The sequence below is a fragment of the Pholis gunnellus genome, assembly GCF_910591455.1.
Source record: "Pholis gunnellus genome assembly, chromosome: 1".
Taxonomy (NCBI): domain Eukaryota; kingdom Metazoa; phylum Chordata; class Actinopteri; order Perciformes; family Pholidae; genus Pholis; species Pholis gunnellus.
In genome coordinates this window covers 20734262-20795209 of record NC_136528.1, presented here as the reverse complement: position 1 = coordinate 20795209, position 60948 = coordinate 20734262, and the positions used below count along the sequence as shown (strand labels likewise).

The following is a 60948-nucleotide window of genomic DNA, read 5'->3' as shown; positions in this document are numbered from 1 at the left end:
TGTATACGAGATCTGCAGACTAATTTTTGTGGAGAATTAAATTGAATAATTAAATGTGATTTGGAGAGAACACAGGGTGATTTTTCAAGGGGAGCATTCTGCTTTTAACTCGTTCTATTCTGCACTAGTAAAATCCATAATTGAATTGACAGTTTTGAAACCATAGTTAAGAAGTACTCATTTGCATTTGGAGAATATGGAGAAATAATCATGAATATTCTCACCAGGCTTTACAAATGACATATGATCTTAGAGCAAAAACTAGAAATGTGTTATTTACACACAAATGTGTGATGTCGATAACAAACATACTGTGCTGTAATGACTTCACCTGTTGGTCTCAACCCAGTATTTGGGAATGACGGATCCAGATTCAAGTTCAAGACTTTACTGGGAAAAAAACATTAGAACCACTGAGCCAAGCCATTCTGTATGTTCTGTTCATAAATATGGAAATTTGATGTGATACAAAAATGCAAAGTGTTTGATAAAATCTGTTGCAGTTGAGCCAGTGGGTGTCTAAAATAATGATAAGTTGGCTTTATTCATCAATCTGGCAGAACACATCTTGTTCTACGCTCATTACCACCATTGTGGTTGTACTGTAATGTGTTTAAGTGGCAGCAGGATGGTTATGAAAAATAAAGCATTGCTGTCGCTTTCCTGATTCAAATTGCAGTTGTGTGACAGATCCATTGTGAAGTAAATCTCAAATTGATTAAAAAACAACCTGTTTGCATTACAGATATTTGACTTTAAATATGACTCTAAATGACATTATTGATATTATCTACACCTGTTCTCTTACATTTAGGTGTACAGTACCAGCAAGCCACACCAGTGAACTGCCAGTCTTTCCTTTGTGTTCCTTCTCTCAGAACATTATGGATGAAATGTGGTTATTGTTCAATAGCTGTTCAGTAGTCTGCTCTATTCTGCATCATTGTAGTGAAGAAATAGAAAAGAACAATTTTATTATTGTGAGCTTCACGCCATGATCTAACTCTACTTATATACGCTATAGTAGATATTTTCTCTTGTCTCAAACTAATCAACACATAAATGTAAACCAACATACGCAATTTCTTTTTTGTTTAATCTCATATTCCTTTTGGCGAGCACAAGTGGAAATGACAGTAAATCGAGGGGATGAAAGAGAGTTGTCAAGTCTGTGACACATGGGATGCAACAGCAGCCAAAAAACACATTTCTTGCTCTGTGCCAGCGTGCCCATACTGAAGCCTCCATTTGACTGAAGTGGTTCTGCCAACATCCATATTCATTATCACCTTGGCTGACACAGCATTGCTGCCTTAATGATTCATAATGGACTCATTTGTGGATTATCAACCTATATAAGGCCTGTACATTACCAGTGCATACTATTAAAGCTGCTAGATATGGTTGACAGTAGAATAGATGGGGAAAATATATAGTGTGTTGAGTTAACTGAATTAACTGACCAAGAAGTGTATATATGGCAGCCTTGATAAAAACTAGTAGAATTCTCTACATTTTAAGAGAATCTAATTTATTTGTCCTTTGAATTTGAATAAAGATATTGTCTCTTCTCGTCCAGGTTCAAATAATACTTTTGTTTATTAATACTGCTACCATATTATTTTCATTGTGATTTTGAGGAAATGTACAGCTGTAAAGCCAGGTAAAAAATCAGCAGCAGCAAACTGCAAACAATTTTGGTTGCCCAGCTGCATGCTCATTCAGTCAATTGCAGAAGTTTGCGGCTAACAGAACTACCAGTGCAATCACTGTTACCTCTCAGATGTTGCTCTGCGGCTCACTTTTTTTAGTTTTGTATGATGTGTTTGGCTAACCGCTAACAGTTGATGGAACTACTCGTACACACACTGCTGTACTTATTTGCAACTCAGCTGCTGTTAAGCAACCAGACAACTTGGTCAGTATAATTTTATATTTGGTTAGATTGTATGAAATGTGTTATACAAGGACTTCCGGGCCGATTGCTTGCATATCGTCTCTTGTTTTTGAGTTTAAAATAATTTTGTCTCACAGGCCATTGGTGTCTGAATGGGGGACTAGCCAATTGTGGCTTGTAGTCATTAAATCACACACTGCAGCAGTGGTTGTTGCAGACACACCTTGAGGACATCATCACTCTACTGAGGGCACATTTCTAGCTCTAAATGGGTTGACATTGTCATATTCTTTTTCAATTCACCAGAATAAAGAAACATGTATTCAAAGAGGTTCTCTTGGGATTATTTAGTTATGTTGTAACAGTTGAGTACAATATTCCATTAGGAACACAATATGCTTTGTATAACAAGCTATACAACCTCTGAGATTTGCTAAACTTATTATGTGAGTGTATGCAATCTCTCTACACAGTGAAATCATTTATTTACCTGTGGTTCGTCTGCATAGAATACCTCCCATGTTGTATGACTCACCAGGGTCCCAACAAACGTAGGACAGCCTGTTCCCTCCTCAGGTCAGACACAGACATCCTGTACCTTTTTGGTTTTGTGCAACCTGAAAGGAAAAGATATTGGTTTTGAAAGAATGGTGGGGAGAGAAATAATGAAAAAGAACAACACAATAAACCCAGTCTTATTATCAAGCAACAAGGGAGATATGGCAACAACTGCATCATACTGACAAGCTACCTCTCAGTAATGGGCTGACAACTCCATAATATATATATGTAACTGTCAACCACATGATAATGGGCCACTGTCAGTTCAGCTTTTATTCAGTGAATATGTGGCGTTTTGTAATGTTTGGATAACAGAAATCCATTTTCCCTATTTCTCTATAGACACTAAGGCAGCAAACTGATAGTAAGCAGGGCATGAATGGTAAACAAGCTTCATATAAAGATGAAATCCTGGGGGATTCTTCTGCAAGCACCTGCTCCTACTTAGATAAAGAGCAGTGAACCCACAACAGGAGGGGATGTAGATTGAGGGGGAGGGGAAGAAGAATAGCGAGAGACGTATGCCATGAGTGCAGTGCTCTATCATTCAACAATGGCAGTTTGTAAGATGTCTATTGTAAAATGGATAGGAAAATGAATAGCGCTCACCATCAGAATATTTTCAATTTGCCCAGCAGTGAGGAGCCAATTAAGTGGCTGTTTTCTCAGTTATTTCCGGATGTGAACAAATATGGCGTGAAACGAGGTCACCAAGGCTACTAACCATTAACACGTTCATAGCATAAAAGACAGCGCTGGCAACCACAGACTGCTAGATCATCTGCAGCATCTTGTTGCAGATGATGAAGCCTCTGAGCCTCTGCAGAAATTAGAGACACCGATTATTCAGTGCTTGGATCCTCTGGCCTCTACCTATTGACCTACAACAACCTTGCTGACTTCAGTAGATCAGCTAGCTAGAAATCTTTTGTATTTTCAAAGTTATGGCCACTTCATAGAATTAACTGCATCTATTATGCCTCTAGTAATATAGTTTTTCTAGTCACATATACAGAAGTTTTAATTAGATTAGGAAATCCTTAATTTTCTAATGTTATTTAATTTTGATGTTTTACAACTCTTCACACTTTAATTTAATGCATGTAAAAATTAGCAAAATACTCTGGGTGTAGAAATGAATGACGTCTTTGCCATTATTCTGCCACTACAGAGAATATATCAACTCCGATGGCACCGCCTGGAAAAATCTTTTAGATGCTGTTATGTGCAATAAAACAACTGTTGTCTGACACCATTATTGAGTCTTGACAACGACTGGTACCATACCATCACCTAATAAAGAAAATAACATTTCTCCTTTCGAGCCTGCAGATGAATCATGATTATGACTCTTATCACAGTCTGGTGCTAAAGACACAGGCGGCAGAGGAGCATTCTTCTGTTCAGTCAGTAGTCGTTTAGACGTGTTTTTGTTTTCTCCAGCAAGATTTCATCTGTGGCAGCTTTAATCAGATTTTCTGTTAGCATGGTAAATAAACTAATTGTACCCAACAGATGGATCTAAACAAGGCTCATTATTAAGCTTGACAGCTGTCCTGAGGCTTGAGATAAAAAGTTGGCGGTGTGTGCATTACATTGATTTTGCTTTTGATCTTTTATTGAGGTCTTCAAAACGTGAAATAAACCATTCTGCACTTGCCCCTCCAACATCCTGTGTGTGTGTGTGTGTGTGTGTGTGTGTGTGTGTGTGTGTGTGTGTGTGTGTGTGTGTGTGTGTGTGTGTGTGTGTGTGTGTGTGTGTGTGTGTGTGTGTCTATATACAGTATAATATATAATGGGCTTATTGCATACTATTTACCAATAAAAGAAAATTGTTAATTTAGCCACAATATGCAGAATATACGCGGCATGGCTCTGCGGAAGTAAATTTCAGTGTTGTTCCACTACTTTGGTCCAGACTGAAACGTCTCAATGACTTTTAGATTGTTTTGCACCGATATTTATGTTCTCCTCCAGATGAATCTAAGGACTTTAATGATCTTCTGACCTTATGTTTGTTGGACCATCCACCTCACCTCCCGCCCACCATAAGTGGTCTTTGACGATATTTAATTCTACGTCACCAGCTCTGACCGTTGCATAGTCGCGGGGATGCATTTAATGTGTCCATCGCGAAAAAGGATTCTAATTTACTTGTAAATTGGCATTGTTTTCATGACTAGAGACACAAACAAAACTGACAATTTGTGCTTCTGAACATGCGAACAATAAATTACATTTCGTGACCATTTCCCAAACTTCCATGATAACGGGCTGCTAATACCTACAAAACAAATGACATTCCCATCAGCTTCAGCTGCATTTGTTTCTAATTTGCAATTGATAGCATGCTAACACGTAAAACTAAGGTTGTGAACATAATAAACATTACACCTGCTAAACATCAACATGTTGATGCACTTGAATAACTGCTGAAGTGTTTTATTTTTCCAGATAGGCTGGGACTCAGAAGTAATCAAAATGATATACCAAATTCAACACTGCTGCACTGCTGCTTTTTATTGTGATATTATTAGACTGTTAATAAACTGCATTTTTTTAAGGTGTGTAAAGCTGAATGGGAGAAAACTGTTGCCATAACTGTAAGCTGCAGTCCTTTCAGCCACTCAGCAGCTCATTGTCATTCACTGCATGTTACTCAGCATCAGACCTTTGACGCACACATGGATGACGTCAAATAATAACATTTCTCTGCACAATCAACAGAAACCAACTTGTAAAAGAAAAATGCATCAGCTTTGCAGAGAGGGCAATCACACACGAGACTTTCACTTTAGCTGTGAATTGACACAAGGTCTTAATATTGCAGTTACACAACAGTATGTTATATTTATCACAATTTCCTCTGGAGAGGAATGAACCAGGCAAGGTCGGGTTTTAGAGAAGGTACAGAACTGGACTCTCAAGTTATGTCCTTCTGGGGCCAAGTGTACACGTTTTAATTTCAGTGACTAAACAATGAATACTAAAAACATATGGGCATATTCTTCACTGATCTATCACCGTTCTATTATTAAAAGGGAACATATTTTATTGACTTTTCACACAAAATTGTTAAAAAACAAGATGTTTTGAGGAAGGTCATGTTTGCCAATGTTGTAGGCTGTCCCTACAGCTGCAGCTATATCTTATTTTAAATTTGAATGAGAACACCTTTAAATGTTATATCCAATCAAAGACAACAAATTCAATGAGCAGCAGGTCACATGTTCAAATGTTTTGCAATGTCTCTTTTACCTACTATTCTGTGTGCACTAACAACCTGTTTGCATTACAGATATTTGGCTTGTCAAAAGGAACAGTACACACAATGCACTTTCAGTAAAAGTACAAATATCTACTTGGAAATATCTTAAAATCTGTTTCATGATTCATTTCAGCTTAGTGGGGAGCTTCAAAATAAAGCTGCATGCTGCTGACCAGCAAGGGAACCAAAGGATTGTGTGGTTGTATGCAAGTTGCAACCATTAGTAAAACATTAAAGATCAAATCAATGGTCCCAGGTTTTCTGGACCCATTGATTTAATCCGTTAAACGGCTTACAATTTTCCCTTTTAGAAACTTTTAAGAATTAAAACACATTACCACACACTCAGATCCAGTATTAAATGTGTGGAACATTTAATGAAGAGACCATCTGACTCACATTCACACTTTTATTATAATGCTAAATGCACAGCAGCACCAAAGCAGGATTCGCCCCGTCTGGTGGGTCACTTTTCCAATGTCAGACAAAGCTTTTTCTTGGAGAAATAAGAGAATAATACCTCTGTTGCAAAATCTCACTTCAATGGTGATTCTCTGAAAAACACATTTTCAGTGGTATTCAATACAAAGTGCTTTTAAATTACTGGTGACTAGCTGTTATGCAAGGCTTAAATTCTAGCCTTGGTGTAGGTATTTCTGTACAAGGGAGAGAAGCAGAGGCACTATGACATACAAACATTGTGTAACAGGGTCAATGTGTGCTGCTTAAATTATCCAGGAGTTTTTTTTAGGAATTTAGAGCACCAGATTGATATCTTTCAGTCCACACACAGCATTTAGGAATGTAGCACGTTTCTCTGCAAACCCAAAAGCTTGTTTGCATTGACTGAACTTAATCACAACAAGTTGTCTTGTTGCATCTCTCTCACCTCTGGTCTACATTCTTCTAAACACTAAAGGAACCTCACACATGTTGCCCCCATTAAAAACATTAAAGATTGTGTTGGAGTCACTTCTTTTAGATTCAAGCATCTAGTCCAAGAATGGGAGGATTATACAGCAGCAGAGCCATATGAATATTGGCATATGAGTCAAATCTGAATATGATTCATCTATATTTCTTCTGTATATATTTGATGTGTATTGCAGAATTATGCAGAAGCAGTCCATGTAAAGTACCCTCACCATTCAGCCTCTGCACAATGCATGTGTATCTCTTCCTTATTTGAGTCCACAGGGAGGACGCATTGGTGTGCGGGCACAAAAAGGATGTAGACACCACTTTAATAACTTCCAACCTGCCAGGTTGGTTTTGTCTGCACTGATAGCCCCCAGTTATCAGTTAGACAGACTGTCAAGACAAACATCAAGTTTTCACACAATCGCCCATCAAACCCCCGTGCTATACTATCTCTCTAAACATCATGCAACAACCCTCACTGGTAGAATTAGATAGTGTTGCTGCCCACACAAACACTCACACAAGCACACATGTGCATAGACAGATACAATCAATGGCTGCCTTCCTCCACATCAGGAAGTACTGCACAGTAGCTGTCCAATGGAGGAGTCAACCCACTCACAGGATATTCAATTGCAAGCATGTACAAATTCATCCTCTCTCTATCTCACTCATGTCCGCATGGGACCAACTACATTTACACATACACCTTTGGGCAAGTACTGCTTTGTGTGCACACCCACACATGTAGACCCAAAACACACCCACACTCCCTCTCTGTCACATGAAAACATCTCATGATTTGAGCCACACAAAAATACTCAAAAGGCAGCTGTATTTATGAATGAACTGAGAGGATAAGGAAATGGCTCAGAGTGCACTTCCTTCTTTTTTCCCCAAAATGTGGATTAGGCTACTCTTTTAAAAACAAACTCTGGATTTAAATTGGCTGACAAACCACCTTAATGGTTGTGAATCAATTATGTAGCATCATGAGGACAAGCAGTGAATACTGTACAACTAATTAGATAAATACTAAATAAATTAATCGGGTATTAGCTTCTTGCAAAAAAAGTAGGTTACCATTCACTCTTTGGTAATATATGTAGCATCTTGTGCTATATCTGTGACTGCCTGGTGCTTCCACATCCTTTCAAAATGAGATAAGGTAAGAGGCAAGGAACAGGCAATGGACTGTTCAAAGAACATGAAGGAGTACAAATGGGGGAGGGGGACTGAGAATATTAACCTGAGAGCCTGAGTCTTCCCCCAGGCCTCGTGTTAGACATCACCTAGAAAAAAATCTGCTCATTAGGACAGCGAGAAACACATTTATTAAACGAAGATACCTGTCCTGTCAGCTCTCCTCTGGGGCATCCAACCGTGGTAGCAGAACAGTAAAACTGTGTGTCTTAGATACACATACTGTATACACAGGTATATTTACGGTCAATGTGTGTGTGTGAGTGTGTGTGCTGTATACTTTTTGTTGGAGAAGTTCCTGCCATGGCACACTGTAGCAGCTGCTACTCTGCTGTTACATTCTGTAACACACTGTGGGACTCTGCAGAGAGACATCTTCATGGAGTTGAAAATATTATTTCATTACCTGAATTCTACGATACAAATGCATAATGTACAACTGTGTGTGTTCATTCTGGTGATGTATACATTAAGTAATGTTCCACGAAGGCTATTTTTCAAGGTCATAGGATGTATTTACTGGGATATCAAGGTTTAATATATTCTTAATTTAAATGGGGGCCACTAGACTTGTAACTGTGTTTGATTGTCTTTTGGGGTAATAATACATCATAGGTGGTATTACTGTTCCTGGGGATGCAGGAGAGTAGGTGACTGAGACTGCAGAGTGTGTTGTTTAATGGACTGACTGTCACACAGAATAATACCTCTGAAACAGATTGTTACCTGAGTGGAAAATGTCAGTGACAATCTTCCCTGCCCTTTTCTTTGCCCTTGCATCATGTCGTTTTTTTTATTTTTTTGAAAGAGAGAAGCTGGCAGCTACCACTCAGCAGTGCAGACAAAAACTCTTCAGACAGGAGGTGAAGGAAAGCCTGACACTGATGGTGTGTGATTGGGAAAATTGGACCAGGATTGGTTGTAAGATGTCAGGCTACCTCGGCTGTGACAGAACATATACATCTTCTGTGGCACCTTAATAGTGATAAATTGTTGACTAACTCATTGTTATTGTGGGTGATGAAACCTGCCAAGGTGAGTTGCCCTGCAAACTTGAAGCTTGATGGAAGGGGTGGCTGTGGATACAGTCAACAGTTGCATTTTTATTTAGTTCCACTGCACAACTTGCAATAAACAATCATTTAAACAGCAATGCTGATTGTAAAATCATTAAATTAGCTCTGTTTTACAAGGTAAGTTGTACTACAATGTTTCTGTCGTATCAATTATTCACGAGACATATGATACATAGTTCTAAGTAGTATTTACATTAGAGGCCACACACTACACTCACAGCTGACCTTTATTAATTACAATTAATCAGACATCCTGCAGGGCTGAAACTGTCTTGCTAATTGTATCTAATAAAGACACAGAGAGAGAGAGAGAGCTTTCAGGTCAGCTTCTATATTAAGGATAGCCCAACACCCATGTATATTATGCTAATGGGGGAAAAAAATTCACTGCATAGATTACATTAGAAAATCCTGATACCCATCATTTACATAAAGGATAGGTTCAGATTTGTTCTATTCATTTTGTTTCTATTTCCATACATTAGTCACACGCTATGAGTAGATTGTGGAAGTTACTGGTTGCTTGATTTGGCTAACTCTCATAAGATTAACTTGAGCTTTTAAACAAAACTGTGAACTTTGTTTCTTCCAGAGAGAAGTCGCACTAGAAAGAAGAACAAGAAGGATTACAGTGACCAATAACTCTCAACGTACTAATGGACTTATGGTTAGTGAATTTGTATTAAGATGTACCTGAAATAATACAAACGTATCCTTTACACCCATCCATCACAATATTCCTTCCTGCCCCTCTTTGAGAGAAGCCCCACTTGTTTTATACTTGTTTGAACCTATTTGCCATAAAGTTTCTACAGACAAATCTTGTATTGGTTGCATATCAAACTTACTATGTTCACATACACATGCACATATAAGCATATATCAATACATACCAATACAATGGCTGATAAGTGCCACTTCACAAATGCAGGTATAAAAAAAAAAAGGTGTTCTTTGGATCTAAGGACAAAACATTAGATAAAAAAAGAGAGAGGTTAGACTTACTTAGCTTTGTGAAAATACAAATGCACACTGCTTTGAAAACAGTTTGCAGCTTTCAATAAATTAACTATGCATTTCAACTCACAGTCTTCCTCATAGCATGTCACTTTTCATAAAATATAATATCCCTCAATTGCCTTTTTAAAAGTATTTTTATTATATTGTGCTGAGTCAATATAATGTACGACAGCAAGAGTACCTTACAGTATCTTATTGTAGAAACAACACACAATTAACTGCCACTAAAAGACCTATTATATAAATAAATTATACAATTTCTAAAATTAGTTAAAATTACAAAGCAATTATTCTGATAGCAGTTAAAGAAATGTTGATGCTGTTGCAGTGAATGTTTGGAGGAGACTGTCACCACCCAGCCCTAATTGCACCAGGTGTGCCTCTGATTGTCGCGGTAAACCGGCTACAAGCAGCTGCAGTGCTGCTTTCGAGCGTAACCCCAAACCTTTGCTTTGACTTTTGCGTCTTCCAACGGATTTGTTTGCCTCACGTGCTTTATGGTTTGGTCGCGACCATGCCACTGTGAGAAAAAAAAGATGTATTCAATGCTTAACTTCTCAACTTCTGCCGACTCCACCCTGTCAGGTGTTGACCCTCAGAGACTGCAGGAGCTGACTCACCGGTCCGTCAAAGTAAGCATTATTATCGTTTTGGGCGTGATGATCACTTTGGGAAATATTGCAGTTCTCCTGGTTATTACTTCCTCCGTGGCTGGTTGGTCAAGAAACTCTCGGTACTTTCTCCTCTCTCTCACTGCTGCAGACTCTGCGTTTGGACTGCTGGTCATGCCCTTGAATCTCTGGGTGAGTCTGCTAAAGGACTACACCGAAGGGCCAGATGCGCTTTGTCACGTCGTGGCCTTTTGCAATGCCACCGTTTACTCCACCTGCATGTATACACTGGCCACGATAAGCCTGGAGAGGTACGTCGCAGTGTTTTACCCGCTGCAATATTCATCTCTGATGACAAGAAAAAGGACACTGCTCCTGATTGCCTTCGCCTGGTGCTTCCCTCCCTTTCTACTGTCGCCAATATCATTTCCAGATGGCATTATCGAGGTTCATTTTTCAACTGCATCCCTGGTCTGCAATCCGTCCTACTCCACAAATGTTGGATACTCCCTAAGCTTGACATGCTTTATATATTTTCCCTGCTCCATCGTCATGACATACGCAAATCTGAGAGTGTGGTGCGCGGCAAAGAGGCAGAGGCTGAAACTGCGCAAATACGATTGTGCGCGTCGCAGGAGACACAATGTGGCATCCAGAGTGCTTGTGCCTATGATGGCAGCCTACTACACCTGTTGGACACCCTGCATGGCAGCTATGATCTACAATGGTAAGCAATAAATAAGCGGAAATAAAAATAAATCAGGAGGTGCATTGGGGGGGATTTATATTTCATTAAATAAGTGAATTTAGCCAAAATGAACACAAAGTTGTCCAGAATCATCCGAGGAAGTCATATGTTGAAGACAACTCGATATATATATACATGAAACTGGTCTTGCAACGATTTCTTTGTGAAGCCAGATTCTTTAATAATACAGGGCAGTTTAACGTTTTAGAACTTAAGCTCCTGAGGTCAGCCCAACTGATTGTACAATGACTGAAGAAGTGTAAAATAACGGTTACTTAGGCACATACAGGATTCAATGTCTTTGTTGATATTGCAGTATTTATGCTTAAGTCAACATTAGAGTTTCAAAGGTATAGCAAGAAAACAGAGAAGTAAGTATTTGAAGATCTACTGAAAGATGAATTAACAATTAAACATAGTTATTAATGGCTATTTCCCCTCTACTCATTTCTCCAACAATTTCAGCTGTGACTGTGCTGATAGAAATAGCTGTCAAAGTTATTTATGTAATTATGGGCATGAATATACTGACCCGTGGCCAGTTTTATGACTCAGACCTTTTTTTTTTTTTTTTTAACTTTTTCTCACTTTCCCCAACCCCGTGCTGTCTTGTAGTAATCAAGACTGGAAATGGAGTCAGTGAACATTTTTGAAGTGAAGACCTTCTCCAAAGAGGGCTGTAATTCATCTGATATGGATGAAAATCCCTGCAAAATGAAGCTGACAGACTTAACTTAAACTTAAAATTGCTCTGCTGTCCAAACGTTAGTGAGCCTCAATGTAAAGCGGTTGCCTCTACTCCACCAAATCTACCAGTTGATTTTGTACTTTTATATCTAGACTATAAATGTTGATGGCTTCGTATCATTACTGTCAGTGGAAAGACTTGCATCTCTTAAAAATAGATGAATCCATTTTCTAGACATCATAAACCAGCGAAAGCTAGACTGTTTGTTTCATTTGTGACCCTTTCATACAAAAGGTTAACAACTGTTCTCAGTCAGAAGCTGCCGTCTTGTGTCAACGGTTGCTGTGAATACTTGCTCCACTTCAATCGCCATGTTTTCTGCCCCACAGCAGTCTCGGGTAGCAGCGCACCAGAGTGGATTGAGTTTGTGGTGGTATGGCTGCCGACCTCCAATGGCTTCCTCAACTGCATCTTCTACTTCTGGGTAAACCGAAGCTTCCGCCGGAAATTCCACCTCGTCCTCCAAAGGCTGGCTCTGGCCTTCTGCCCCAAACTGGCCGACACCCTCGGATGCCGCAGCACTTCAAAGACACATTTTGTGTCAGGAATTCTGGATAATAACAACAGTGTCCATGAGCGTTCTTCCAGTGTATCCTCCACCTGCACCCTGTTGAGTTTGGCTTAGGATGTCTGCACCAGAAGAGCACCACTGGCATGGTAAGAGACATCGTCGGTGACCTCTGTGCTGTCTTGTATTGTCCGGCTGAGCAGGTCAACTCACGTCAAATTATTGACATATCTCGAAGTAAGGTATCATGGGTAAGATGTGGGTCACATGGGTTTCAATGCAGACAGATTGGCACTAAAACAGGCTATCATGACAAGTACTTGAAATAACCACTGCACAGTCTACATCATTGTGATTTGAGTTATTGATCATTGTATATTTTTCTTATTTTTTTTTTAAACAATGTTCAGTTGAGTGGAACATGGGCTCAATTTATAACTTATTTGGATTTTTGTTTTGTTTTACCCATGCACACAGATTTGACATGCCACGATTTGATTCACTGTCAGAGACGGAATCTTAAACCACCTTTTAGTTGTTTTAGTTGTCAGCCTTGTCTGTGCCCCAGAATTGCCTACCATTATTTTGCATACAGCTATATAACGGATCTTTTATTAGTGTCAGCTGTTGCGTATTTAGACTTGTTGCTTAGGTCAACATATTTTACCTCAGACATTTGAGGTTAGTCAATTGGATCATCACAAGAAACTGAAATTTAGACTCCTATTCATATGACAAATTTGTGAACTAACATCACTATCCAATTACAAAAGCTTAGAAAGATTAAAGCCATCAAACTCTCCTTCAATTTAAACAGTGTGTCGAAGACCTTGGCATATAACAGCTGGGAGAAGTTAACCTTTAAGTCACGGCATTTCAGTGTATGCAAGGAGAAAACTAATTATGCAGCTACACTGTAGAAAGGTCACCACATCTGTGCCGGAAAGAGATAACTTGGGTAACTTCTGAGGCTGCGGTTGTTTATTTTAAGATATTAAGTCCAAGATCATCCTCTCAGTATCTTCTAACGCAGTATGGACTCAACTTGGCAATGACATGTTTTTCACTGAATAGAGTTAACTGTCATGGTGATGTTTGATTTAGATTTAAAGTAAATCAGGAGTAAGAGTCTTTCCAAAACCATTCAAAGAAACCGAACATTTTATGCAACTTCTTTTAGCCTTTGGTTGTCCCCATCATTCTGTTTGCATCAGGTCTGTCACAAAAAGATACCCAACTTAATAATGACCTTTGTATGTATACATTTTGTTTTTTCTAAATTCCTAATTTGATAAAGAATGAACAAATAACAATTAATAATGTATTGGTTTATGGATGATCTATGAAATAAAGCATTATGCCTTTGAAGTGTGTCTTCACTTAGTCTGAGTTCAGTATTTACAAATACATCATTTGTAAATAATAAATGACGTTAAAGTGAAAAGTGTTCACTATCGGCTGTATCAGAATGCTCTGCCTTTTGTTCTGCTGCTCTCCACATTACTAAATAACAAAACAGACCTGTCAAAGGAACCGTGAAGAGCAGTGTAAACTTACTCGTAGTACCTGAGTTGTTGTTCTACAGTATGACAGCATGTTATTGCATGAGCGTTTGTCAGACAAAGCGTGGTTTGCTTCCAGTGAACATCTCAGCTTTAGTGCGCTCTGGGTATATCTGGAGGCAGGTGTGTTGTAGGTCTGCAACACTTGTAGATGCTGTTGTTGATTTGTTTTTCTGAAGAATGAATTGGAAAGCAAAACTCCTAGCAGTTTATGCTTGAGCAATTTAATACAGTAATGCAATTCTAATATAGAAATGGAAGTTTGGTTTGTTTCACATGCCCAGGCTGTTTTATAGTAGACCATATGGTGTGTAGTAGTACGCCGTAGCATGTGTGTTTTTGGAGTAGACAGAATAATTTGATTTGAATGTAGTGCCTAGTCTACTGTTGTTAACATTCAGTTGCATATATCTGAAAAGAGCACATTTACAACATCATACACTATAGAGATTAGATGACCAATAAACTATTGGAACAGCGGAATGTTAATTTACATTGCGAAACAATCTGGGTTTACTATATGCTATGCACATATATTTGACGTGGTGTTAGATTTTGGTAATTGCTGTCAGTGTTCAATTTCTTCAGTTTTACATCTGATCAAGTGTTTTATGATGACTCACTTGAATTGGATTATGCAAATGACCACCTACCAATGCCATGTTAGATGAAAGGTTGAGCCAGGGGTACAGAGCTAAATAACAACATTGACATTAATCAGAAGAAGAGAATATAATGCTTTGACATCTGAATAATGGATTGGTATGAATTTGAATTTAAAGTGTGCCTCATGAATAACATGACATAACATGAGGCACACAACAGGTCAATATATATATATATATTTCACAAACTAGTTTTGCAAAGAATGAAGTTAGAAAGAAACAAATCATGACAGACACTTCCTTAATACGTGTCACTATATGCGTTGCTAATTAGTAATGAAATATTCATATAAGGCAGGTGTAAATACATGGGCCAAGTTTAATTTGTTGAGGTGTATACATTTCAAAGCTTTAGATTTGACATTATTTGTACTGATATTTAGGATATATTTTTCATTAACTCATTGATGTGGTGTGAAGCAGAGCCCCAGGCTCAGCAACGTGACTCGGCAAAAATGTTGATGTATTCCTTTCACGGGTCTAAATCCTTTAGAAAAAGGTGGGGATGTTTTCATTGTGAAAGGTTAGCGTTTTAGTGAACCTTTTAGGCAGTTGTCAACGCTGCAAAACCCTCTCAGGATTTCCTCTGCAGACAGAGCATTTGACGCTGACATTGGTAGTTTCTGTGTGCCGCTGTATCTCTGCTACCATGGTATTTCTGCATGCATGAAAACAACGAAGGAATTCAATTTTAACAACATTTCAAGTAAAACAAATGAGACTGTAAGTAATCCACGTATCTGTGACTTTTTGGACTAAGTCAATCCACTGGTCAGGCATAATGTTTGTTCCTGCAGCATCCATAAGTGTTTTTCCAGCCATTGGCGATTTTTGCCGAGCAGGTCTCCCGGGACACTGGAGTGTTGTCCATTAGCAGCCTCAGCTCTCCTTGAGGATGACTGCTGATAGAAATGACAGGCGATCCAGTCATGGGGAATGATGTCTATCTGAGGAATTCATATACTCCCACAAATACAATATGCTGTCTCATAAGAGCTCATACTTCAGTCATAACTGCTGTCACTACATTAAGGCTGATGTAAATGTGAAGTGTCTTTGATGATTTTTAGGACACAAACTGAGAGAACTTCTACCATTTAGATCCAACAAATTTCTAAAACATTCGTTACTTTGGCTTACTATACAAAACATAGGCAGGAGTCCAGATACGTTTTATCAGTATATTGTCTCTAGATATTATTTCAAATAGTCTTTATCAGCATCACACTGTCACAGTAATAATGTTTCAGGTGTTTTTTTTTTCATCATTGCATAATGTATTTGCCACCATATGTGACAGCATTGTTTGTTGAGTTTACTACTGTTCCATGCCCATGAAAACCTGAAGATAAACATAGCAGTATTCTGCAGTGAATTTATTAGCGTGTGCACAAGTCACATTCTCCATTTGTGTATATATCATTTTAATATATATTTTCACTGTTTCCGGTAAAGGCCAAATGACATACATCAACATCTTGAGGTTGTAGTGCCACCCTGTGTTAATATTAAGTAAGGCATGAAAAAATCCAATACATCAATAAAAATAGAATTTATTTCTGAATGGTTGTGGTGGTGCTCGGAGGAAATGCTAATTGTATTCTATTGCATGAGTATATTGTTGTTATTTAAGATTTGTCCATGTTTTGCTAACATTGAGGAGCACATTCAAGACAGGTAGTAAATGTAATATTAGTCTTTTTTTTTTTTTTTTAGATTAACTGAAATGCTTTATTCTTTTTAAACAATTTTTGTAACGAAAGGACAGCCACCTCTTGATACGTCTTGTCTGATTACATTAGAATGCATCGATGGGTGTTGATTTGTGCTTTCTGCAGTTTGCTGTTCATGGGCACTCTGCACTGTGAGGGCTCTTGTGGACGATGCAGATGGGAAGTCTTTAATTTCAATCATTGCTTCCTGCTCCTCTCCACAAAACAAGTAGATGAGGGGAGCAGGCATATACCGACTCAAATCAGTGCATAACCACATTATCAGCTAGGCTACATTAATGCCATTGTTACAATTGTTACATTTTCATTTGGATTATTCAGTCATTGCTCTTTGACGCTCACTTGCCTGTAAAGGATGACAAGTGGACCGACTTTAATTTTTTGCTATTATAGATTTGTTGCCTACCACCATGATAGTACAAATCTAGAAATAACAGGTGCAGCTGTTGCCCTAACTACTCTGTATTTGTGTTTGGGCTTATTCCTTGTTCCCAGCATCACCCTGTCATTTCTTAACTTGTTTGTAAATGGCCTCAACAATAATAGAGATCAGACTTTTGTCTTTTGACAGCCTGCTGCACAGTTCAGAAGGTGACTACCAGCAATTAGAGGTATGTCAAGATCAGAAGTTAGTCTGTCCTCTCTGGCTAGCACACCGGTCATTGTTTTCTAGATTAGATTGGCATTATTTGACAGGTTTTTTTTGTATGTTGTATTTGTTTGACAATTGACACAAGCCGGGAGGGAATTTTTGAAAGAACAGTTAACTAAACAGACATATTGTCAAGAGTGATAACAAATAAGTAGCACACCATTAATACATCTTTTGAAAGATTCATTTTATTCAAAGAGCTTTTTACTGACAGGAAATGACAATTGAAATGCAAAGAGATAGCATATATTCATTGTTAAAGCCAACCAGCTACATTTTGACATTGCAAGTTATTTTGTAGTCGCATGTAAAAATAGCAGCAAGTTATATTCAGTCATGGATGTTTAATTGATAGGTGGTAAATGGACTTAAAATTGTTATGTCTTTGTAGTTTGAAAATGCTTGTTTCAATAGCCATAGCAAATAAAATCGAAGGAGTGATTTTAGAAATGCTTTGCAAAAATTTGTATTTATCATTACATATTTAACATTACCAACAGCTGAACAGCAACCTTGAGAATTAAAGATGTTGAGTAACTAAAATAGATTAAATATATATGCTCTGTGGCCTGAAACACACACCAGACGTCATTGAATACAATTCAAACCCTCTGACAGCTGCAGTACCACTCACCCAAATCATACAATTAAGATGCATTCAAATAAAACGTGGTTGTGAAAAAGCACCAGTTAAAAACAAATATAGTTCTTTCAAGGGTATTCACTCATCATTCATTGTCAGCTATTCTAATACAATATTACTGTATTGCATACATTGATTTATATATATATATATATATATATATATATATATATATATATATATATACACAAATTCTCGATGACAGAACTGTAGAAAAAATGGGAAAAGTCAGAACAGATTCTAACTTAAATAAACACTGACACCATATAACTAACATAAAAGAAGAAAAGAAAGTGACACTGCAATTACATTAGGAAAGAATGCATTAATAACCAAGTAATAAATGCAATCAAGCAATTTTAAACCAGAAAACTGCTGTAAAGAGTGACTGGATTTAAGGAAGCAGTAACATTTTTCGCTTTATTACAACAAAAAGAATGCATTGGAAATTCAGTGTAAAAAGTAGAATGGTAGCGGTCAACTATCACCCTGATTTTATCACCATTCTGCATACCAACATCTCAACGTCAAACGAATCAGTGAAATGATGGTGCATGTATACAGGCAGGTAAAATAACCTTTTTTTTCTGAGCAGGCAAATGGGTAATCAAAGTATTGACAAATGCATATTAAAGTTTAAGTTAAGGACAGCATTAATGACAACAGGCAGTGACAAAGAAATGCAAAGAAACTGAAGGCAGACAATTTAATAAAGTCCTTGCCCAACCTCGTCTGTCTGGTGCACTCTATGAAGACGGACAAGGACAAAAGTACTTTATCAAACTGCTCACCTCCTGTTCTAGTTGCAGAGGATGCAGACACTCCTAATTGTGTACGTCAGTGTGAGGAGGTTTTTGGTCAAACATTTCAAGGCCTCCAGATGAAGAGTGAGATGAAAACAGCATGCCAGCTCAAGAAGACTTGTGTTCAGACAGGTAGTAGCGATACATGACACCAACGACAGTTGCTGCAATAGCAGGTATCAACCATGTTGTCCAGGAGCTGCTGGAAAGAAATAGAAATAGATGTATTTTTTTATACATTATTACCCATTGCGTCTTTTTAATTTGCAACTATCTGTGTTGATCAAAATCAATCATATTTAACTATTTGCAGAAAAAAAACACTTTGTAGTTTGTTTGATCTCCATATTTACAAGGATTCATGCAAATGAGCAGAATAATTAGCAGTAAACAATGAGTGACACACGATGTTCATCATGACGACTCACCTGGACTCTCCTGAGTTCGAGAAATGTTCATCCTGTAGCAGAGAAATAGGACTCAAATTAGAGATCTATATAATTTAGCCACAAACCAAGATCTTTGTATTGCCTTTGTTAATTCTGTTTCAGTGACTTTGCTGCTTACCGTTGCGTTCTCCTTTTTTCTGTCATCCTGCAAAGAAAATCAATAAATCTTAATGTGATGAAGACACTCGTAACCAAGCCAAGAATTTAAATCAAGTCAGTTTATCAGTCCATAGTATTCATGTTAATTACTAGTTTAATATTTACAACTGTTGACAAAATCTAAAAATAAAAGTAGTAAGCTGGAAAAATATCAGTTCTCAGAAATCAGTCCCTGGAGAGCCAGAGCAATAATCAGACAGCAAATAATGTTTCCACCCTCAGCAGTCTTATCTTGTAATGTCGGTTATTAATCTGTATCCACTGATTGTTGCAAAGCTGTGTGTTTTGAAAAAAAACATAGCAAAACCAGTGATATAGCAACATGAAACTTAACTAAAACACTATTGGGGGCCATGCAAAAAAATCTACTAAATGAGAAGAAATGTATCACAATCACACAGTAGTTATCTTCAGTATTACCTTCTAACTACTATACAATATTTATAAAATTACTGAAATAATCCGACATGGTATACTTTCTACAAAGCCTTGATCAAACAATTTAACTGCAATAAAGTTAGAAATTTGAAACTATATGTTCAACACTCTGTGTTTGTCTCATCTTACTTTCTTTCCTTGGTTCTGTTTGGATTCACCGTCAGTTAAAAGGATCACACATGTTTAAGTCTGTCTTGACCCATTTGCTTTGTGCCCATATGTACATTAAAACAGGTTGTGTTCAGCAAGCAAAACTGCCTTTTTAATGATGATTGAGCTATGCTGCACAGTTCCCAACATTTGCATTTGATTGAATGTGATCGCCCTCAATTTGCTAATAAGCATGTGATCCCCAAATTCTTTTCACGGCACCAACTTGTGACTCCGAGCAACTTTTGTGAAAAAAATAGCTTCTTCTTTTCCTTGAAGCGATTTGGTGACGCTGATTAATTACTCTGCTTGATTAAGGTCAGTATTTGACCGAGGGACATGGACACCATGAAGAGATACTACAGGTAGGGAATCGGGTCCTTCAGAGCTAACAGAGACCTGGTCTTACCATGTGGACCTCCCCAAGATAGTACTGCTGGAGCATCTCCCTGGCATCTGTGGAATGACCCACGTCCTCAAAGCTCTCTGTGGCGTCAGCACCCGCCTGCTCCAGCAAAACCTCCTCGCCTCCCGGATGCTGAAATACAGATACAAGTGTTGAACTTGTCAATTTACTTCTATTCAACACACTCAGAATATCATACTGGGGTTTTTGAATGCTTCATTAGCCTAAAGAAATGAAAAAAAACCACTTGAAATCACAGGCAAATTTATGAAATGCACCAAGATGTTTAATCAGTAATGGAAAGTAACGAAGTACGTTCAAGTCTGTACATGATGTATGACTACAATAGACAGCTAAAGCTGCCAGTTACCTTACAGATTGTGAAATACTGTGCATACGTTCACCTTCTAAAAACTATGAATTACTTTAAGTTAACATCCCATCTTTAATAATTAAAAATGAGCTCCACTGCAAGCAGCTTCAGTATTAAATTGTTAATATTACTTTTTTATCATATAATGTTAAGCTACTCGTTTATGTAACGTTCCAGAATTCCAGGAAGTAATTTTAGCCGAAATAGCTAGCTAACGTTAGGTTAACCAAAGACTTAGCCAAAGCACAAACTTCAAATATGACCGAAATAGTTGATACCAGTTTGGAGAAAGTGTTTCTTATTTCTTACCTCTTCAAGGAAACTTGTGATGTCATAGACTTTGTCGTGGACGATGAGCCAAGAGTCACTGCTCATGCTATGCACTCTTATTTCATCTAACGTGTAATATTTTACACCTTCTGTTTCGCCGTTTTCTTCTGTATTGGTGTTATTAGCGGATCCACTACACGTGTGAGTGGGGTCGTCGCTAATTTCCTCACCCATTCTAAATAGTGTTAATAACCCTTATGTCACTCTATACCAACAAAGCCAACGTTAGCTTCTGTGTTCCGGGTGTGCGCGTAACGCTAGCTAGCTAACTTTACGTCTAAAGTCAGTTTGCACCCCGTTCGAATGAGGTTAATTCTGCTCAAATAAAGCTGCTATTGACCCCGTAGAGGCGAGATGACTTAAACATGAGTATTACCACACTAATGGTGAATTGCGGAATAGAAAAAGTCCGTAACCCGGCACATCAGCAGACATGTGAAACCGACCAATGACATGCATGTCGCTTTACTATGAGTCGCCAACACGTGAAATGACCAATGAAGTTGTGAATTTCGGAGTGGTGGCCAATCAAAATGTACCACGTGACGATCATGAGACTTGGACATTTGCAAAGGTTGTCAACTGTGCGCTGTCGTTGCGCATATGAATCTTTGTCTGACATAACGTGTCTTTTTAATACATTTTTTGTTGGATAATCTTTGTTTTGGCACAATGTGGGATATAATGATTAATATAAGATGTATTATAATTGAAATAATATTCCTCTTTCAACTCTAGACCAACAAACGAATATGGAAAATAGTATAACACAATTTAAAAAGGCAGAAAAAACAGCATATCTTTATATCATTTAAATTAAATGACATAAAGATGTGATGTTTTTTCATTTTCTAATGCAACATTAATGGAGCATGTCTAATGCTGCATGTCTTAATGTTGCATTCATTCAGAAAATGAATTACAATTAACTAAAATTAGTTTCTTCAGCGTTCAACTAATCATAGTATTTCTGAACTCAAATGTGAATAATCGGTAATACAGAACATTTCCTTGGTTGTAGGCCTACAGCCCTGGGCAAAAAAAATAATAAACTTTGGTAATTACACATTAATGATGGGAACTTTATGTATTGATGTGCATCTTACTGTGCTCATTGAAAGCCTGAGAAGCATACACTACTGATGAACAGGAATATACTTTGCCAATTGTTCATCATATACGTCACATGTAAAGTCTGCATTTCATCACATTCAGGTATATATATATATAAGGCTTTCAGGAGACTTAAGTCTAATTGTCTCAGGAGACACTTAAAAAAAGACAATATTTTCAGTAAGCAGCATAAACTTTGGTCTGACAAGCCCATCAGATAAAAACATATCTCATGCAACAGCAGCAAAAACACTTGTTGGTTGTATAATGCTGAAACCCTGTCACCTGTATACTTCTGTACACGGTTACACTATTATTCATTGTCATTGTACAACAGGGCTGTTTAACAAAATGCAGTTTTTAGTCCCATTTTGCTTCATAAGACAGATAGCAGCCGTGGTTGGTGTTATCTTTTCATATAATTTGCACTCTTCTCAGACACCTCTTGTCACCAATATCACTGATGCTTAGTAGATGGGTACCGGTGAGTGCCCCTGTCCTAGGCTGTGCACATCCCATGCCAGTTTGTAATGTGGCCAGTTAGGATGTTTTTTATTGATCCCCTGTAAAAGTTAACAAGAACTTGGCACGAAAAATCCTATACTCGCTTTGCATGAATCTTTTAATGCTGAAATAAAGAATACCAAAAACCAGGGGTTGTCTTTTGAGTATTTATTCTCTGTGCAGAGAAGGTTCAATCATCACAACAGAATGCGTACAGTCTCAGTGTAAAGTGAACGCGCTTTCTTTATACAGAAAGAGCACAAAGGGTGGGGGCCAATGTTACAGACATTTTGGTCTCCGACTGGTAAAAACAACAATGAAAAACAAACGGCCAGCAAGCAAAACTAGTGGCCAGATGGCCTTGGTGCTGAAACATTCTCATACAACATAGTTACAGTTATCTTTGTGAAGGCAAGGGTGAACAGCAAGATACATTTGAGCACGTACGCTAACACAAAGGGTGAAGGTCTACTGAGTTCAGAGCAAAAGTACAAACACTTAAGCATTTACACAATATACTAAGTAGACATTTTCCATTACAGCAGTTAGCTGCATTCCAAATCAAATATTTTTTCTTTTTACATTTTGCACATACTGCAGCTGCCCTTACAAAGTACGTACTGTTGCATGCAGTATGTATTCAGTTGCGACACACTACTTCATGACAACAATACACCTTGAACTTTGACCCACTTGCTCATATATCCGCTGCGCAAAGGATTATGGGTCAGAATAGCCAGAGAAGCATGGTGATTTGCACACTGCAAAATGTGACTAGATGCAGTAGGACATGGTATTTTTAGAATACTACATTTCACATGAGCTGCGTTCCAAATGGCATACTTTTTCTTTTTCTTTTCATACTGTAGCTGCCCACAAGAACTTAGAAAAAGAGAATCCGACTGCACTTACGGGCAACAAAATGATGATGCAATGGCGGATGTTGTTGCACTTTTTACTCCATTTCTCTTGTCATTACAATTATTCTTTTACTCATTCAGTGCACTCTAAAGCTTTTACATTTTCTTTTGTATTCATTGTTCACATTATTAGTTACCTGTTTTATTCATTCTGTGTGGTTACATAGCTGTGTTTTTTTTTTAACACCTCTCCCGCTATTATCACAACCTGTTTATAATTGTGGGATTGTGTACAAGGGCAGCAGTGTATATACCACAGAGCTATTGGCAATAGTATTGGCCCTGAAGTGGATAGAGGAGAAGGAAATGAATACCACTGTTATTGCATTAGACAGCTTTTCAGCACTAAAAATAAAAGAAAAAAGATCTGGCAGATTGTCATTTAGAACTGATATGATCAATTACTTATAATGTAAAGGATATACGTAGATTAAGGGCATGGGTACACGCTTCCGTTGGCTTCCTGCTAATGTTGGTGTGGAGGAAATAAGTAGATATTATGACGAAACAGCACTCAGAATTATGTATGTAGACCTACAAGTTCAATGTATGCAAAGCTGAAGCCAAGACATTCATTAGAACATATGCACAATCAGTATGGCAGGAATATTGGGATGATAATGTAACTGGAGGACATCAATATAATATACAAAGACATGTTGGTTCTGGGAAGAGGGTGGGCTGGAAACGAAAGAATGAAAATATCATCAGTTGTCTGAAAATAGATCATACAGGTACATGGTCTCAACTATACATTATATGTTCACACTGTAGCCAACCAGAAATAGTCAAACATGTACTACTTCATTGTAGAAAATATAACATGAAGAGAAATTGCATTCTTCAGTCAATAGGGAGGAAAATAACAGCATGACCTTTAATTGTCAAGCCTCTTGAGAAGACAGCAGGGGATGTACTGATATCATTACTTTTTTTATTAGAAACTAATTTAACTACAGTCATTTAACTTTTGTCTTTATTTCTTTATCTATTATCCTGCATAATCTCTTGTTCCACACTACAGTCCAGTTGGTTGTGTTTGGAGGGAACAGAAGACAGGAGACCACACACGATTAAATAAAACATCTAAGAATATATTTTTTTATAGATAGTTATTTGTTTTTTTATAAAGTTATCATGGGACAATGTGTCTTAGGTACAGTGGATAGCAGTATGCACCTCATATGCAACGGGTAGAACCCGCCAATTAAGTACAAAAAGAAGAAGAGTAACACCCCAGTCCAGGCGGTGGCGGTAATGCGCCTCTACATTAGTTGGTCAACTCCCAATGTACACAAAAGAAGAAGAAGAAGAATCGCGAGATTGGGGTTTAATATCCAGATTATAACTTCTATATGAAGTCTTTTTTTATTTTGACTTTTTTATTTATTTTATTCATAATAATAACAACAATATTGTTGTGTTTAAATGACAACTGTCATAACGTGGTTGTGTTACACACTCCAGACAGTAGGTGACGGCAATGCACCTTAAACGTTGGTTTGTGGTCTGCCAATAAACTGAAAAGAAGAAGAAGAATCGTGGGATTGCAATGGCTGCTCTCTTGTCTGTAAACATATGCGTTGTGTTTACGAAAGTCGCAGTTTAGATAATTTCCAGTGACAGCTATAGATCCTCCATTCTCTGGAGTACTTACCCGTGCATTAGTTGACCTCAAATCGTTAACTTGATGTGAGAGTTTCTGCATTTTAGACACAGAAACACGCGGCATATTCCCGCAGTTTGCCGCCCGGCCTTGTCGGGACAGGACCTGATAGCTCGCAGGCTTGCTGACGCTAGCAGCTCTTTGTCGGGTAAGCAATAGTTCCACTTAATCTGATCTGTTATAAATCAAGTGGACATATACTCATTGTACTTACAAATACACCAATGCAATACAGTTACTGCGTCAACGTAGTTTAGATTTACAACACGTTTCCTCCTCTGAAACGGATCAGTGTTGACTTGGTGGCTGCATGTCATTTGTAACGTTGAGGTTAAATTGGTAAACAACACAACAGTTCACGCAAAGCAAACGACAGGAGAGCTAGCCAGTATGAGTCTGGCCCTGTTTGTGACTCTAGGAACCTTTTATGAGGTAACACATGAAGAAACTAAAGTGATCTGTGTCTCGATGGGTTGTTTCTGAGTAAGTAAATATGTTAGTAGATATTTTTTGAGCTGGAGGTAAAGTTTGATAGAACAAATATCTGTTCTTATGGAAGATGAAGATTAAAGCCTGTAATGTTACTCCCACATTGTGTCAAGGGTCAGAAACTGACACAAATGTTGTTTTAGAGCTAAATTGATAGTTAGACTAATTTGACAACACATTAATTGTTTTATTATTAAACAATGGGAAACCTTTTCTTGTTACAGCCTCTGCACTGTAAGGATTTGCTGCTTGGGCTTTTTCACTGCTGGTCAGACAATACGGCGAGGTCACCTTTGACTCTAGGATCGTGTCATTGGTTAATTATTGCATCTTATAGATCATATGATTCATGATGCACACAAAGTTTAAAACAACAAATGTGTAATTTTGTCTTAACAGATGCCATGAGCAACAGTTTAGTAGCTTAACACCTTTTGCACATATCGTTGTTTCCCCACAGATAATGGATGACGATGTGTCCATGCATAGGCTGGAAGGGACTGATCCAGATTCTGAAGTCGGTGGACTGATGGTAAAAAAGAAGAGTGATGCTGCAGAGCCCCATGTTTTTCGAGCACCGACTCCTCGCACCTCGCTGCTGGGCTTGGATCTGCTGGCAGCCCAGAAAAGGAAGGAGCGTGAGAGCAAGGAACAGGCAGAGGCCGACGACAGCAATAGAAAGAAGTCAAAGGTTTCCTCCTTCAAGGACTGGGAGGAAGGTAAAAGTGACTCTGGCTCTGATGAAGAAGATGACGACGATAAGGACAAGGATGCTAAGAAGGAGAGGTAAGTGTTGGCACTTCACCCATGATGATAATACTTTAAGTGAAAGTTATAGATAATGCATAAATAGACGGGCAGCACCCATCGCTCATGTTTATTCAGATTATCATTATTTCTAATTCATTTGATATTGAAATCTTTGGATCTTTATACTCCTGGACCGCACTGTTTGGGAAGTTTTAAATCATATAGTATGACTAATGTGTAATGTTTTATTTACATTTTTCTAGCAGGAAGTATCGTGTGACTGGCTCCGAGACACCCTCAAGCCCCGGAGGGGTCAGCGAAGAGTTCCGACGCCGACACCAGCAGAGAGAGAAAGACAGGCGGGAGCATGGAGTCTACGCCTCCTCCAAAGAGGACAAGAACAGAGAAAGAGACAAGGAAAGGAGCCGAGATAAGGGAAGAGACCGAAGAGGTGACTCTAAAGATCACTCATGTTACATGTAGCTTGTATTGTTTGTTCTAATGCAAGTAGACGTCTGGTTGTAGTCCAGAATCATTTATCAAGTAAAAATTGCACACATTGGCTCGTACTAGCCTCTCAAATGGAATTTTTTCTGTATCATATTATAGTAAATTAAATACATTAAATTTGTTGTGAGAAAAGTAAGCAATTTTATTTAGGAGTAGGACAACATGTGATGACAGGTGGTTCATTATTTCACCCGTTATTAAACATTTATTTGTTATAAAGTGGATGAACAAAATTGGTAGATCATTCAATAATGAAAGCAAAATGTTGGATCTGTCAGGGCTGTTGAGATTAACTTTCTCTGTGTGTCAGATGAGCGAGAGGGCAGTCGTGGCAGCAGCAGCAGCCGGTCGGAGCGCGGTGAGAGGAGCGAGCGCTCGCAGAGAGATGGCTTCTCCGATCGCATCAGCAGAGGGACGAAGAGAGAAGAACCGCCGACGCCACAGCAACGCCCCAGAGGTAGCTTGTTTTATTCATCTGATTTTTATTCCAATGTGTTCTTTATAATTGCCCTTGTACTTAATTGGTTGACTGAACTTATTTTGTTTTCTACATAGATTCTTTCACACCCTCACGCTCCAACTGGGAGGAGGATGACAGTGGTTATTCCAGTTCACGGCATTCCCAGTGGGAATCTCCGTCCCCTGCCCTGTCTCACAAAGAGATGGATCGCTCCGAGCGAAGCCATCGCTCCGGCCGAGAGAGTGAGAGGAGAGACAGGTAGACAGCTGTCAACTATTTTACCTCACACTTTATCCCCCTTAGTTGAAATTAAAGTGATTTGTTAAATGCACTTAAAATAATTGAGACGGATACAGACAGAAACAGAAATGTCCTTTTATTCCTCGGGCATGCAATTTGTAAAAGCAATGTTTTAATTGTACTTTGGATTTTTGGCAAAATGCAAATAATAGTTTCTATCAAATGAATGTATCCCTTTTTTTCGCAAGCAGACACTTGCCTACATAAAAGTTTAGGAAAGAAAAAAACATGCTTAGATGAGATTGTCCTCATAAAGTTAAAGACCAAATGTTTGAACATGGTTGGGCTAACATTCTCCACACACCTTATTTCTCCAGCACTATGGTAATGAAAGCTACTGGTTATTTGCATTTTAAAACATTGACATTTGTATGTGATATTAACACATTTCTCAGCTTCATAATCACATTATGATGACACCCTTTCATGTACTGTCACTGAGACATGTAAGAGGCTTTTATAAATCCTCACTGTTGATTCTACTCTTCATATTTGACATGAAATGCTGATGCCACGTGATCCTCGCATAACTTCTGTCTGCTGTGTGCTTAGGTCAGTCAGAGGCCGCTACCCTGACGACACACCCCTGCCTACCCCATCATACAAGTACAACGAGTGGGCCAATGACAGAAAGCATTTGGGTTCTACACCTCGTTTATCACAAGGAAAAGGTACTATTCTAAAATCAGGCCGTTTTGTGCTTGCATGCAGGATTTAAATACTGTATGTCCCTGAACATTTCTTAATCCGTCTCTTCTTCAGGTAGGAAAGAAGATGGCGCGGGAGGATTTATGTTTGATAACGAGGATGAGAAAGACCAGTGGGAGGAGGACCAGAAGGTGAGTGGACCACAGTTGCCTCTCATTTATGCCTCATAGAAGCTGTAACGGTTTTCTGTCTCCACTTTTTGACGTCTCTTGTTGTCTCACGGTTTTGCAGCAAGCTGACAGAGATTGGTACATGATGGACGAAGGCTATGATGAGTTCCACAACCCTTTCGCTACCACCTCTGAAGAATATGTAAAGAAGAGGGAGCAGATCCTTCAGAAGCAGACTCAAAAAAGGATATCGGCCCATAAGCGACAGATCAATGAGGTACAACCACAGTGCGTCATATCGGCCTTATCGCAACTGCGTGTCTGCAAGCACAGACATCTACTCTGTGTGTGTGTGTGTGTGTGTGTGTGTGTGTGTGTGTGTGTGCGTGTGCGCTATACTTGTTTGTTGGTCTGTCTTTGTAACAGGTTCTGTTTCTTGTCTCAGGATAATGAGCGGTGGGAGACCAACCGTATGCTGACCAGTGGTGTGGTGCAGAGGTTGGAGGTGGATGAAGACTTTGAGGAGGACAATGCTGCTAAGGTTCATCTGCTGATTCACAACCTGGTTCCTCCCTTTCTGGATGGAAGAATAGTCTTTACTAAGCAGGTAAACAAGGTCTAAACAGTTCATGATCACAGGGCTCAGCAATAAGGATCGTCCGCTTGCTCGGGTCAAGTAAAATATCACGTCGGGCTAGTAAATCTAGCAGCTAATTAGCCCGATTGGGCAAGGGGTAAAAAAATGAATCAAACGCGTTGCTTTTTCTGTAGCTGTTAATGGTAGACGTAGCTAAGGAGTGAGGAGTGTCGCTTCCTTCTCATCTCTATGTAGAGAAGCACATGAGCAGTACCAAACAGGCGCACGCGAGAAAATGGCAGACTGGGAAGACAAAGTTTATGTGCTGAAGCACAAGCAAGAATTTTAAATGATCCTGGGAACAGGAGTTTAGTTTAGTGGCCTTAGAGAATGTGGCTGAAACGCCAACTCTGCATTGCACATTTAATTTACTTAAATAAAGACTGAACATGACATTTAAATGATATTTGATAACCGCTAATAAATAAAACAATCTGTATAGGGGCAAGTAAAAAACGATGAGTCACTCGGTTTATGGTTGAAGTTGAATAATGACTCTGATTTTGCTAGGACTAAACTTGGAAGAGTTTGTATCTGAATGTTTGTGTATTTCTTTTCCTGCTGCAGCCGGAGCCGGTCATCCCTGTGAAAGATGCTACCTCTGACATGGCCATCATTGCTCGCAAAGGCAGCCAGCTTGTCCGTAAACATCGTGAGCAGAAAGAACGCAAGAAGGTTAGCTGGATTAACAACTAAGAATGTTGTTGTTGTTGATGTACAGTAGATATGTTTAGAGCTAAAACCAGTGAGGACTTTAAATGAATATGTCGTTGGTTTATTCATCTGAACGGAGAAATGTGGAGAAGCGCAGATATGATCTTCATACTCTGCTGTTGATAAATGTCAAAGGGGTTTGTTGCTGTGCACCTGTCCGGTTGATAATGCCATCGCTGTCTAACTTCATCACTTTAGTAAATAATTTATTCATAATCACATCACCTGGTCAGCTGATGACATTTTAACTGCAAACCACCGTCCGTGAGGTGAAACACCAGATGCTCTGTCTTCTCTTCCGTGATGAACGTGCACAAAATCGCTGTGTGTGTGTGTGTGTGTGTGTGTGTGTGAGAAGTTACTGACTGAAGCTTAAATCTTCATATTCATATGATTTAATTGGAATAATTAATTGTTTACAGGCACAGCACAAACACTGGGAATTGGCAGGCACCAAGTTGGGAGATATCATGGGCATCAAGAAGACCGAAGAGCAAGACTCCTCTGGGGGCAAACCGGTGGGAGAGGACGGCAAAGTAGACTACAGGTGACCAGACTGTCCATGCAAAGAGCTAGATGACGTTTCACTTTGTCTTTTTGATAATTCACCGGCCTAACTAGTTGAACTGTAATGTCTGACCTGCCATATTAATGTTTTGGTGATTCCGCTCTCTCTGCATTACAGAACAGAGCAGAAATTTGCAGACCACATGAAGGAAAAGAATCAGGCCAGCAGTGAGTTTGCTAAGAAGAAGACCCTTCTGGAACAGAGACAGTACCTGCCTATCTTTGCTGTCAGACAGCAACTCCTCAACATCATAAGGTATTTTCAGAGTGGATTGCTGTCCTCAGATACATACTTTTATTCCCAATTTTCTCCTAAAAAGTGTTTTACATCAAAACTGTGATGAGATCTTCTTTGACTGTTTTTTAATGCGTTAACTGGAATCCGCAGGGACAACAGCATTGTGATTGTTGTTGGGGAAACGGGCAGTGGGAAGACTACGCAGCTGACCCAGTACCTGCATGAGGATGGCTACACCAGCTATGGCATGGTGGGTTGTACTCAGCCCCGGAGAGTGGCAGCCATGAGTGTGGCCAAGAGAGTCAGCGAGGAGATCGGCACTAACCTCGGAGAGGAGGTGAGACAGCTGCTCAAGCAGACAATCGCTACATTTAATAGTCTGTGTTTTGTTTTATTTGTGATTGTGGAACCCTTGTGAACATCAAATGTGAATAATCAGCTTTTGAGATCCTCATTATTTATTTAGTGTGTGTGTGTGTGTGTGTGTGTGTGTGTGTGTGTGTGTGTGTGTGTGTGTGTGTGTGTGTGTGTGTGTGTGTGTGTGTGTGTGTGTGTGTGTGTGGTAAAATGAAACATGAAAATAAATATACATTGACTTAAGAAAATGTGTATCGACAAGAATACAAGAAATACTATCGATGAAAAGACCAGGGAAGACAAAGGATTACAATAACAAGTATACGTGAAGATCATTACTGCACTCTTTTTAATTTCCCTCCAAATTTATGTTAGGAACCTTAAGTCTTACGTTTGTTGTCAATATCGAATAAGTAGTTTAACTAATATGGTAAAACTGTGGACTTGTTTGAATCCTGTCTGATCGCTCATGTAGTTAAGTTGCCCCGTGACTTCTGAGTAGAGACAGAAAGAGCTCCTGTGTCCTTGTACCTCAGCTATGAAGGTGAATGGTCCGTAAACTACAGTAACGTCTGTGTTGTGGGTCTGAATGCTCTCTTGAACAAACTCGATAGCAAGTCATGTGCTGTGTAACAATGCCATCTAGTGGTTATAAGGAAAATGTCTGTTGCTGCCTCGGGTTTGAACTGAGGAGCAACAAACAATATATACTGGAGCTGCCTAAAAAAAAAAAAGTGTGTTTTTTTTAAAATATAATCCCTACACGTGTCATATAATAGTATTTGCTATATGTCTTAAAATGTTGCCTGCAGGTGGGCTATGCAATCCGTTTTGAGGACTGCACATCGGAGAAGACCTTGATAAAGTACATGACAGACGGTATCCTGCTCAGGGAGTCATTGAGGGAGTCAGACCTGGACCACTACAGTGCTGTTATCATGGATGAGGCTCATGAACGCTCCCTGAATACTGACGTGCTGTTCGGCCTGCTACGTGAGGTCAGTACAACTACCCAATAAAGATAGATTTATTTTAAAGACCTCTGCTGTGTGTCTACATGATACAATACTGTGTGAGGTTGATGTTTCCTTTACTGATTTCAGTGTAACTACACAACTTAAATATTCCACTCTACTGCTTCCCATCAGGTTGTAGCTCGACGTACTGATTTGAAACTCATCGTTACCTCTGCAACTATGGACTCAGACAAGTTTGCTGCATTTTTTGGCAACGTACCCATTTTCCACATTCCAGGAAGAACATTTCCCGTGGACATCCTGTTTAGCAAGGTATGTTTCTGTTCTATGTTCATTTAGAGGCACTTTCACTTTATCCTAAATACATTAAATCATTGTCATTACATCCTTTTTAGTAACTTCAGATCATTATTATTATTATTATTATTATTATTATTATTATTATTATTATTATTATGCCATATTTCAGGAATTACTGCTGGTTTGTAATGTTTCAAAGACTGTCTTAATAAGACTCCAACTTATATTTTCTCAAAGCACAATCACATGAGATTGTAATGAAATCTATAAAATGCATTTATAAGACAAGTTTATACAACAGACATAAGCCAGGTCAAATGATGTATCACATTCAGTTATATTTTGTAATACACTGCGTTAATTGACATTAACTATCTTTTGGCGTATAAAAATACAAATACTTTTATTTTGGTGGTTGTAAGGTCACGTCAGTGGTTTTGTTTTGGACTGATTTGTTGTGGTTTGTGCTGCGTAGACTCCTCAGGAGGACTACGTGGAGGCAGCAGTGAAGCAGGCCCTGCAGATCCACCTCAGTGGGTTGATAGGAGACATCCTCATCTTTATGCCCGGGCAGGAGGATATTGAGGTGAGGGACATGGCTGCTATTATCACTCAAATGGTTGCATACAAATTTGGCATAAAGGACTGATCTAAATCTCATGTATAAATGTGCTGTAGAAGTAAAGTAGTTTTTGCCTTTAAAAAGCATGGAAGTGGCCACTGATTCACAGATTAGATTCTGTCTGTGATCCCAAATCCAAGTACGGTACATCTTTGTTCTTGCAGGTGACGTCGGATCAGATCGTGGAGCGGTTGGAGGACTTGGAGAACGCTCCTGCTCTGGCCGTGCTGCCCATCTACTCCCAGCTGCCTTCTGACCTCCAGGCCAAGATCTTCCAGAAGGTTTGTATCTAAACACTTTACATCTATGAGTCATTGTTATTAACACAAGTGAGAAATCAAAGCTGACTGCCTTTTAATTTATCCTCTGCTAGGCTCCAGATGGTGTGAGGAAATGCATTGTTGCTACAAACATCGCTGAGACCTCCCTCACTGTGGACGGAATCATGTTTGTCGTGGATGCAGGATACTGCAAACTTAAGGTGTGTGTGTGTGTATACACTGCTGCACAAAGGTCCTTTCCCTATGCGCAAGTTTAAACCAATCTGACATAATTGTTATATTACTAACTCATTTCTTCTGTCAACAGGTTTTCAATCCTCGCATTGGAATGGATGCTCTACAGGTTTATCCCATCAGCCAGGCTAATGCCAACCAGCGTTCTGGCAGAGCAGGGCGTACAGGACCTGGACAGTGTTACAGGTAATGGCCCTTGTCTTCTCTCTGCATGAGCATGTGTTCACAAACGCATGCTCACAGCCACAATCAATGTTGAGCTGGATCCGATGCATGTTGAAAGTGCCATATTCAGATTCCTGCAATGCTGCTCCTAAACGTAGCTTTTAGCGGGCAATAAGGGGTCTCCTGATTCTACAACAGGGAGCCTATTTTATATTTTGTCATTGGTTTTACATTCTCCTGAGGGCAGAAACGTACATTATTTCCCAGGTATCCTAGTTCACATTCAGAAATAAACCACCTGAATATGATATTTCTGTTCCTTTCCTGTTTCCCTGAGAGTGTAGCATCTTTTTTAGCATAACTGTTAAAGTGTGTTCCTCCTTCAGTTGTTTGATATCTGTGCTGTCCTCGGATGATTTGCTCAGGGCTCTGGATGTGTGACATGACCATGCTTTCAAGACAGTCAGAGGCAGGAAGAGGGCCAGAACTCTAATCTCCAAAGGATTTCATGCAGTTTAACTCTGTTTATGGCGGGGAAATGTGCCACAAAAGACCTCGCCAGAGGTTTCACTTGACCTCTCCCCGCTTTGCCATATTCACTTAAGTAAAGATTGAGTGACGGCGACACGCACAGGGCGATACATTATGCATTGCTAATGAGCTTGCATGCTTATGAAACCCCACATATTTCTGGATTAATCCTGCCCACCTGCTCTTACACACACAAGCTCACATAAATCTATGAAGAATCGGTTTTGGAGGAGCTTTACCCTTAGTGCAGTTAAGGTGTGTGTGTGTGTGCGGATGTGTGTATGTGTTGGAGAGCAGATAGTGAGTCACGGTGGTTCGCTCCGCTTGCGTGGAGAATTCCCCACTCAAAGACCCTTTTAGCTGCGACTGCAGGCACTCGCTCACAAGCTCAAAACCTCCATATACATTCAAATCATTCTGTAATTATAAGCGCATACCTCGGCTGTAATTGTTGCGAGAGCTTTGTTAAGTCGGGTCCTTTACTTTAACTCAGGCTCTGGATAGCCCCCTTAATAAATTGTAGCTTCCTGAATTTTCCTCTGCAGCTGAATTACATCTGGTGCTTACTGCTTATTTAGAATCCCACAGACATGTCTGCACATATTAGAGAACATAACAATTTCATTCCCAATAGTTTCGTTCTCTGTCCCAGAAATAATAAATGTCCAATTCATGCGTCTGTCTCTGTCCACGTCTGTCTTGGTTCAGGCTCTACACTCAGAGTGCCTATAAGAATGAGATGCTGACGACCACCATCCCAGAGATCCAGAGGACCAACCTGGCCAACGTAGTCCTGCTGTTGAAGTCTCTAGGTGTTCAGGATTTGCTCCTCTTCCACTTCATGGATCCCCCACCTGAAGACAACATGCTCAACTCCATGTACCAGCTGTGGATCTTGGGAGCTCTGGACAACACAGGTGTGTAGTGAACAGGAGTTGGAATAACAAAAAGCATCATGATATAATGTTGATAATATTCTTTTTTTAAATTATTATTAGTTATGTATTTATGACTCTTTTAATATGCTGAGTATTGTAACATGCTTTCATTTATTACCGTTGTGAAAGTGTATATTTAAACTCGGGCTGTAACAGTTATAGTGGAAACTTATAGTGATCACAGTTACAGTAATCAACCGCTCATATGGATGAAAAGGCTTTGAACAGAATCATTCCTTTGATTATTCATTTATAGTAATCAAGTAGTTACAGAGTTCACTTTGGGTGTTTTCATACATGACGACATATGAATAAAATATAGTAATTCTTTATATTTTTTGGTAACTTTACTACTATGATACTTTTCCTCGCGCTAACCCTTCTGCTTCTGGCTGGCTACCTGAGGCTGGTGCTCTAAGCACATTGAAATCATGACGGGGAAAAGAAAGTCATTCTATCTTAATGGCCGCTTATGACAGCCAACGAGATGCAGCAGCAAAACTTGTTGTTCCTCAAGCTACTTAGTGTAGTCTACTCAAACAACGAGATACAGCCATGGCTGCTAGTAATGGAGACAGAGACTCGATGTGCGCGGGTAAAACACTTGTGGTTGAAGCCGTCCTCAAGTGGATTGATAATGCCGGACCACTTAATTCCCCGTTGAGTGGACCCGTGGTGAAGGAAATTCAGTAAATAGCAAAGCTTTCTGTTTCATTTCTTTATATTCATGTAATACATGTGCAAATGTCAATAAGAGGATGTTCTGCATGGGGAATAAATAAAAAGAGGAAAAAAAGGTTATTTTAATCATCCACTTATGTTCATCACCCTTCATTTTTTTTTCTCGTTTGGTCTGTAAAATATCAGTTTTTATCAGTTTCCAAAGCTCAATGTGCTGTCTTCAAAGAAGTTCACTTTACTGTCAAATATTCACATTTGAGAAGCTGGACCCTCAAAGGTTTTGAAAAAAGATTCTACATTTTTAGATTTTTATTTGTGTATTAACTAATTGAGTAAATTAGTTATTGCAGAGCTAATTGGAACATATTTAAAGAAAAAAGATGAATACTATGTATAAATAACATCATGCAAAGTATCCTAATTATATGTTGTATCAGTTTTCTTGTCCCTGCCTCTAGCCGTAGGCCCACCTAGACTAGTCCTGTATACAGAGGGGCCAAAGGACATCAATAATCCTCCTGTTGAGATGAAGAGCATGCTGTGACAGAGAATGTTGGGTATTTCGGGGTCGTATTTCCCCCTCAGCGTTGCTTTGAGCTCCTACATAGGGAAGCTGACGCCACAAACAGTGGCAGGAGACTATGCTGCAGTGACGATGCAGACACAGCAAACAGGCCTTGAGGAAGTAGTTGTGAAGTTTAGCCGGTGGAGTAATTGCCTAGTAACTGATCCTGTGTTTGATTTGACTGGTCGGGTCTCATTTCTGTCTCATCCTTAGCCAGATTCCAGGGGATTTAGGGATTTGGGGATGAGGAGGGACTTTTGATGATTCCCTGTATGGTGTGTTAACAGCAGATTATCTCTGATTAAGGCTTACCTGCCCCAAACTGGCTGCTCTGCTTCTCTGCTTTTCCTCCTCATAAGCTTCTTAGACTCTGTCGTCTAATCATTTAAATCAGAACTGGCAAAGTTTTTGATCTCACTTTCTTTCTTTTTTTCTCAACTGTCAGCAGTTCATCCTCACTCACAGTGATAGACAAATAAGTGTCAGTCACATTATGCTGGCTTCTCCCTCACGCCAGCAGGCTTTTGATGGAAAAGGAGCTTATCACTCGTCTTATGTTGTTCCTCCTTAGTTCTTCACATTGCATGCACTTTTATAATCTTCACGACTAACCTCGTAATTGTGTTTTATTCTGTCCTCTCAGGTGCTTTGACACCGACGGGGCGTCTGATGGTGGAGTTTCCCCTCGACCCCGCCCTCTCCAAGATGCTGATTGTGTCCTGCGACATGGCCTGCAGTGCTGACATCCTTATCATCGTCTCCATGCTGTCTGTGCCGGCCATCTTCTACAGACCTAAGGTACATCTCATTTGATACAGTTGCTGTATAATTGAAACGCATACTGTTTAGTACAGGGGTCACTACTAGGCGGACCGCGTCCGGACCCAGATGCCGTTGTATCCGGACCTGGACCTACAACTGATAGATAATTAAGAATTATTACATTTGACAGAGTGCTTCTATTTTTACCGGCGCAGCTTTTCTAACCTTTACGGCACTCGTTCAGCAGTCCAGGAAGCACACCGACCAATTACATCTGTTGTAAATCATTTCACGTGATGCTACTCAGCCAATCAAATAGTCTGTGTGTTCTCGAGCGACATATACACACAGGGGGGAGAGACATTCACCTCCCAACAATGTTAACGGAGAGAGGATTAGGGCCGAAACAAGTGGTTTCCATAACCACAGATAAAGTCCCTGCACACAAATTTCTTTAAGATGAGAAAAATATAATATTGTGTTTTTTTTCGGGTGACATCTCTTCACACCTGAATGAACTAAATTTAACAGTTAATCTATGTTGTGTTCACAGCTTGTTTTTAGCTGCATGGCCAAAAGATAGTTTGATTTAACAATATACACTTTTAAATGCATAAATGAAGTTATTGCAAAAAGAAACGTATGTAAAACTTGATTTATGTGTCTCTGCAGGGCCGTGAGGAGGAGAGTGACCAGGTGAGGGAGAAGTTCTCAGTCCCCGAGAGCGACCACCTCACCTACCTTAACGTCTACATGCAGTGGAAGAACAACAATTACTCCAGCATCTGGTGCAACGACCACTTCATCCACACCAAGGCCATGCGCAAGGTCAGACTCCCACTGCCTCACCTGTTCTCTCTAGCAACACCCTGTATGTGTATGCTATACAGTATGTATAGCATAGGATTCAAGTCCTTTGAGGCCTATTTACTTTCCTGCTGAATTATTTTTAAATGTAGTAGTTAGTCTGATGGAAATGTTCCACTAAAACATTTGGTTGCGAGCCAACAGATCGGACGTGTTTTCTATGAGGTTCCACTTCCAATACATATTGTTTTTGTGCAGGTGCGTGAGGTGCGCTCCCAGTTAAAGGACATCATGGTGCAGCAGAGGATGAACCTGATTTCCTGCGGGTCAGACTGGGACATCATCAGAAAGTGCATCTGTGCTGCATACTTCCACCAGGCTGCCAAGCTCAAGGTATGTCCCGCCTTGTGGCAGCTGGTTGTGGCAGATTTATAGCAACATAATTACAGAGTGGTGAAATATCCCTTCTGGCCTCACATTAATACAGCGCTAAAATCTGAAAGGGAATTTGAAATCATGACTGTATAATCATGGTTTTTCATCTGGCTATCCAGCTAACCCACGCAATTGTAGAAGTGTTGGATATACTTCAAAGTTATTTTCTTGCTGTCTAAGCCAGGTGGAGAAGCAAATTAGCTTATATGACCTGTTTTGCAGGCACGAACACACACACACACACACACACACACACATTTAGACCAACACACACAGTTAAACTGCAGCACACCACACACAGGGTCCCATTTTCCTATCCAGAAATTCTGAGTTGCACATTAAATTAGTTATTTATGCCTGTGTTTGCTCCCAGGGCATTGGTGAATATGTGAACGTGAGGACAGGCATGCCATGTCACCTCCATCCCACCAGCTCCCTGTTTGGTATGGGCTACACCCCCGACTACATCATCTACCACGAGCTCGTCATGACCACCAAGGTAAAAAGTCTGCCTGCTGCAGAGCCCGGCAAAGCATTAAAACAATTCATTATATATGTGTTGTTCATGTGTAACTTGCCGCTTTTGTGTTGTAGGAGTACATGCAGTGTGTGACTTCAGTGGATGGAGAGTGGCTAGCAGAACTCGGACCAATGTTTTACAGCGTCAAACAGGCAGGAAAAAGCAGACAGGTAAGACGATGCCGGTACCTGCTTAATGCACATTAGTTTCATTCACAGCACAGCCAAAAGTATGTCGACAGAAATGTCCTCGTATGTCCGTTTACTTTTGGTCTGGGGGTGAATTCATAATTGTTTGGCCAGTGGTTCCCAACCTTTCTGACTTGTAATCTCTTTGAATTAAGAAATGACTACTTGTGACCTCTTGTCCCTGGTCTGGTGGCTGTTGCGTGTTCAGTTTAAAGTGTAATCCTGTATACCTCTCCCGTCTCATCTGTTTGTGTTGCTTTTCTAGGAGAACCGTCGCCGGGCCAAGGAGGAGCTCACCAACATGGAGGAGGAGATGTCCATGGCCGAGGAGCAGCTGCGAGCGCGTCGAGACGAGCAGGAGAAGAAGACCACCACAGGCATTGTTAAGTAAGTCGGCCACCATTTCTCCTCCTCATACCACATTGGTCCTCATCTAACAATAGTTCCCCGTGGCCCTCATTTTCCATACACAGTCAAGATAGAAACATTTAATTTACCTACCTCGCTGCCAATCCATATCTTCACCCCTCCCTCCCTCTCCTCCTCTCCCACTCTCTCTACGCCACCTCTCTCACTCTTCATGATGAGCTTTTCTCACCTCTGGTCCCTGCAGACGAGACAAAAAGAAATAATATTGACTCCTGGCTGACCCCCATTACTGTAGCAATTTAAATTGTGCCATAGCAGAGCAGAGAAAGAAGGGGAACGTTCAATTTCAAATTAGACCGAAAAATTAATTTCACACCCATCCGTATGCTTTACAGAGAGAAATAAGGTTATAAAGACACATTTAAGAAATAACTTTTATTGTTAATTAATCAGCTGGTTTATCTGAGTTTGCGTGACCACGTCTGTAACAGATCTGTTGAATATAATCACACTGGAGGTATAGGATTAAGAATTAGATTCAGGCAGAGGAAGCTGGATGTGTGATAATGAATGTTGTGTGCTCTCTCCTGGGCTCTTGGCTGCCTTTGTCCTCCGGCAGGCCTCACAGATGTCTCCTCTATGAGTTCAGTGTGACCGAGATGAAATGTTTCTCTGGCTGCGTATCACCTGTCTCCCTGCTCACCAGCACAGATCAGTGGTGTGAATTAGTAAATGACCCACTTGGTTGTTTTGTGTTTAAAAGTGGAGGTGTGAGAGAGTGTTTTTACATCAGCGGTAAGTGCTAGAAGTGCTTGTTTATTTCCTTATGAACCACTTAAAGGACAATACAACAAGTTTCAGCTTCCTAAGTACAATCATGTATACTTAAGGCTGGGTATCAAACTCAATACTGTTGTCGAAAGCTCTCAAGTGGATGAGTAGTGAACTGCCAAACTTTCTTTGGTTCCAGTTGTGAAGATTTTCTACTTCGCCTTTATCATACATTACTGTAATTTGAATATCTTTGTGTTTTGGACAGGAGAAAACAAGACATTTTAAAAGTTAACTTCTGTATTTTTCTACCTGGGTCCTATTTATTGTGTCCTATTTATCTGCAGACAGCAGCCTCTCACAGGCTGCATTCTAATCATATTGAGTCAATTTACGTCCACGAAAAGTGCTTGTTTTTGCCACTGACTCTGGTTCTGATTGTTGCTAGAAGTGTCTGACAACTTTATGGAAAGACACTGACTCAAGAAGTCTTGCTCTAAAATTTCACGAGTTGAGGGAAGAGCCGCCCAGGCTGTTTATTTCTTTAGTACAGAAAGCGTAGCTCGGTGTTATCTAAAAGATTTTCAATGTCGTGGCTGAATATTTAGATAATTTCCACCATGTGGATGAGGTCCTTGATTTCGATGGCCGCCCGTTTTTATTTGAGCCAGAGTACACGAATGGAGAGCGAACATGTTGCTGTGGGTGTTGTGACCCTACGAGGCCCCCGGAGGAAGAATGATGTAAAGAGTGGCACCTCTTGCTACCCGATGTTCAGATTTCACAGCGAGACCTCTCTTTAAGCGGGACTTCGACACGATACCAAACTGATCCGATCAAGGGTAAAGTAAGAAATAACGTTTCTTGTCTCTGTAGATTCTTTTCCTTAAAGTTGACAGACACTTATAATCACAATCTGAGCCAGTCAGTGGCAAAAACGAGCTCTTTTAGTGAACGTAATCCACAATTACCCTTGCAGCTTGTTTCGCAGCTGCCGGTTACAGCTCAATTATAAAAAATTCACTTAGATACCAGCGCGGGGAACATGGGTCCAGGTTGAAAAATACTGAAGTTACCGTTTAAGTCATCACTTCGGGGTTTAGGAAAGTGTGATTACTCGAATAATCAAGAAAACGTATTGCAGCCTTACTGTCGCTCACTGAAAGTTGGCATTGAAGGCTCGGTCAGCTTTGTAGTATTCTTTACTCATTCTCTGTTTAGACAGTTGATTGTGAAGTTTGACCTGAAAATGTTTTCTAGAAAGACATGTTTTATTCCTCTTTTATTATTGAAACTTCACATTTTTACAGACCAATCACCAGACCTCGCTTGCATTGTGTAATTCATAGAGTGCATCAAATGTTGGGTCTTAAGGTACAGATGGATTTGCAAGTTTTGAGAATTGGAGATTTTCCTGTTCTACAGAAATGAATGAATACTAGTGTATACCTAGATTTGTAGCACAACAACAACAACATTGTGAAACACAGCGGCATGATTTGCTGTATTGTTTAATGTAATGTCAAATACACAGAATTTGTAGGGAATGCTCTAAAACAGGGGTGTCAAACTCATTGTCGCTCTGGGGCCACATCAGCATCATGGTTGCCCCCAAAGGGCCGGTTGTCGGCGGGGGGGGGGGGGGGTGCTCCTTCGTCTTCGGTGGGGGAGTGGTGCTGCTCCTTCTTCGTCGGCGGGGAGGGGGGCTGCTGCTGCTGCTGCTGCTGCTGCTGCCACATACGCTGGTCGAGGTGTGCGCGGCGCGTGCGGATCGGGGAGGAGCTCCGCCGTGCGCGATGCAACGGATATTTGTAAATTGTCCGACTTTTACATTTTTTTTTTTGGCTGGCGGATTCGCGGGCCACATAAAATGACGTGGCGGGCCGGATCCGGCCCGCGGGCCGTATGTTTGACACCCCTGCTCTAAAACAAGCAAAACCAATTTAAGAACCTGCGGGGGAAATTCTGTTTAAATTCAAGAAACACTCCATGTGTGCATTGTCCACCTTCTTGTATGTACAGTATACTATCTGCATTTGTGTGCGTTGTTGATAGGAAACTACTGGCAGCTTGTGTATTGAGGGAACCGCAATTTTTCTTCTTCTGAAGACCGTGAGAATGGGACACAGTGACAGAAGGGGGTTATGGCCTGATGGTTGTAATTGCTGCAGGTGTGTGTGTGTGTGTGTTTGAGAGAGAGGAAGAGCGAGAGAGATGAGGGAAGTGTGGGCAGTGTCAGGGTGTCGCACTGCTGTAATTAAAGATGATAGATTGTGCTGTCAGAGGCGTCAGGCGCTCTACGTCCCAACACTCTTCAGCTTGCCTTTTCAATCTCCTGCAGGCCGGCTCCTTTCATGCTCACATTCAGGCCAGTCTTCCCTCACCTTCAGTCTTTTTCAACCACAACTGCTGGCCTAATGTAAGGGATGTTTAGCCTAGACTGAACAGAGCAAAGAAAATGAGGCTTAACACAGACTTTTTTTTTTTCTGATTCAGGGCTCCGAAAATCTGCACACCAGGGAGAAAAGAAGAGGCCCCCATGACGCCCAGACGCACCCCTGCCCGCTTTGGACTGTAGAACACCCCCTTGGAGGTTAAAGCCCATCAACCTACCATGTTGGCTCCCCTAGACTCATTATCATCCTGACCTGGACCACGCCAGCACAAGCAAACAGTGTAATTCCAACTGCCATTTGTCCCTCCCAGCATGGCCAGAATCAACTGCAGTTCATGTACAGACCACTAGAGTGAGGACTTGTATAAGGCACAAGACTCAAAGATGAGCCAGGTCCATCAGAAATGCCTCCCTCCACCTTTACCAGGCGATGGCTGTTACCATGATGCATTTTAAAGGATTGTTTTTTTGTATGTTTAGTATTTATATGTTGTCATTACTGAAGTGTTTTTACAGATGTCTCTATAGAGTAATGTTTTTACCTGAGCTAGAAACATTACATTTTTCTTTTGCATTTCTTTAATCCTGAGTGTATTATCGGAGGGGAACTGGTAAATAGTGATCTAATTTCAATGTTTCTTGTCTCTGTGCCCATGCATTTACTAGTTCTTGTATTGTCATGGCTTGAACAGCGTGTGTGCTGCCATGAAGTGCTCCTCTACAGACTGAAGCGCTATTCAAACTGTACTTGTGGCACGAGGGGCTTCAGACTCTAGAGGTGTATTGTAATGACCCCCAATACACACACACACAACACACTCATGCAGGCTTAGGCAATTGACCTTTTTCTACTTTCTGTTAACCTTGTTCCACCAATGTAATGTACCACAGCTTTGCTTCATACAAAACATCACGCTGGATTAAACATAACTGTTTTATTTTCATGGTCCTTGTGTTCAAAATAGCACACTGTTTCCTTTGTGTTTTTTCCCAAGGAAATGTTTGCAAATGTGTCTTTTAAATGGGTGAATCCTGTGTGTTGATGCCCTCTCCTGCCCTCTCAGCTGATCAGAATATCGTGCAGCTTCAGATAGACTGGTCTATCTGTAACAAAACAGTTTAGTGAAGGCCATGTTTGGATAGTGACAGTGGATCTGTTTTCTTTTTTACATAGATCTGAGACAGCAGAAGGACTGCTAATGGATTTTTTTCTCGATCACAACATCGTTTGTAAATGAAACAAATAAATGTTAGTTTTTGTTTTTTTATCCAAGGTGATTTCATTTGATATTGTAGTCACTAATGTCACATTATGTGTCTGCACTGCAAGTGCTTAACATATTTATGTAATTTTGATGCACATTTTTAAGTAAGTTTTGCAGAGGCAATGGTTTATTGCTCAATAAGGGAAAATTATGCATATTAGTTTAGGCTATAATTTCTCAATATGTGGGCATTGGTCTTCCTATAAAACGAAACAGTGGTGAATGGTTCATTTAGAAGTTCTCAGCTGTGCACATACAATATGTCTACATTTCAATCATTTTCTACATTAGAGATTTATACGGCACTGAAAATGAAACCACTAGAGGTTCAACAAAAGATTATTATTATCTGCCTATGTCCTGGATTCATATTTTTTCCCATAACATTTCAGAAACTAGTGAAATGTCAACTGTAATTTGGATGTTTTTAATTTGGGGATGCTAATGAATATTTTTAGTATTGATTCATCTTCTGTCAATCATTAAATAGCCCAAGGTAACATCTTAAACTGGCTTGTTTTGGTAGATAAACAGCCCCATCCCAGCTCTTTGCGCTGAAGAAGCTTAAACCACAAAACATTTTGGCTAAACGACTGAAACGATTATAAAAGTCGTGGCAGATGAATTAGTGTTGATTTACTAATTTAGCTCTACTTGAAATTGCTATTTTTGTTCAACCAATATCCGAAGATATTATGTATGCTATTGTATGACAAAGAAAAGCAGCAAATCATGACATTATAGAAGCTGGAACCAGGTAATTGACTTTTTTCTTGACTGAAACAATGAATTGGTTATTAAAATATAAAAATAGTAATAGTTAACTTTTCTGTCAATCAGCAACAAAACTTGCACATCCACATAAGAACAGACGAAGCCATTGAACACTTGGTTGGGAAACAGACTGTCGTGCATTAGATCAACTTATTCTTACAACTAGCTTGAGGTCAGTGAGGTCATGGGCCTTCGTAGCATATATGGAGTATATATATGGAGCAATTCAAACGCAGCAAAGTCCCGTGAGCAACATAACCGGAATGGTCTTAATGAAATTCCCAGAATTGGTGTTTTCATTGTCAGCTCCCATTTGCGAGCCGAGGCGAGGGAAACTGATCAGAGAGAAACAAAAAGCCCGGGTCTGTCCCTCCCTCACTCAGACACTCGCACCCACAGATGTCACACATCTACAAGAGTGATCCCTGGGCTTTGAATCCCCTCCGCTGTAAAGACGTTGATGTGCTTTAGATGAAGAGCCAGGCTATATGTGGGTGGATCTTGTGTTTGGCTTTATTGAAGCTGTATGTAAATCTCCAGGTCACAAGACTTGAACAAAAGCTTGGATGGTGTTCCAGTGTCTTCATCGCGGTAAGGTTGACATTTCTTGATGTCTCTTTGCTGAAGCCGCTCTTACTAGCTGGCATTTGGAGGGAAAAGACAAAAAAGGAGCTGGCCTGCCTATGATTTCTTCAAATGTAGTGTGCAACAACTCGCAGTGTTTTTCTCCTTTCTTGTTGGTCAATGATAGTCCGTCTCACTGTAACCCTCATGCAAATAAGCATGATGATGAGCGTTCCCTCGACTCCCTCAATTCTCCAAGTCATCTTGATTGAGTGTGGCAGGCGTAGGAGGGAATGGATATAACGGACTCCACCAACTTTAATGAGACAAATCTCAGCTATGGGCTGACATTTTGAAATAGTCCTTGTGAATGACAGTGTCAGCAGTCACCTTTACCAAAGCTTTCCAGGGATTGTCCCTATAATGATGGAGAGAATTAAAATGGCCTCCAAGGCGGTGGAGATGGGAGCCACGGGATTAGGGTGCAAAGCCACGCCTCTTAAATTAGCACTTCAACCACACCCCAAATAAAGTACAGCTCTCCTGCGACGACTACATTTCATCACCCTGAGATTTGATGGAGGGATTAGGGGGAATGTTCGCTGTTGACCACTGTGAGATTTGTTGAGATGAGCTGTCCCTCACATTAACTGCCCCGCCCTTGCCTTCCTCTGATTGTTCCCCCTTGTTGTGCGTCTGGTGGCAGACAGGGACAAGCTCTGCTGTCATTACAAACTTAATAAGAGCAGAAGTGAGATTGATGAGAAAAACAGAGGCATCAACTGCTCTTTTAATTAACTCTTGTCCCATAATGGTGCTCGGACGGAGGCACTGAGCAAAGAATGAGACATTTTCTTTCTCTTTCCATCCCTTTCTGTTTTGTTGCCTCGCTCACCCCCGATAATGAACAGCCTTGTGGGACCCAATTACATCCAAGGCTGCATTAGGAGCACAGCAGGCCCAGTGGAAACTTCAGCTGAGTTTCCCCTCATCCCCCCTTCCCCCCCTCCACTCCCTGTTACCCTGCTGGAGATGGCCTTCACTTGATTGAATTTTGAATGTTACACCCCCACACACACACCCGTCTTCTGTAGTCCCTTACCTTCACCAGTTCTGAACCCACATGTGGTTTATGATGGAAGCAGGAGGCAGTCCTTCACTTGATAACAGCTTTTGTTGATAGAGTGGCTTTGGATACAATGTGTAATGCGTGGCGTGAATTGGTGCACTAAAGCCTGTTTGTGTGTTGTGTCCCTACAACATACTGCATATTCTTGTGAGGAATTGTGAAAAGAGATTAGAATCATTTAGTTGTGGTCTTTTAAAACTGAATAAACACTGATGGGAAAGGTTTTAACAATCTATTCACATTAGTATTGTAGATTATGCTGAGTCATTAAACAATCATTGTTTTTTTTTTTTTATCAAAAGCAAACTCAATCATTAGCATTTTTACCTTTTTATTACATTTCTATCTGCTGTGGAAATGTCAGTGTATCAAGGACACAAAAACATGTGCCACCATTTTAAATCACATTTAATGCAAATAATAAGTCACAACCAACACAATTTACTCCAAGGTTTAAGTAGCAGTCATCAAAAATGTCTGTATGTCACGCTAATCCATCCCAGATAATTTACTCGTGACCTAGCGGACAATGCCACACCATTAGCGTAGCTAAAAATCCCCCCGAATGTCAACTCTACAGGCATATCAGGCATCTTGGAAAACAAATGATTATCTTATATTGGTCATCATTTGTTGTGTTTACATTCTTGAGTATTCACAGTTCACTAGAGCCTGGAAGGATATGTGATGGCTGAATGTCTTTTAGATAGGGACCGCCTCTAAATGCAATGCTTGGGGACATCCAACGCATTAATAACAATTATTGGTGTTCTTTAGTTTCCTCAGACACCTTAAGTGTGGCGTATTGACTGCTATACTGGAAAGAATGTTGCCTATTGATCCGGCCAAGGCAGAAACCGATGGTGTCTTCTTCCTGTGAGGCTTGAATTAATCCTTACATGCTGCCACTGAGTAAATAACGTACCTGCTATGACCTACCGTGAGCACACGGTATATCCTCACTGACGCCTTCTGAAAAGTCAAACCAAACAAGAGATATGCACAACCAAATGCATGGAATGATAGGATGCTGCAAGAAAAAGTCAAACAACGATAGTATATAGCACTAACTGCTCTAACATTTATCATTTACTACAACGCCTGCGAGAGAAGAATGAATACTTTAAATATTATTTCTTTAAATCGATAATAGGTTTTTTTAAACATAAACTGCCGTTTTCATGAACTTTGTTTTTGGTCTGCATGAAGTCAAATGGAATTTTACCAAACAAAACAGCCACAGTTTACTTCTGTTAGTAATGCAAGACATGTGTTGCAGCATGCAGTAATGTTTTTACTGGTCCATTGTCTTATCCCTAACCAACACTTTGTGTATACTGTACTACCATGCTTGGTCTACCTCCCTGTGGACTGTACGGTTACTAACAGCTCATCCACTATTGCTTAGGGGTCTTATTTTGTTCTAGAAGAAAGACTTTATACTGTCAAACTCAGACATCCCATGTGATTGAAGGCCGATGGGCATGGAACTCTCAGAGCTGCCCTCAAAGCTGCAACAATGCCTGCTTTCACACAGCCAACCAGTGGGTGGAGTGGAAGAACAAAGGCGGACTTGTTAGGGTTTAGATGCCTTTATTTTTTTTTTATTTGACTGCAATTTCTAGTCTATCTGCCCATGTTCATTAAGATTTGGCTACACTGGCTTGTGGGGTCTGTGGCTCTAGGAATAGTTACTGTATGTGACCAAAAACACATCAAGCGCTTTACTTTTCTTTTGTTGAAATCAGAAACTTTAGTCATAAAAAATAGATCGAAATTCATTTGAACTCATCTTGTATTCAACTTACATGTGCTAAAAACTAAGCACAAAGCTCTGATGTGATTGACGGCATATGAACAGAAAGATATCTGGGTACAAAATGTAATTTAATTATTATGAAAGCAGTTTTCACCTACATAGATAAGGTCTCTAATTATGTATGATGCAGAAACCTTTTCAATTACAACTAGTTCAAGTTTAGTTTTTTAACCTTTATTGTACACAATCTGACAGTATAATTACAGCCACATCTGGCCATCAAAGCACTTATAACAAAAACACATCTTTTAAATCAAAACTCCATGCTCAACAAAGAAACAAAATAACAAAACGTGTGCTATACACTCAACTACACACAAGTACTTGAGTGTAAAGTACAGTAAAATACATTCTTGAAAACTTGTTGAGGTTTATCCTTCTTTCTAAGTGCTTATCATTAATAGATAAATGTCCGTCCCTGGGATTGGAAAGGTGGGGGCCACCTTATCAAAGTAGCACCCAAATTTGCTGTCATCAGTCGTCTAATAAAAGTTGCTGTTGCTTCATTATGGGAAAAGCAGGATCCAGTGTTTTTGGAGCTTAGGGACTAAAAGACAGAGGATATCTGTGCCTCAGCTGAGTCCTCCAACTTTATGGAAGTGCAATACTACATTTCTGGAGCTCCCCTTAATCAAAAGAATAAAAAGTTCTCAAATACTATTTACATTTAATATTTATTTCAGTATTTCAGTACCCAGCCCGATACGTATGACGTTCGTGACATTAGCCATTCACACACACTTTTTGTGCCTGTCACTATCTCAAGTCTCAGTCTGAATTGACCTACCAGTGCACTGAGCAGGTTTCCAGCAGCTGCTGTGTCACTGAGGCCTGGTCGATATACAGTAGCTAGGGGGAGAAAACATCTACTGTCAGCTGGCAAAATCACAAGGGCTAAAATCCTGCCGTAACAATGCTACCCAAATCCCCCATCAGCAATTACTTGTTATGCTCTTTTCTGTGTCAAAACACCCCCTTATTACATGATTGATGGCTTATTTATTTGTAAAACAGGTCTCTAACCAGATGTAAATTCTAACAGAATGCAAATTTGCTCAGTTTATTCCGGCCGAGCTTCCACAGTGTCCCAATCCCTCTTAAGCTTCTTGTTGACCGCGCCTGCCAGCTTTGTGTACACAATTGGCTCCTCAGCAATTCCAACAGCATCGTTAATGTCTGCCCTTTTGTGCTGCTCAATTCCACCGGAATAAACAGAATCACACATGCAAAATTATTTTCTAACACAGATAATTAGCCGAAAGAAACAATCCAGAGTATGAATAATAATGCGCCTCTGCAACATTATAACTTTTAAGCATGGGAAAGGGAGGTATATGAATGCCAAGGGAATGAGCTTATCAAATAAAGCTTGAAAATGTGCAGTGAATGAAATGAGTCAATCATTTTAATGTGAGATGGGAGCCCTGAGGAGAATAAATAAGCAATCGTCACATCATGCAGGGAGAACAAATGAGCATGGTACACAATTAGACAGGGTCACATTCTGCCAGAGCTGTGAGCGTGGGATGGGCTAATGAGCTGTGTGAGCGAGTGTGTGTGTGTGTGTGTGTGTGTGTGTGTGTCTGTTTGTGAATGTGTATAGGAAGAGAAAGAGGAAGTAAGAGATGAAAAAGCTGATCTCTAAGCCCTCAAAATTCAGATGTACAGACTAAGACAGCCAGATACACAAGCGGCAAGTCAGGCGAGAAACAAAGACAAAAGTAAGAGGGTTTGGTGGAGAAGAGGTGGGCTATCAGTCGACTTGGCATCTGGAGCAAGACGTGCAGGCAGACAGGGCAATGGGCAGGTACATCAGCCAAACAGACAAAAACAGACAAAAAGAAGAGAAGTGCCTCTGAAAGACCAACGACACAGAGCTTTCAAAGGCGACTCATAGTTATTAACTATTCAATCACATAAAGGAGAGCTGAAGGCGTGAAAGGTTGCGGACTGAAGCACTTTTGCTTCAGTGCATTAAGAGCCTCGTCCAGCACTCTTGCTGCGTGAAAGAGAAATAGATTGCCTCCCAGGAAGATGACTGCTCAAATGGGTTGGCTTTTTCCCCTTAATAACAGCAATCTGCTGTGAAAATCTAATCCCAAGTACCATTTACACTGAATCTAGATAACGTCTGCTCAGAAAAGCATACAAAATGAATATTTCATTCCCACAGCACAACAGGAAGACCAAATTGCTAATGAACACCATGCTGCAAACAAATGCACATGTTAAAATGGCATCGTGGATATGCTTTAAAAGTGGCCCAAATGAAAACACAATTCTTCACAAGAGCGTAAAATGTATTTGATCTTATAGACATGGGTGTGCATGACCCGTTCATAAAAAGGCAAATCTTCCAAGTGAAACACTCACAATGTTGAGAACCTGAGTGAAATATAACAACAAACCAAGCATGAACACTGTCCCTCAATTGAAGTAATAGCTCCATGTTTGGCATTTAAGTCAGATATGGATGCACCCTTTAAGCCCCCCGCTCTCCTTCTCACTGGCCTAATTCCCCCTCCTCAGTGGTGGATAAGAGGGATCAGAAATCCATCCATATGCATGGCCAACTATCTGTAGAGGGGATGTCAGGTCTCAGCCTGGCCAGCTTTCTGAAAGTACTGGTAATGACACTTAATGAAAGCTAGGGAGCTGAGCTCTGAGAGGGAAAGCCTGCACTTGTAGTCCCCCAGCCCCCGCTCGGCATCCAGACCAGGCCTTCAGACGCCATTAATAAACAAACGTGCTGCGTGAGAATAGACGTGCTATTTCCCTAGCTTCTCTCATGCCATTCCATCCTCTTGTTTATCTATTTATTATTATTCCCTGGATCTCCGGTTTGCTTTCAGCCCATCACTGTACTTCTGGCTCCCTGCAGGCTTTTCAACGTCCCAAAACATTAGCTGGATGTTGCTCCAGTCACCCTGCTGCCCTTAATGGGCTGAGTTTGCATCAGCTAACCACTGGTCTCTACAAATATACACACTCTAAGAGCTGTCAGAACACCGTAAATCCTGCAGATATTCAGACATGTCACATATCTCCTGCTATTAGCAATCACGCTGCCTATTCCACTTTCCCTAATGGATTAACAAACTCCACCAAACCTCTTCTAGCCCTTGTTAAGCTGTCATCTTTTCAGTTGGAGTAGTATGGCATACAAAGGAGCACTTGTTCGTCCGGTGATGCAGGTGATATGGCTAAGCTAAGAAGAGAAGAGTGAGGAGGGCCCTCTGGTTGCAGTGATGCCTGTGTCGAGGAGGGTGGTGGGGCTCAAAGTAAACAGAAGGAATGAGGGGATAGAGAGGCTCTTCCTAGCACAAGCCCCTAATCAGTACAGTCAACACATGGCAGATTGGGTTCACATCTTTTCCCCCTTGCTCTCGCGCCGCCTCTGTCCTTCCACCACCAAAACTTATCCATTCAATCAGCCCTATTTTCCCTGCTGTCAATCTGAGAGGATATCAGAGAGGAATGTGTTGCAGGCAAATGCCAGGTAACACAAATCTGGCTTACTTTGAGGCATGGTGGTATTGGCTGAGAAAAATGAGATGGCTTTCACTGTGGGACACTATTCCATCAACAAATAACCCTTTCTCAAGCAACACACAAAAAAAAGATATTTTATTAAACAAAAACTTTAGAAGTTTCCTTGGTGATGCTTGAGTGACATGTTAAGTGTCTTGTGTGGTCTTGGTGAACATTGACAGCTTACACTTCTGTCTGCCTGCTCAGAGGAGAGAACATTCTTGGGTCAGTTGGGTGAAAAGTTTGCTAGGGAGGAGGGACCTCTTCCTCTGCGGTACCATGTACTGATCGCCAACTCCCTTCGCCACCCTCAACATTTCCCGGCTAATCGCACAAATGTGTTAACAAGCTTTTGCCATCAGTCGGGGCTGGGCCACACAGGTGGGGATGACCCAAGCCAGCCAGAGTGGAGCAGATTGCAGTGCAGGTCATCCTGGGTGCTGGAGGAGAGGAGTGCTAAACATGGTTGTATGTAAAGGAGAGCTTCTGCTTTGTGAGATAGAGAGACAAAAAGTGCTGGGGCTGCATTGGCAGCAGGACCCAGAGGCACAACCCAGGGGGTGCGGCAGACTTCAAACACTGATGTGCAAGGCTGTTCGGGGCTCTCAGGCTGCTGATTTCACAGCCAAAAAACACAGACCATTAGTCACACAAACACACTGAGGCCTATGCTAATCCCAGAACAAGCTAAATCAACATGACAGCCGATAAAATCCTGGGAGTTATGCAGCAGCTTTGCTTTTCAGTGATACTGTCTGTGATGTGCTGGTGAGTGTTTGTATTGACCCGTGTTTCAGATGAGCCACTCCAGAAACACTCCCGCTCTGTCTGAAAGCTCACTGCTTTGTCACTGACACGGTCTCTGGAGTCAGCCAGAGCAAAAGCAGAGAACATGTAGTCACAGAACTTGTATAGATTTGCAGCCTCCTTTGGAGGAGAAGTGGAGTCTTTGCCAGGACTATGATAGTTTAACAGAGTAGAATGATCCAACACAAAGTCACTAAACCATGTACTGGCTCAGGTCAGAGTCTGCCATGTTGCACTCGATAACTTGGTCAAAGGATGCAGAGGGAGGGAACCACACCACCAATATGGATGATTTTTTTTTTTATTTGATCTGTAAATGGACAGTTTACAAATATCAAGGTGTTTTAATACGATAAATCAGTTTCATGTAAGCTAACTGAAATATTTTCTGTCTGTAATTAACACCACAAACACATGTAAGAGATCCATGACAATGAATGAATAGTGGTGGATAGTGGATGATGTTTTCCATTTGGGTAATTTATGGAAAACTCTACATAAAGCATACAAACAATCATATAAGATCATATTTTCTAGAACAGAAAGGTATCTTGAACAAACATTAAAACGCTTTTACCATAGAACAATTAGTATTATAGTCGAGATAGTTTAAGAAATATTTGATCAGTGATGTAGAGCAACTGCAAGTGATTTGTTAATAATGCTAAAATATTGATTTTATGCTCAAGGCTTCATTGAGGCTTCTGTTTGTGTGATGGCTTATTTAAAATAAAGGCAAATGTAAAAATGTGACAATGCACAACAATATGTTCTAGATTTGACCTTGACTTTATTCCATACCTGGATCTACTCCTCTTCCATCCTGCGCTCATCAAGCTCCGCTTTAGCTCAGTCTCCTGACCTCAATTTGCTGAGCTTCTCACCCTCCTGCAGATGGATTCATGTGTGCCTGTACATCGACACACACACACACACAAAGACACGCACTTACACGCAAACAAAAAGTGCACCGTATTTCACACACTGTTGTATTTGAGAGTAAAGCACATAAATATAACTCTCCTCTGTCCACGTTCTCTTTTTTGGCAGAGATGGATGATATTCGTGCTTTGCTCTTTTATTTTCAGTGCCAGTTTTTCATTTGCTTGCCTGCAGCAATGTAGGGATATGATAAAATGTGTATTAGCTTTTGTTGGGATAGAAACCAATTATTGTGCAAGTGCCCAGAGACATCAGCAGTAATGTGGTGTGTATTAAGGCCTTACTTACGTTTCAGGAGCAACTGGTTGACAGTGGAGAGCATCTTGTGGACACAAGAGCCGTATGACCGAACACAAAACCTCCACCTTGGACTGGGACAGAGTGGGAGGATGAGAGAGATATAGGGAGTAAAGAACAGATATAAAAAATATTTATATATTAAAAAATCCCATATCTACAACATACAGCTGCTGCTCTAATGTACTTTTGTTTTTACAGACTCAAGCTTGGAGTATAAAGCCTAAAAGGAGCAAGAGGACATTTACAAGACTAATTACGATGTTAGACTGATGGGGCCTATGTATGTGGTTTTGTTTCTCCGGGACTACCTTAAAAACATACCTTTATTTGTATTAGGACAATAAAATCTGAGCCTTTTGAAAATTAATGTAATTCTTGATGAGAATATGATTAAATTCCACCAACACTTTTAAAAATACAACATGTAGACTACATACAGTATACTAAACATACTGGGATCTCTTTATGTACTTATTAGGAAGTTGCACATCTTGAAGATGTTTTGGGAGAAGTAACTTTAATTTAGCAGGGGCGAGACATTTTATTTTACCACAATTCAAACTGTCACCTGATGCTGCTACCACTACTGAGTCGTCTTGTGCACAGGGGATGCAATAAGGCAGAAACATGTCCCTCATCCAAAGGCCGTCACCTCTTCACTGCTTCCGTGCCAAGATATTGCCAATTCCATTAACACTGCCTGCCCAGCCCCACACTTTGTCAGGTGATAAAGCCATTTTTAATAAGGATTATGCATTTGCCTAACTTAGCATTCCACTCAATATCATAGTTTGCATATAGCTAGTAAAGATCTATTATCTGTATCTCTCCCACTGAGGCGCCACCTTATGACACGTTGGGTGGCATTCTGAAATATAATTCTGGTGTAGTCTCACTTCACCGACTTGTTTTGAAAAAATGAATAATAGACTTGGTGATAAAACAGCCTGTCAGTTCCTACCTTGTTGTGTGCCTCGTTCCTCCAGCGTCAGCCCCACAGCCATTTCCTGCTAGTCAGGGAGACGGAGGCTATGAGCGCACCGACACCATCACAGTGACCTTTCCACAAGCCCAGGGAGCACGCAATGCAGAGGAGAGGCAATAAAAGTAATGAAAGAAGCAAAGGCAATTAAAGTGGTGTGTGTGAGGGGAGCGTGGCGGAGATGAGCCTAACTGGAGGCGGCCCTGGAATGCACTACAGCTCCACATCCCCCATAATCCCTGTGTGATCGCAGAGCAACCCTGGTGTGCTCCCAGTCTGATCATCCTCTCGTAGCATTCACCAGCTAATCCGTGCAAAAGGACAGCCATGCACATACATTGCACACACACACACACACACACACACACACACACACACACACACACACACACACACACACACACACTCACACATGTATTAAGGACATTCAGAGATACACACATTTCTGCACTCACTGCTAGCGTAATTGTTATAGGCTGCATATGTACTGCACGACAAAATGAGGACACAACTAAAAATAAATTACCAAACACAAACACATTCAGGCACAAATACACACACGTTTAGTTCTAGAAAATGAGTTGCTCTCCTCCCGCCTTTGCAGAGCAGTGTTTTCTCGCCGCCAGTGAGAATCATTAATGCCCTACCTCTGATGCAGCCACACAACCAACAGCAATTATTTCTAAAAGCAAAAAGTGAAAACAGACAGCGAACGCACAAATATACACGGCACATAATCATTATTTTTTTGTTAGGCTGGCTGTGTGGGGGTTGAGGAGATGGCAGCAGCTTGGACTTCATTTTCTCTAGCGGAGTTTACTGACCGCAAAATGACAAGGATGCTTTTCCTAAACCAATTAAGAGACTGCAGTGCTGCTGTTACCATGTGACATTGACAGCACTTAAAGAGGCTGACGCCAGGCCTTAGAGATGAGCCAGAGATGTGCTTTTGGCTCAAGAGTTAGCACACACACACACACACACACACACATACAGAGAAATACACGTGTGCAATCATGCATGCACAGTCACACACATCAATTAGAGGAATGGCACAGTAGAGCAAAGAGCAAGTAACAATGTGTACACCTGGAGCTCCAGACCAAAACAAATATATAACCATGAAAATACTAATACATGAGGTTATGGTATTGAGGTGTGTGAGTGGCTAAAATAGAATTAAAAAACTATCCAAGCATTAAATACTACTAAACACCCAGGCCTCTAGTGCGGAAATATACCTAATCATCTTTAGGAATACAGAGAGAGGGCAAAGAAATGTCTTCCCTTTTCTTGACAACATAATCTGATCTTGCCTGTAGCGTAGAATTAGTAAACTCTGTGACCTCCGGAGGTTGCGACTCTCCCTGAGAAACACGCTGTGTGGTCGGCGCTAATGACCAGAATGGGGGGTGAAGGAGCCAGCATTGAGCCCCATTCTTTGCTCTGGCTATCTTAAACTAACACCCATTGTTAAGAAAGGAGATGAGACTCATTTTCCTTCCTATTATAGAGCTCTCACATTATAGCGGTGCTCAGGGCTTTAAGGTCATTGGCTGGCGAATGTGCTCCTTAATTAAATAGGGGGAAGGTTGTGTGTAGCTAGGCCTGATCTGTATCAACTATGGTCCTGCCTGCTCGGACACTGGGAGCAGTTTTGGGCGACAAAAAGTGCATATTCTGAATCTGCAACTCACCATGTGACTTTCTGCTAGTGGCCTTTAGACTGATCATCTCTTTGTTTTGGGGCTTAGTCCTCTCCTGCTGTTCCCTCTGTCACATGGAAAATTGATCTTTGTTTGTTACGTTATTTATTTTCCCATGTGTTTATCTATTCTGGTGACTTTCATTTATTTTTTACATTTAATTGTTATTGTTGCTCTTTGGAGTACTTCCGGCTGCATAATTGTTTGAAAGGTGCTACACAATTAAAGTGGAGTTGAGTAACAGTTGGTAGTCCTACACTACAGAGCCTATGCACCTACATGTCATATAAAATGCACAGAGCAAAATAAAGTGCAAATAAAACGGATAACAGGCGATGGAATAGTAGTTTTGAACTTTCCTGGCTATTGACCCCTTAAAATGAACCACTGCGTGCTTGCACATCATCACAGGCACCTTTAATGCAGAATGATAAGTAGTTGTATAATTTGATATCAAAGATCAAGAAAGAAACAAAAAATCCACGTCAATAAATATTTGTAGTGGAAATAAGCTCTATTTTTGGCTCTTGGCTCTGTTTTCCAGCTCTGCTTTGCAATGCTGCAGCTGAACCATACATGCCTCTGCTCTGCAGCTCCGTCACACTCTCCTGGAGACTGCTTACCGTCCTCCACCAGCTACAGAGAGAGAGAGAGAGAGAGAGAGAGAGAGAGAGAGAGAGAGAGATAATGGGCGGCTGTCAGTTACGCCCCTCTGTCCTCATCTCCCCTAATCAGCTCCCCCATCTCATGGAGCTGCATGGGTGTTGGAGTTTCACGTAGGACTAAGTTTTACAGTCACGTTCTATCCTAATTCTGTGGAGGAGATTTAAAGCACATAGGTGGGCAGATGAAAGATACCCCTTATATGCATGAAAGAGATCAAATTGGGATTAAGGAGATTAATTTCAGATGGTAATTGAGGGAGAAACTTTTTCATCAGATTTATCAAACTTTCTAAAAGATGTCATATGTGGTGTGATTTAATTTGCTAACAGATGAACGGTTGGTAAATTGCTGCGCTTCAGGCTTGCATCCCTTTGGTTGGTATAAATTCATATATCGTCAAATTTCATGACTTGTGAAGATCTGACTCATTTCTCTTGGCGTCCTCTGGGGTTAAAAAATAATTACTAGTTTTGAAACACAAACTCAAACTGAAACTAATTCAATTTGTGAGCATGGCTGGAGGGTGACTCTGAGTGGCGTATAAACGTTATAGCGAGGCTCCAATCAGAAGACAAGCATGGGGAAACAATCCCCCTTCAGAGATGACAAAATGACCTTGGAAATCACACAGTTCACACTCTCATATGGGAACATGAATTCAAATCATGATGCTCATCTTACAGTCTGGTGCTTCTGGATGTCGTAAATATCAACAGATGAGCACTAACTAGAATGCTGTCTCCTTAGTAATACAAAACCTACATGTGTGTTGACGTGTACATTGGTTCCCTACTATACTATGACTTTTTATGAGACTAAACTATGAATTTTATGAATTACTTCTTTATGACACCATATGACACAATGGCAATATGTGGCGCACCTAAGATAGTTTGAACGTCCGCTTCCGTTGATCTCTCAGCCACGCAAACGATACGCACCGACACTCGGTGTCCTTAATGGTCCTGTCTTTACCTGCTTCAGACAGGTCGGTGAATTGTAAATAAAGCATTGCTATCAACCTTATAAGGCAAGGCTTTGTGAACGTGACTGTAAGCAAAAAGTTTAGTGTAATGATTTTGACATGCATAATTCCCAAAAACATTACAAACAAAATACTGACTTTTTCACGACACATTATACTATAACTTTTTCATGACTTTCTTCGACATACTCTACTATGACTTTTTGCCAAACACCATAATGCAACTTTTTTGAAAATACTATACTATGTCCTTTTTTCAACATATATGCTATGACTTAATTACCATGTACCATGACTTTTAATACAACATTTGTGTGACTTTTTACAACTTACTGTGACATGAATGTTTTTCTACATACTGTAATAATTTTGCAACATATTATATATACAATTACTTTTTTTTTAACACATTATACTGTGACTTCTTGCAACATACTATAATATGACTTTATTCGACATATAAACACTATGAATTTTGACCACATTCTATGCTATGTGTTATGAGAAGTGTAGGTGGACCCAAACGCAGACACAGACTCTAAGTGGAAATTAAATAAGGATTTATTGTAAAAACAAGGGGTGAATGACTGAGCAGAGCTGAACCAGTAAGACTGATTGGAATAAAAGCTTGGCCGAGTGCTCGGAGTTATGTTGTGGCAGGCAGGCTGGAGGTAAACGATCCTGGAGAAACAGGGAATTATAGGTAAGTTCACAAAAATCTAACAACAAGAGGAAATTGCTCTTTTTACAGAACATGTTGACATGCTATTTTATGGCTTTTTTCGACATACTACACAATTATCTTTTTATTACTTTTTTTGTCATGAGTTTTTTTCATTCCATTATATTACTTTTTTGTGGAAATTCCATTAAATTACTATTTTTAAATCCTATTATGACTTTTTTTCGACATGCTATTACACTGAATACACGTTAGTCTAAACCAGGGGTCACCATTAATGATCTCGAACTGGACCTCGCTGAATTTGAATTCAATAGCCCTGGTCTAAACTAATAACATGTGGTTCTTTAATAAGCTGAAAACAACTCCAAGTGTCGCTGTTTACAAATAATATGCCCGTATGCCAGTAACGTTAATGCAGGTAATTCACAGCCAAAGTTACACCACAGACAAAATCTCATAGAGTTCGCCAGATTGGCTTTTAGTTTAGTTTCTGACGTGTCTCAAGTTAATTACCGAACATAAAGTAGGCTATTGAAAGAGAAGGCTGGCTGGCAGTGGGGCTTACCTCCGGTTAGCAACAGCGGATAGCTCTGACCGAGAACCTACGCGTGGCCAGCCTAGACGGCGTCAGTAGAGGATTCTTGTTCACGTTTTGCTGTTATTGGTGGGTTAGTGAAAAACTTTACAGGGCTGGAGATGATAGGCGTTGGCTTTTTCAGAGCAACACTGTCTACGGTGTCAGGTGTGTCTCACTCTCACGGTTGAGCAGCGCCAATCCTCCCCGGTCACTGTTACCCAGAAGCCTTAGCACACCTTAGCCAATGGGTTAATTGATTAGCCCCGCCAGAAATATAGAAGGAACCACTAATATGACTACTGAACGATATTAAATGAAATTTCCCCACTTACTATGACATTTTACGACATATCTTATGTTTTTTTCCTACATTTTACATGATTTGTTTGTGTCCCTTTTTCAACATACTATACTATTACTTTCTAATGACTTTTTTCAACATATTAAATTCAGAATTTTTCACGATTGCTTGAGATGCAATACTTTGACTTTCTAGACTTTCTTGACACACTATACAATTACTTCTTTTGACATACTCTCACTTTTTCGACTTATCATATCATGACTTTTTACGACATACTATACTACCACTTTTTATGATATACTATGATTTTTTTTTTATGGCATATGCATATCTATGACTTTGTATGGCATAATATTGTAACAGCTGATGAAAACAGCACAAGTAGGGAGGACCCAAATGCAGAGTCAAAGACTGACAGATTCAATGAAGATACTTTAATTTAAAAAAAATCTTACAAGTTCCCAAAAGGCAGGCAGCTACAGCTGGCAGATTACAAGCAAACAAAACTCTATGTGGCAGCGAAGAAATTAAAACAAAATAACAAAGAAAAAAGGAACTGGGCTGAAATATGAAGTGAATGACTGACTGGGAAAGCGAGAACGGGTGAGAAGGAGGTCTGGTTAGTGCAGGGGCTAACGAGGTACAACTCAAACTAATCTGGAGGGGCAGACATTCAAAACTGGCGTGAAAACACAACGGAAGTGAAGTGATCTGAAATGAGAGCAGAGGTGAGTAACAAACTAAAACACTAAACATGAATTCATAACATGAAACAAACAAAACATAACCTTAGAGCAGAGTCATACTATACTCTGACTCTTTTATATGTTGTGTGTCAACACAAGCTTGATAATTCCAGTAAAACAGCAAAGTTGGAGGTACAGGCTGAAGTTTAAGATTCTTTTTGGAACTATCTGTGGACATGGCTGTGACCTGAGTCAAAACTTACCGTTCACTCTCTATCTGCTTCCAATTAAATTCTCCTCTTGTTTCTGCTGCCTGGATTGTTTTACGGTCCACGAGGCAGTCTTCAGTTTGCTTTTAAAGCTCTTAAAAGGCACACAGACCAAAGGCTTCACCATTTGTGCTTGCAGAACCGTGAGCATTTACATTACAAGGATGGCTCGGAGCCACTAAATCAAACATATCTAACCTTTGCATGCAGAACCTTGAAACATGTGTATTAAATGGAAAACAAAAAATATATTATTACCATTATGTCCTTTACGTTGTTGTTATTTTTTCGTTAGGTTGTCAAGAATTAACCAAACAAATCAGGGTAGAGGGAGTGGAATCTTTGGCTCAAAAGCCGATAGTGCCAGGATTAAGTGAATTGAAGATGAAAAGATTTAAACCTGATAAGATTCGAGCAGATAAAACATGCACAACTGAACGACCATGTGT

At 40.2% G+C, this 60948-nt stretch overlaps 3 protein-coding genes across 4 annotated transcripts; 2 read left to right on the top strand and 1 right to left on the bottom strand.

The window, feature by feature from the left end:
- Positions 1-10482: 10482 nt before the first annotated feature.
- Positions 10483-12678, top strand: LOC306700705 (adenosine receptor A2b; the record flags this gene model as incomplete). Its single annotated transcript, XM_079165796.1, has 2 exons — positions 10483-11284; positions 12383-12678. 2 exons carry the CDS (start codon positions 10483-10485, stop codon positions 12676-12678), a joined length of 1098 nt encoding a protein of 365 aa, XP_079021922.1.
- Positions 12679-17375: 4697 nt separating this feature from the next.
- Positions 17376-21360, bottom strand: cyb5b (cytochrome b5 type B). Of its 2 annotated transcripts, none has more exons than XM_079158803.1 (5): positions 20904-21360; positions 20225-20353; positions 19187-19213; positions 19048-19079; positions 17376-18821 (listed from the first exon to the last, which is right to left on the bottom strand). In XM_079158803.1, exons 1-5 carry the CDS (start codon positions 21096-21098, stop codon positions 18728-18730), a joined length of 477 nt encoding a protein of 158 aa, XP_079014929.1. In that variant the 5' UTR covers positions 21099-21360; the 3' UTR covers positions 17376-18727. The 2 variants fall into 2 exon arrangements, with proteins under 2 accessions (XP_079014929.1, XP_079014930.1); XM_079158804.1 differs by having other exon boundaries at positions 17376-18818.
- Positions 21361-25022: 3662 nt separating this feature from the next.
- dhx38 (DEAH (Asp-Glu-Ala-His) box polypeptide 38) lies at positions 25023-43651 on the top strand. The gene is made up of 27 exons (XM_079163639.1): positions 25023-25275; positions 26077-26402; positions 26630-26817; positions 27187-27333; positions 27432-27594; positions 28189-28307; positions 28399-28475; positions 28576-28731; positions 28900-29061; positions 29659-29766; positions 30228-30352; positions 30491-30628; positions 30761-30947; positions 31780-31965; positions 32116-32256; positions 32720-32830; positions 33031-33147; positions 33240-33347; positions 33455-33567; positions 34786-34994; positions 36905-37059; positions 37696-37851; positions 38089-38223; positions 38639-38764; positions 38860-38955; positions 39239-39360; positions 42610-43651. The coding sequence occupies exons 2-27, from the start codon at positions 26080-26082 to the stop codon at positions 42689-42691; spliced, it is 3750 nt and encodes a 1249-aa protein (XP_079019765.1). The 5' UTR covers positions 25023-25275; positions 26077-26079; the 3' UTR covers positions 42692-43651.
- The last annotated feature ends 17297 nt before the right edge of the window (positions 43652-60948 follow it).

What these genes read in the sequence shown, in the direction of transcription:
- cyb5b (XM_079158803.1), bottom strand. Translation starts at nt 21,098, where the DNA reads ATGGGTGAGGAAATTAGCGACGACCCCACTCACACGTGTAGTGGATCC. An exon ending in ATCTTGGGGAGGTCCACATG is followed by an intron (nt 19,214 to 20,224) that starts GTAAGACCAGGT and finishes TTTTCTTTGCAG; the next exon opens with GATGACAGAAAAAAGGAGAA. An exon ending in TCGAACTCAGGAGAGTCCAG is followed by an intron (nt 18,822 to 19,047) that starts GTGAGTCGTCAT and finishes ATTTCTTTCCAG; the next exon opens with CAGCTCCTGGACAACATGGT.
- dhx38 (XM_079163639.1), top strand. Translation starts at nt 26,080, where the DNA reads ATGGATGACGATGTGTCCATGCATAGGCTGGAAGGGACTGATCCAGAT. An exon ending in CAGGATACTGCAAACTTAAG is followed by an intron (nt 33,348 to 33,454) that starts GTGTGTGTGTGT and finishes TTCTGTCAACAG; the next exon opens with GTTTTCAATCCTCGCATTGG. An exon ending in AGGCAGGAAAAAGCAGACAG is followed by an intron (nt 38,956 to 39,238) that starts GTAAGACGATGC and finishes TTGCTTTTCTAG; the next exon opens with GAGAACCGTCGCCGGGCCAA.